Source organism: Hipposideros armiger, unplaced genomic scaffold (assembly GCF_001890085.2).
Source record: "Hipposideros armiger isolate ML-2016 unplaced genomic scaffold, ASM189008v1 scaffold_84, whole genome shotgun sequence".
In the NCBI taxonomy this organism is placed as follows: domain Eukaryota; kingdom Metazoa; phylum Chordata; class Mammalia; order Chiroptera; family Hipposideridae; genus Hipposideros; species Hipposideros armiger.
The window spans coordinates 1,171,093-1,243,181 of NW_017731434.1; the positions used below are offsets into that span (position 1 = coordinate 1,171,093).

The 72,089-nt window shown below is 40.8% G+C and overlaps 2 protein-coding genes across 6 annotated transcripts in view; one reads left to right on the forward strand and one right to left on the reverse strand.

The window, feature by feature from the left end:
• The first annotated feature begins 13,152 nt into the window (after window positions 1-13,152).
• Window positions 13,153-37,130, forward strand: LHX8 (LIM homeobox 8). The gene is made up of 9 exons (XM_019643992.1): window positions 13,153-13,225; window positions 14,989-15,075; window positions 15,487-15,648; window positions 19,557-19,678; window positions 21,677-21,897; window positions 22,425-22,528; window positions 27,499-27,594; window positions 32,408-32,591; window positions 36,468-37,130. Exons 2-9 carry the CDS (start codon window positions 15,001-15,003, stop codon window positions 36,542-36,544), a joined length of 1,041 nt encoding a protein of 346 aa, XP_019499537.1. The 5' UTR covers window positions 13,153-13,225; window positions 14,989-15,000; the 3' UTR covers window positions 36,545-37,130.
• Window positions 37,131-69,890: 32,760 nt separating this feature from the next.
• Window positions 69,891-72,089, reverse strand: part of SLC44A5 (solute carrier family 44 member 5) — a 334,991-nt gene continuing 332,792 nt past the window's right edge. For 3 of the 5 annotated variants that reach the window (XM_019644057.1, XM_019644056.1, XM_019644058.1), the window contains exon 22: window positions 71,686-72,089. This exon is cut by the window's right edge and continues 2,687 nt beyond it. Coding sequence is in view for 1 of the 5 variants with exons in the window: in XM_019644059.1 (XP_019499604.1) it covers window positions 71,529-71,611 (83 nt within the window). In the remaining 4 variants the exon portion in view is untranslated. Of the gene's footprint in view, window positions 71,612-71,685 lie in introns of those variants that run through there. The other 2 variants (XM_019644059.1, XR_002124199.1) reach the window with 2 other exon arrangements.

The following is a 72,089-nucleotide window of genomic DNA, read 5'->3' on the forward strand; positions in this document are numbered from 1 at the left end:
GAACTCACAAAGATGTATAAAGTTGTCTTTCAGTAATCACTAACACTCATTTTGAGACCATCTCCCTTTTATATTGATGTAACTGCAAAATGTTTTTTGAAGGAAATGCATCTAGTTCATTATTCTTCTAAGCCCAGGTTTTACATGAGGAAAAGTATGAACTAAGCATGTGTAGGAAAAGGCATTATACCTTGAAGAGGCACATGGAAAACTGGTACAGAACTCCAGATTGACTAAGGTTTGTTATTTCATCCATTAAATAGTCTCAGCAGATTAACTGGAACCAGACATGTGAAGATTCATGTTTGCTTTTTTGTATCAGTTATTAAGAAAGAAATTTGTGGGCCGGCCGAGTGGCGTGATGGTTAAGAACTGGCTTGGGATGCCAGAGGCCCCCAGTTCGGATCCCACATATGAGAGCCAGTTAACACTGCCCTCAACAGCTAAGATGATGAACAACAGCTCAACCTGGAGCTGGGCTGCCAGAGTCGCCAGCGAAGGCATAGGCTGCAGCCCCTGCAGTAGTGGGTTGCCATGGGCTACTGTGTGTAGCCAGCAGCCGCAGTGAGTGGCCGTCCAGAAGCCGGCGACTGATCTGCCTCGCCCGGGAAGAGCGCAATGATGGTGCCAAATTGGGCTAGTGAAGCAATGTCCTCCACAACTAGACTGAAGAACAAAACCACAGTAGCTTGTCTGTTCCCCTTCCCCCAGTTCCCCAGCGCTGTTCCCATCCCCCCAATTCCCCAATAAACTTCTTTAAAAAAAAAAAGGAAGAAATTTGCAAGGTTACATTTCAGCACATCTGAATTCGCAGTTTAAGGAAAATATAGACCTTGATAAATAATTTTTTAGAAGTGTATGTTGGCAGAAATATTGAGACTGGTGTCTTTTCTATAACCAGATTTATCTCACAGTAACAAGGTACTGAATTCCAACTGCCTTGCTTAAATGATCAATTACCCATATTACTATGGATACATTTTACTTAGAAGTTAAATACACCAAGACAAAGATTTGTTTTCCTAAAGAAACAAATAGAAAAAGACTATACACCCCTAATCGGTTATCTAATGGACACACCTATAATATAATCAGAGCATCTGCAATAAAAGCAGTCTGTCTATCCAGGTAACAACTCAGAGAATGTGACAACCTGTTTTGGGCAAATCTCAAAGGAAACTTCTTTGTCAATTAAAGAATGCTGATTTCCAGGAATGAATGTCAGAAGAATATTAACTCAAGTGTCAAGGTTTATATTTCTGGGCTTATAACAAAAATATCATGCAAAACTATCATTTTTAAGGCTTGACACTGGGGTACACACATTGCATGCAAACAAAACAGGTCAGCGTATCGACAGAGGTGTTGTGTTTCAGAAAAGATATTTGAAAACGTACAGCCAGTGTTCACTTTTTCAAGCCAATTCTAGTCCTGTCGTTATGCCACTGTTAGATATATATGCTTAGACCTCAAATATAGATACTTGAAACTTTTTTGAATTGTCACAAATAGCTCTACTTTTAACAAGTTCAGAAGTAGTAAGCATTACCTGTTACCTTTTGATAATACAGTGAAAAACCTTTATGAATGGCTACAAGATAAAAACAAAAAAAATACCACGTTAGGTTCAACAATTAAGTTCATCTGTTTATGTTACATTTAATATATATATGATAGTCACATTGCAATGTTATCCTACTTTATTATTTTTAAACCAGTTGTTACACCCCTGGGAATAATGTCAAAAATACAAATTCCTAAGTTCAATATATATAATGAAGAAATACATAAATCATCAGAACTATACTTAACTCCCAATAGTCATGTCCAAATTCTTAAGTGTTAAGTGGGGGAAGGTTTTGTACACGTGTGTGTGTGTGTGTGTGTGTGCGTGTGTGTGTGTGTGTGTGTGTAGCAGTGGTTTACTTGGGTGATTATTTGATTTTAATTTAACAGTTTTGTTTCCAAATATTTTTCTTTTTCAACATCTTTACTATTTTAATATGGTCTCTCCTATCCAACATTTAGCTAATCTGCTGTTGACCTGGGCAAATGTGTTTCTGATGTCTGTCAGCAAGTATAAAAGCATAATTTCATTAAAGTGTATTATATATGCTCAGGACTGAAAGAACATTATAAAATGAAGAAGTTTGGCTAAAGTTCAACTGGGCATCAAATAGCACTGGCAAGAATTTTTTTAAACAGATGGTGTAAAATCTTGCTAACAAAATAGTGTGTGCTTAACACAGGAACAATATCAGAAACAGATGTGCTGCAAATGACCAAAGTACCAAACAGAAACAATAAACATGGGATATACATTAAAAATGATGCCCTTGCCAACCGAAAAAAAGGAAAGAAAAAGAAAAAGACTGAACAAATACATTTCCTTGTCAAATAAGAAATGCTACTGATATTTTTCCAAACTAAAGTTGGCATCTAAGTATTTTCCTTTTGGCTTCCTCTTATGCATTGGTATTAAACCTCTATCAGGGTGGCCAAAATTAAAAATATAATTTTTATGCACATTAAACAACTAATCATATAAAAAGAAAATAAGTCCTTGGTTTTACCTAAGAAACTTAGTGGATCTAAGGGCCCCTATTTATCATTTGGAACTGAAAATATTCCCATCACACACACACACACACACACACACCCTTTTAGAAGAGCTGTAAACAAGTGCCTGGCCAGTTGCATCTATTTGCCCAAGCACCAAGTAACAGTATTAAAAGTACCAAGGGCCAAATGGCTATCTATGGCTGGCACAGAAACTAAGGCCAACTAGAAGAATACCCGGAGAGGCCCTCACTGAGGCTCGAACCCTGGCCCAGACGAGCGCAGGGCAGGCCCGGCGCCCCTAGGCCCTGGCTCCGCGGGGTCGCAGCCTGTCTGCGCAGACTCAGCGCCTGGCGGAAGCTACTCATTCGGCCCCGGAATGGGCCTCAGTCCCTGTGTCCCCCGCCCCAGCCTCCATTCCCAACTCCAGCGTCCCTAGCCGTCCGCTTTCCTCAACAGCCCAGACACAGGTTGTTCCGGCCTAGTCAGGCCGTGCCCATCGCCGTGTTTGTTGCTGGCGTGGGTTTTGGTTTCCCGTCTTCTTTTCGCAGCTTTCTGGGAGGTCCCAGGACTGTGCGCTCTGGGGCTTCTGGAGGGTTGAGCAAGATTTACCTACCTATCTACGGGAGGTGTGGCTGAGGGGATGAGGGGCATGGGCCTTAGGGCTCCTTCAGGCGCTCCCTCTCTCAGGAAAGAAAAGTCTTCCCAGCCTCTGGAAGCCAGATCTGATTCCAGGAGACGAACGTTTCGCGTGGGAAACCCCAGCCTCCCCTCTAGGGTCGCCCACGCACAAGGGCGCGAGGAGCGCTGCGGTCGGCCCCACCTGGGCGACGGGCCTGACTCGGGGCCTGGCCTGGGGGAGGCGTTCGGGCGCTCAGAGCTGCGGCCACCCGCCTTCCACCGTCTCCCCGAGTTTGGATGAGGGATGTGGGGGTTCAGGCAGGGTCTCTCGCCTGCTTTACAACCAGAGCACGCTCCCGGGGTGTTAGACCTCGTCGCCCGCCCCGCGCTGCGCGCACACGTCTCGGCGCCTCCCCGGGGTGCACCGCGCGCGTTGCAGACGCTCCCGGCCTGCCCTGGGGCTGCGGCGGCCGGGACCGAGACCCGGGCCGAGGGGGCTGCAGAACCAGGACCTGAACTCCGCGAGGGCTGCGGGGCTGCGGGGCGGCCCTCGGGAGGTCGCCTCCAAAAGCAGGCGCCGTCGGAGCCGGCCCGGGCCTCCGCAGGCGGGGAAGGGTCTCGGCCCCCACAGGAGGCCGCCTGCTGGCCTCCGCCCAGGGCTGGGGGTTACCAAGGAAATGCAACAATATTTATGACCGGCGGGAGATGAGAAAATGTTCGCCCAGCACGCGATCTACGTCCCACCCCTAGCAGCTTCCCATCCCTCTAGCCCGTCCTTCCCGCGGGTTCCACATGTGCGCCTGAGCCCTACATGACTGACAGTGCAGTCAGGTCCCTCCAGCCTCGCCTGCACCCACCCCCCTTCTGCCGCCTGCAGCAGCTAAAAGAATTCCCGCTTATGGGACTTTCAGGAGAAAAGGAGGAGCCATACGTCCAAACAGCCAGGAGCGGGGGACCTCCCTTCATACCCTGCAAGGCTCACAAAATATCCATTGTACATATAGCACAATGGTTAAGACCTTGGAATGGGTTTGCATCCAGACCTTGTCGCTAATTTGCGTGAGAACTTGGGCCTCCTCTCCGAGTTTTAGGTTCCCCATCTGTGACTTGGACAGAATAACATTTTAGCTCATAGGTGATTGTAAGGAATATATATGGCGACATGTGAAATCTGGGCGATGCTAAACAAATAGTATTTTTTTATTAAAGTGTAGCTACATACATGTCACATATTCATCTCAAAATGCAAAGTGTTTTTTAGAAAAGAAAAAGACATCAGCGTGCGGGAGCAGTGTAAAGAATCCGGAATTATGGCTTTCTTTACTATTTTTTTCCACCCGATGTTTAAAAGACAGCTCTACATGAACTGATCCAGATATATATATATATATATATATGATATATATATTATATATATATGTATATATATATATATAATATATATATGAGGTTTTCCCCACAATATCCCTAAAATTAATTATTGAAGCAGGGCAGCCGTATTCTGAAAGGAAGGGGGCAGACGAAGCAACCTTCAAAAGGCATTGTTTGTATTAAAAGCTTCACAAGAGACTGCTGGCAATTGTTTCTGGTGACTGAAACTCAAAAGTAATAATAAATGCAAAACTATGAAGCACTGAGCTGAGTCAAGTCGTCATTCATAAAAGGTGGTGCAGTGAGAAGATGCCCCTTTAAAAAATGCCCTTGACTCCCTCCAGAGGAAGGGGTGGCTATTCTAAGGGAATGAGTGGTATTAAACACGTTTAAAATGATTTTTGCCACATTTATATGTCTGCAGCAGCTGTGTCTGGATTTGCAGCCCTTCTTGGTGCGTCTGCCAACAGATCCGAGTCTTCAAGATAAAGCCTAGCGTTTTCCCCTTTAGTGTTAGGGTAAATGCAACTCCACAGGGGCTGGTGTAAACATGCCAAGTGGAGAGACCTCTTGTAGCCCTTTTGCAGAACTCAGGGACCCAAGCCGCAGAGTCCCAAGGGTACTGGCCCCTGCTCAAGACCTGTTCCTGCTCCGGACCCACTGGGTCTGGGGAGACACCAAGGACACACGAGTATGACCTGGCACAGAAAGGGGACCTGTCTGGCTCAAGATTCGATCTACCGCCTGCGCATCTCCTCGGTATTCCTCTACCAGTGATGCATCTCCTTTTCTGGCCAGGGAAGCCTGACAGCAACAGCATCTAGCTCTGAAAGACCTCAACTCCCATCCTGACTGTCCCCACCACCACCACCATCACCACCACCTTCTTGCCTTGGGACAGGCCAAAACTTACGACAACTTATGTTTGGGCAGCACACACAGCATTTCCACACATACAGTCAAGGGTGGGTCCATGGAAGCTTACCCAGATTTCTGGGGTCCAGAACACATTCCTATTCAAATTCCCAGTAGCATCCTCCTTTGTAATTGACGTCTCTTAGGCACCCAGAGTGGATTTCCAACTTAATTGCAAACATTGAGGTCTAAAGGATTTTCCAGAGGGGCCAAAATGTACCACTGCACCTGAGGATTCATTGGCGGCTACAAGTCCCTCACCCCAAAAGAAAGTGAAGCCCGAGAATTCCCACAATTTAAACTATCGGAATCTCTGTGAACTTCCCTGCCTTCTAGGAATTAAAAGATTCGGGTCTTGGCAAGTAGGTGCCAGTGTAAAGAAGTAAGAAGCTAGAACTAAGAATACAGAGAAAGGCGTGAAACCCCCTCTGTATCTGCCAGCACACACTTTCATTCAAAAAGCCACCCTTCATTACCAGGTGCCAGGCACTTAACTAGGTTCCAGAGTCGGAACAGCACATGGTTCCTGCCTCCAGGGTGCTCGCAGCCTGGAGCTGCGGGAACATCTGTTGGGGGCGACTTTATTTGCCTGTTTGTTGCAGGTAAACTATTTCTAAAGATTTCTCCGGAGTAGTAAGAGAGGGTGCAGCGAGATAACCTGTGTACAGCCCAAGCTGGGCACCACAGCTTGTGCGGACCCCACACAGTGACCTGAACTTCTGCTGAAGCAGAAAGGAAAGTTCCAGAAGAGAGCACCAGCCTTTGCACCGCAAAGAGCTATGGAGAACGGTGGTCACTTGTTCAGTTCAGGCTTTGATCCACTCGCTGATGATTAGTTACCAGATTCTGTAGTTTGCAAAGAAAAGGAAAGATTTTATTGCGGGTTTAAAAACTTGACTCCTTTTCCCTCTTTGTGACTGGTTTATTTGAGACTCCAAACCATTCTATGTTCCTTAACGTCTGCACAGCAAGAGTTGAGGTGGGAAGGGGGCGCTCTTTCCCACCAGACATCAGATACCTGCAGCTCATCCTGAAGCCAGCGGGGGCAAGAAGCTGGCTGTTGGACCACCTGCGTTGGAGCTACAACCCAGGTCAACTGGACTATGTAAAGAACCATCTTGAGTTGGGGTAAATAAACCCATTAATTAAAAGTATCCGTTTCTGAACTCCCTGAAAAGAGGACAACGTAACAGAAAGGTCAAAAGGTGGGCCTTTAGAAAAGAAAGTCAGGCATCTGCATATTCGAACCCAGCCTGGTAAGATGGCCTTAGGAGAGTTACTGAAGCAGGGTTAAGCACTTCAGCGCCAGTGGGGCATTTGATAAATAATAAGCGGCAGCTATTATTACTGCCACTTTTACAATATTCAGAAGTTTGTGCAAACCGACAGAAGTCAGGGTGCCAAGCATTTAAATGCACCAGATTAACCCCCAAAAGAAACCGGTGACAAAAGGGGAGAAAATGTTGTTCATCGTGCGTCCTGGGGCCGAGAAGCCAAGGCAGAGGTGGCTCTGTAGCAATCTTCTCCACAACCTCTGCAACCGTGAGAGGCTCGTCTGGCGTTGGCGACAGGATCTAGTCAACTGGAAATGGCCGGCTAGAATCTCGAGGTCGGTGCTGAGGTGCTCCGGCCTTGAGGTGCTCCGGCCTGTCCTCTTCGTCTGGGGAATGAGGCCTTTGGTGACGCCCCTGCATCCAGACTTCTCTAGGACAGCGAAGGAGGACACAGGAGGAGCGGAAGAAGATCGCATTCATTGAGAACCTACTCTGTGCGTGTATGGACACATTTCAACTTCATCAGTGCTGTCGTTTCCATTTTACGGATGAGAAAACCAAGAAGTTAAATAAATTGCTCGAAAATCCATTACAGTTTGACTAACTTCAAATCCCGTACGCTTACTATAATAACATCTTAACTAGCTTTATTTAAACCCTGAGCTCCCATGAAGGAAGGCAGGCATGGAGGGAAGGAGGGAAAGGCAGAAAGGAAAGGGGGAGGAGAGAAAGGAAAGGAGATAACACTGCCACAGTTACAAGAACCAGTCTCCTGCAGCAAAAAAAATCCATATAAAAAGTTATGTAACTTTTAAAAAGTTATGGCTCAAGATTATTCCGCAGGCTTTTTTATTTTTTAAGCATCATTTTACAAGATCCATAGAATAAGCAACAACGGGAGGTGGAAGTGATGCGGGGGAGAAACATCGATAGCGAGGTTGTGGTGGGGACAGCGCGGGCTTGTGTGGGGCGCACTCACACAGGCTAACAACCAGAGCTGCGCGCGCGTTCCGTTATCAAAACAGGACCAAAGGCTGTGAATAGGGGCTCACACAGCTCCCTGCACCACCACCCCACCCCACTCTACCCAAGAAACAAAGTCTGGAGCCCACGTATTCGCACTCAGATTTTTGGCTTTCCTGCCTCCCTGGCCGAGTTTTTGCTGGCTCTCAGCGATCCCCGGGGAACAGGGGTGTGGAGGAGGGGAAGCCTGCGAGGCTTGGGATAACGTCCTCTTTCTAGATTAATGAGCTCCAGGCTAGATCCGCTCTGAGCGCCTGGGACGTGTAGGAAAATGCTGGCGGCGTAAAGAGGGTTAGAAAACTGCTGTTTTTTTGTGTGTGTGTTTTGGGATTTTGTTTTGTTTTGTTTTCTCTCCCCTCGTCGTTTGATTTTTACAGAGTTGTGGCAGAGATCTGTAGAAACAGGTTAGAATCAGGTTTCTGCTGGTCCTGCTGTGTTTCTCATTCCGAACGATAAAATGCCTATAAAATCATCAGCTCTAAACCACAAGCGTGCTTAAGGCGAGATTGTCGGCTCGGAAATGTCACAATGAGTAAATGGTGTAATGGACTTTTGCGCTATGCGCAGTAGCATTTAGCCCGGGAGCGTCCCAGACTGCCCCCTGCCAAATTTCGGCCTCCATAAAGGTCCTAATTCTCTCTTTCCTACCGTCGGTCCTATCAGGCGAAAGAGAAACCCTTGCCCTCTCTCCTTCCTTAGCGACCTGGCGACTTTACTCACATTCGGGGGGGTAGGGGGGTGGGGGTAGGGGATGAACGCACAGGCTGAACAACACCGAGCCCACACGTAAACCTTCCCCGGTACAGAACTTGGTTTTCCGTTGTTAGGTCTCTAGAACCACCGGAGACAACTGCGCATCCGACTGCAGTTAGCGAAACAGACGCCGGGAGGGGCCAGATAGCTGAGGCTGGGTCTGCGCGCCAGTGCGTTCCCGCTGTCCGGTGCCCTGCACACTAGCCTCGCCGGGAAGCCCATCCAGCCTTGGCCTTGATCCGCAGTGGGGGCGAAACAGTGGGTCCAAATCAGAGGCCCTGGACACCTTTGTTTGGGCAACCTCCACTGGCGTGAATAAACACGCCCCTCCTTTTCCCTCGGAAACTGGGTGACAAGGTCTGAGAAGGAGCCTGGGACCGGTAAGTCCCAAGGTGAGCGGGTTTCCTGCTCCCCGATCTCTGAGGGGTGTCGCGGGTTCTGAGCTTCGCAAGTTTGTGCAAAAAAAACCTCTGGACACTATCTCTTTCAGTCTTGTTCCATATCAATATTTATAATGGTTAGACAGTGTGGGCAAAAATTCAAAGATACCCTCTCCTAACCCTGAACCAACTGTGACATTCTCAGTTTTCAGAGCGCTGTTGGCTAAGTTTTTACTTTCATGGGTAAAGAAGTCGCCACAAGAATCACCCAGGAGCTGCGACTTCTTACCAGCGCGGAGGTCTCCCCCCCACCTCCACCCTCCAATAGTCCTCTGGCAACCCGCTGGAGCGCGTATGGGGGGCGCGGGGGGGGCAGTCAGCAAGCGTCGCCCGCCCAGGAAAGCGCGGAACCCCAAGGGCTGGCCCTGACCCTGCACCTGCGGGCCCGGGAGTCCTGGACGTGTCTCGTGTGACCACGTTTTCGTCCAGGCCCCAGCTGTGCCTCGCTGAGGTCTGCACAGGTCTGAGCCGGGTGCGTCCTGGAAGGCTGGTGAGAACGCTGGGGGCCGGTCAGGAAGCGAGATTCTGGCGATTGCTTGAGTACCGCGGAAACTCCAGGTTAAGTTCCCTTAAACATGTGGTTACTCACCGCGAGTACAGAGGCAAAGGGTTCAATAGTCAAGTTGGTGGGGACTTTCCCTACTTAAAGTAATAATTTGCTAATTCGGATCTATTGCTTTTAAATATCGAGTTGCAGAGACCTCTGTCAATGCAGGTTTAATTTCATCCCACCGATGAAGGATGTTTATAAACGGCTCCTGTGGTGCCAGCCGAGTGTGAAAATATCAGTTTTATGCCTTTTGATAAGAATTACTGAGGTGGAAGGCTTATTAGGCGATTACAAATTTCGCAGCTGCTCGCAGCCCAATTAGGCAGCTCCTCGCGGTGAGTGGAAACTGTGGGGATCAGGGCGGGTTGGTGTTCCGGCTCTCCAGCCCCGGACCTCCAATCAAGGCCTTGGCTCCACGGGACCCAGGCTCCTTGCCTGACCCCCTCGGGCTTTAGGGAGACACACCCAGCGCCTCCCAACTAGCCTAAGCGCCCTGCAGCCAGGGACAGGACGCTCTCCCGAATATCTCTGGCTTTCTTTCTCCCAGCCTTTCAAATAGCCCTACGGTTCAAGTGCCCCTTGGGTGGGCTTGTGGTCTCCGTTTTTCACTTAAGAAGAGGTGGCGTGGCTATCTAGAAATTTCAAGTTAGTAAGTAAGAATCGCCCCAGAGCGGGCGATGTCTCTCCCACCTGCAGACACCTAAGATATTTTTTTGTTTGTCCTCGTTCTACCAAAATTGGTCTCGATTGAAGTTTGGGCTAAACACCCTCATTAGGAAGACAAAAAGAGTCCTGATTTTTAGCACGTAGCAGCAGGCGACCTTTTTTTTTTATTATTATCGGAGCCCAGAAGGAACATGGATAAAGGAGGAGGATGCGCGCTCCCAGAAGCCGTTTCACTGAGCAGGAGCAACCCCTCGCTACGCTCGCCTCTGACAAGTGGTCAGAAGGTCGCCGGGCCCAGCATCCGCAAGACGCTCAGCCCCGACATTCATAGCAAATACCTGCACACCCCTCTCCTCCCACCTCCACACACAACCCCCGGCCAAAGGCTTACACAACGACCGGGACGCTGAAATAGACTCACCACCGGGAGGCCTACAGAGCAAGGTTGGGTGCGCGTAATTACACCGCGAAAAAGGTCCGAGTGCGGGCAGGCGCCGGGAATACAGCGGCTGCCAGACCAGTCTTTTAGGTCTTCTTCTTGTGTCTGACGACTATTCTTTCCCAAACCCAGAAGCCTCTAAAAAAATGAATCATTTCCTCCACTTATGCACTGATAGGAGCTCTTAGATCAAGATTAGTATTTTGAAAACCTGATTGAGGGCCGCCTGATTAGGCGAGGGTGGGTGGAAAGACCGCACAAACGCCCGCGCCCCCGCCCTACTTCCCAAAACAGCTCCAGCGATCTCCCGGTCTCCAAATGACCCGCGCGATTAATTCTCCCCATAGTAGCCAAACAGCACCCCAGATTCATTTTGCAGGCCCTAACCAATAGAAACTGTAACTAAGTCTCCGAACTGGATCTTTATTAATTCTACTTTCAATCCTGCTCCATACACACCGCCTGACAGAGAGAGACTGCATGACTGCATTCGCAAGAGCCATCTTGAGGCCGATGCTATTTTATGGAAAATGCATTATGTGGATTTTTCCAAAAATACTGATTTTTGAACTTGATGAAAAACACAAGTCTCTCTGTTCTCCACGTACAGGTTAGCTTTTCGAGAAGTCGGTCCACCCTAAGCCTTCACTTCTATAAGAGGGCACAGATGAACTATAATGTTCTCCTCCACCTACCCGGTAAATTTGAGTGAGCTCTCCCGGAGAGGATCCGCGTGGGTATGGCTAATATTAAAGTTTGCGCAGCTGAGCGAAAAAGAAAACAATGGCGATAGGAACAGGCTCTAGGGACACTCGTGTTTATGGGAGAAAAATGTAATTGAGGAAAAACTCGATTTGCAGTCTTTGCTCGGTCCCAGACTGAGACGCGCTCACTTCATCACGGGAAAGTCTGTGGGCTCACTGCCTGCTGCCCCCCCTCTAGCCTGCAGCTGACTGGTCTGGAAGAGAGCACTTAGATCTTCCTCTCATAGATAAATAAGGCAAGGAGATAAGAATATACATATATATATGTATATATATATATACACACATATATATATGTATGTATGTATATATATACACACACACACACACTTCTCTCTAATTGAATCAACATCACATGATTTCGTTAAAGGCCTTTAAGAAACAGACTCTAGATATTCTTATATTACTTATGGTTCAGAAGTTTGCTTAGTTTCTTAAAAAGGGAAAATTGGAAATAAGAATTGCTGTTAAATAGTCTCTTACCAAATTCCCTTCATCACTAAATAATGAAGTACAATTTATACCATAAAGAAGCTATGTAAACAAACACACCCTTCAATTTTAATGAAAAAATACGGTATTCTGAAGACAACCCTCCACCCCCAGCCCCAAATCCTCAGCCAAACTTTGAGGCAGGAGATGGCAGCTTTTTAGGGCTTAAATTTCGTCCAGGACCAGATGAAATAGCAATACTACAAGCAACGTACTTTTGTCTTTCTTTGTCGCCTTGATTTCAAATCTAGTCGCAAATCATAAACTTTTGTGCTGCTCAGATGTTCCTTCTTTATCTTAATGAGAAAACTTTTCGCCAAGGGAGCGAGTGCCGCTAGATAAGTCAGCCCTCGGGCTGCCAGGGAGCGGTCGCGTTCCTCGGCTAGACAAGAAAGTTGCGCGTTTCGGAAGAATGACTAAAACATTCAAGCCACCCAGACCTCCTCTTCCCCCTTCGGCTTGCTGCAGAAAGAGATGTAACCTGAATCTTTGTTTAGGTTTTGGTTGGGGAGCGAGAATTAAAAAGCCACGGCAAATGCAGAGAGCGATTTTTTTTTAAGTCAAAAGTTAACAGGGCCATTCCCAATGGGTTTTTTTTTTTAATACTAAATCTGGAGTAAGTTGGCTTGTCCTGATAAAGATCTTAACATGTAGAGAAGGCGGGTTTTCCTGAAGGAGGTGAGGCTATTCCTCTAGGAAAAGATCCCCCCTCCCCACACACACACCCCTTTCCCTCCCTTTATGTAAGGTTCCACCCTCTGGAAAACAAAACTTTTTTTTTTCTTTTCCTGGAGGGATAGACCCTAGTGAAGTTGGGGAAAGAATCTTCTTAAGAAGAGTCTATCAGAGAATGGTTACGGCCACAGCGGCCTCTTTGGTCGAAGACTTACTTGTAGCATTCTTATTCTTCTCGGTGTCAGCTTTTATTAGTGCATTGGGGCGGGGGAGGGGGGAAAATCGGCAGACAAGGACAGCCTCTGACCCTCTGGAGTTGGTATGAGATAAGCAGCCCTAGCAGTGCCATGTATTGGAAAAACGATCAGATGTTTGTGTGTAAACTAGAAGAAAAGGACGTGCCGGAGCTGGCAATACCCCTCGAGAAGGTGAGCGAGCCAACGCCTGGCCATACCAGCTGAATCGCAGTTTCCTTGAAACGCGAGCTGTTTGGTCTCCTAAAGGAGGTTCAGAAATTACCTGTAACGGCCTCATCTTCAGACCTGGCATTTTTTTTTTTTTGGTTACGTAGTAGCGTTAGTCAGTAATCATTGCCTCCCCTTCCCACAAGCTCACTTAACCTGAGGCATGGAGACTGTAATTTGGGAGACGAAGCCTCGAGCCTAAGGCGCTCTCGGGTACATGTGAGTCGCGTTTTTGTTTTATTTGCCGAGGTGATCGTGGCGGTCGGGGAGAGCGAGTCGGGAGGTCCGGGAGGCTGTCGGGTGGGACCAAACAGAGGCACGATTCTTTGCTCCCAGCCGCCGGGGGACGCTTGCCTGCCCTAAGGCGAGCCTCGGGTTGCAGGGATATCCGCGGTGCGGTGGCCCCACAGCGAAACAGAAAGACGTGGCTCCGGGAAGGCCCCGAGGGATCCCGGGACGGGCCAGTAGGGCTATTTTACTTAAAATTCCCCAAGAAGCAAATCCCAGGGTACTCGAGTCACAACGTTCGGGGAGTAGATGGGGGAAACTGACAAGCTCTCACCTCACCCTGGAGGCAGGACCCGTTGGTGTCTCGCGTTTTAAGTTTGAAAATCAACTGGAGCCTGTTTGAGCGCCTCAGCGGGACCGGCACCAGGAACCGCAGACTTAATCTTTGCTCTGATGCCGGGCGGGGAACACCCAGAGAACGCGGCGCTTTTCTGCTTAAACTCCCTTTGTGTCTGAGAAGACGCGGCCTCCGTGCGACTGCACTGCGTCCCGCGTAGGGAGCGCACCCGAGGGTCCCGGCAGAGGGCCTGGGTACTCTGGGTTTGGACCAGATCTCGCCAGGTGCTGCCAAAAGGAGGGAAGAAGGGAGAAGAGTCAGAAAGGCAGAGGTGTGGGCCGCTCAAGTTCGCACCCCCATCTTCCCGCTAGAATTTTCGTAATAGAAAGCAAAAAAACTCCCAGAGAGGCTGAGTTTTCGTTTAAGAACAAAACTCCAGCAAAGGCTTGGGAACACTTGAGTAACGCGGCGTTGTTGCTTTAAAACATTTTGACCGAGGTTGGGTGAGTTCTTTAAATGGCATAAATTAAATTCAGCTGGATATTTTCCATTATTCAATACGCTTTTTTGCGCTAGTTAAAAATAATCCTTTAGTAGCTCAAATGTTGACTTACTGAGCAATAAGTGGCAATTTACACCTTAAAGAAACGAGTGTAAATCACTCGCAGCTCTAATAGCTGCAAGTTTACGAAAGAGCTGCTGGCTCGGTTTAATCTGAAGCATTTTCATTCAAATTGTCATCGGAAAAACACCAGGCTTCTTAAATCCCGCTGTAATTAGCTTTCAAGTATCCTATTAAACCTCTTCACCTTTCGGGCTATCCAATTCAAAAAGCCCCCTTTAAAAAATATATGTGTGTCTTGCTCTTTTAATTGAGGTTATTAAAGAAATCAAGTTTCTTTCCCCATCCCCTCCTCAATCCTCTTTTCTTCTCTCCCACTCCGCCTCTGCCCCCTTGCGCACCCCCTTTAGCCCGGTGATCCCCGCTCCGCCGTGATTGACGTCTAGAAAGAAAATGCTTTGTGCCGGGATGATTGTTATTAACTTGTTACCCCCGGCAGGGGGGCGGGGAACCGACGTGCTCCGGTGAGAGCTGGGGAGCCGGAGCCGGGAGAGCGCCGTAGCGCGCGGGGCGAGCCCTCGGCGCTGGGTGGCCACCTCGCCACGCGCTGGGGCTGCGCCGCCGGCGCCGCGGCGGGTCGGGGAGGCTACGCCTGATAGGAAGACTGCGCGCCCGCCCGCTGGCCCGCGGCGCCGGGACCCAGGAGCCCTGACGGCTGCGCGCGCGACTCGCGCGCTGAGGCCTTCATTAGTCCACTCCGCGAGTGGAGAAGCTGAGCTGAGGGCCGCGTGTGCGGGCTCTGAACTTCGCGTCTGTTTCTCCCCCACTTTCTGCACTCTCCTCCCACCCCCGCAGTGCCAGGGGCTCATGTCGGAGGAGTGCGGGAGGACTGCAGCCCTGGCGGCCGGGAGGACTCGGAAAGGCGCCGGGGAAGAGGCACTGGTGAGTGGGGAGGAACACGGTGCTGGCAAGGCTGGCCGTGGGGACGCGGCCCAGGACCGTTGGCCCGCGCTCCTTCCCGGGCCCAGCTGGCCCTCGGGAGCGGGTGGAAGGAGGGCCTGGGGCGGGGCGGGGTGGAAAAACCGAGCCGGCTGGGCGGGCTGGGTAGGGCAGTAAGGCGCCCCGGGTCCTGGAGGTCAGGGGTTGGCAGCCCCAGCTGTTCGTGGCTGGAGCTTGGACTTGGGGTGAGGGCGAGAAGAGAGACCTCAAGAACTGGGGGCGGGGGATGGTGGTACGGGAGGGCTGGGAGAAGGGAGGGGGAGGCGGTGGGGGAGCTCCCGGGAATCCGTGGGATGAAGAGAGGAGGAGGGGTCTAGAACCGATGATGAGACCGCGCCCCGCGGCTTCTTGCAGGTGAGCCCCGAGGGAGCGGGGGACGAGGACTCGTGCTCCTCCTCGGCCCCGCTGTCCCCGTCGTCCTCACCCCGGTCCATGGCCTCGGGCTCCGTCTGCCCCCCTGGCAAGTGTGTGTGCAACAGCTGCGGCCTGGAGATCGTGGACAAGTACCTTCTCAAGGTAGGGCGGAATCTTCTCAAGGTAGAGAGGCCCAAGGGGAGCGGGGTTACCCGGGGAGCTCTGGGAAAAGAGAAATTTTTATTTTTTTTCCCTCTTTTCCATTCAAGATCTCGCTTGAGGTTTTAGGCTTTCTCAGCAAAACAGTCCGGTCTGTCAAGGGCAAGTCATGAGGTGGGGAAGAAATCTTAAAATCTTCCGAGTTGCAAAAGAGCTTGTGCGTGACAGGTTGTGGTTTAGACATGCCCATACCCCGGCTGGATGTACTGGAGTCAGCCACCGACTTGTAGAGGAACGGAAGTAGGGAGAGAAACCTTTTCACCCATTCTGAAACAGGGTTCCGTCTGATTATTTTCCCTGAGCCCCAGGTTACTTACGGTCCCTGCACCTCCAGTAACATCCACATACCTGCCTGCTTCTGAGAGTTCCAGGACGGTATATGCTGACTGATTCCCTTTTGCAGTGTCTCCTTTGGTGAGAACCACTATAAAGTGCCTTACAGGGTCTTTTCTGGACGGATTTTTAAAAAAACATAATCTTATGTTTGTTTATAGTTACTTGAGGCTTTTCCAAAGTACAAGTTCCTAGGATAATTTAAATAAAAACCAGTTTAGTACCTTCCTCTTATTAAGATTCAGTAGTCAAAGACACCCAGTGCTTTTTTTATGTGTTATCTCCAGTGCTTGGGGGGGAAAAAACCGAAATTGATGTAAACATAGAAAGGAAAGAAGCCTGGGATGAAGTGCCTCAAGTAGTGGTTTGAGAGTAGGCTGTCTTTATTAATTAGTTTTACTTTTAAAATATTGTGAGGGAATTTTGGAGTATAAATTCTGGCAGGCCACAGTTATCCATGTCATTGCCTGCAGGATCATGGTCCCATGTGTCTTAATCCTAATGCTATGGCTTTTCAACTTCAATAGCTCTTTAAAATGACTATTTAAACTAATGATCTCTCCTACACTGAATTAGTAGCAAACCAGTTCACTTTCTATTCCCTCCCCGCCAACCCCCACCCCCAGTTTTTCAAAAGGATTAATTATGGAAAGTATGAGCTCAAAAAGCAAGTTACTGGGCTTCTTTAAATTTCTACCCCAGTGTACAAAGCTGCTTCATATGTAAAGTGGGAATAATACCCTATAGATACAACCCAGATAAAGCAACAAAAGAAGTTTTAGTGAAAACATTAAAAAGTGACTGAGTTAATCTTTATTGGTGGTTAATTCTCAAAGCTGGCAGGCATATTGACATAGCTTCCTCTTTAAATCTGCCCTCTTAAGATCCCCTTTTGAAAGTTTCTAGACCTGAACTTTTTAGATATTTCAAAATCATCTTTTGGATAAAAACTAGCTCCTTATTTTCAATGAGCCCTCTCAATAATTAGCATAATCTTTAAGAATGGTCTGAAGGGCTCTATAAAGGTTTTAACACTTCACAGCCGAGAGGATATAGAAAAAAGGTTATTACAATGTAACTCTTAACACACCCTCTGAAATAAAATAGTTTCTGGTGTTCATCTTTTAGAAGTTAAAATGTATTTATATATTATTGTATATTTGTGTTATATAAAGTATCTAAGTTATCTCAGCTTTCCTTTGTATGGGACGGGAGTCCTCCTCATGTAGCCCTCTATGTTTAACCTTTTCCCACCCTTATTGTACATATTAGTATCCTAGCTCTAACGAAAGTTTAACACTATATGATTATATAAAAACTCTGAATTCTTTTTGTTTCCCATATTGAGTCTTTATCCAGATAAGTTTGAATTCAATACAAGTCACTGGTAAAAAATAATTATTAGAACCTACTAGAGTATTTGAGGGTGTAAACTGTTTAATACAGAAAAACACCTTATCGTGAGGCCAGTAAAATGGAGTTAGGACAAAAAAGTATGAGAGGAGATAGATGTATCTGTTGCTCCATCTAATACTCAGTGCCCTGTTGTGGGTGGCTTTTCTGGCTTGGTCCTATATACATATCCATCTCTCTCTCTCTCTCTCTCTCTATATATACACACACACACACACACACACACATATGTATCCATATATATATATACACATACACATATACATATACATATACATATACATATACATATTGGATCAATACCAGCAATCAGGGAAGGTTTATATTCTCCAGAATTTTTTCTCTTCACCTTACTTTCCTTCCTGGAAAAGAAATGGAAGATGAAAGAGCATTTTTTAAAATAGTAAACTTTGAGGAAAGGTGGAAACTCAGGCATTAGGTCTGGCTTTAGGGTGTTACAGGGTGGTCATGACTGCCCTGAAGCTTGAATCTATCTTTACTTAAAAAAAAAAAAAGAGAAAAGAAAAGAAAAGAAAAAGGGCAGCTTGGATAAGATGGAACTGCAGAAGGCCCTAAACTGTGGAATATTAAAGGAAGCCCATACTTCTAAGCTTTAACTTAATTGGGCCCATTTTAGGAAAAAAATTGAAGGAAAATAAATCTTTATTTCCAGGACATTATTCACCAGTGTTAATATTTTTAAAATTTTCATTTCCTCAAAATTTTTCCTATTATTTCTTTGCTATTTTCCGTGTTTTCAAACATGGAATTCTTTTAAGCAAGATCAAAACAAAACTTTTAAAATTTCACCAAAATGATACTCTCATGAATGCTTTGGAAAGAGGCACATAACTATAATAAGAAGCCAGTGAAACTTTTTCTTCAGCTTCGAGGTACCTTTTCTATTTTGTATCATAGACAAACATGTTGAACAATAGTGCTAATCTGATAGAATCACTGCACAGGTAGGCTTTGTTGTGAACTAATGTAGCAAATGGCATAGTTCACAATTTTCCGTTTTTCCAATTTTCTCATTTTTATTTTGGGCATTAGATCCGTTTGTAGGGTGTAACTGTTGTTTTCCCATCATTGCTGTTCTTTTGCATGAAATTGAACTAAGGATAAACCTAGTTCTTGTGTCCATTTAACAAGCACAAACTTTAGTAGGAGCCTGCATTACAGGCAAGTTCAGTCCAATAAACATGTTTATTCTTAAAGGCTGACGTCGTGGTGCTTGTAATATAATGGCAGCAGTTTAAGGTGAGGGTAATTATGATGTGTTCCCTGAATTGATAATATTTTATGTCCCTGTTTAGAAAATATAAAGTTCTATGATTTATTAAATCAACGTTTTATGCCTTCCTTCTTGAAGTATAAATGGCAAACAATGCTGCGGCGCCTTTTTAGAACCCCTTACAATCAGATTTATTTTTTTTTCCTCCAGTAGCCAAATCATTAAGTAGGATTACCAATACTTGAGTCCTTGATTCTATTATCCAGGACTTCTGCCATATCAACATTTAAATCTACCTTAACAGTTTCTGTATTGTAAGCAAAATGGATTATCTGCTTGGCTTCTTTACAAGGGTGTTTCTCTTACAGGACTTCTTTTTCACTGTCTTTCTCTTTCACTTTAACTTGTGCACAGTTTGTTATTATTTGGCCCAAAAATAGGCTGAGAAGGTATGTGGCTTGACTTCTTTAGCTACCACATTACAAGGTGGGAAGAATTTGGTAAAAGACAAAAATAAATAAATAAATAAAATAAACCAGTATGCAGGACTTTAATGTGTCCAAGAATTTTCCCTGTGTTCATAAAAGTTTTACTTAAAGAAGAAAATAAACCTGAATTCTTCAAAAGTAATAAAAAAAAATTTTAAACACAAAATGTAGCATATATTATTCTGATTTTTCTGGTTGGGGTCTAAAAGAAAATATATCTAGACACATATTTGTGTAAATGACACTTCCTAGATGGAAACATTCAGACTGTGTATTAACATATTAAGGGACCAGCTTTTTAAATTGCCTAATACACAAAAACCAATGACTGATACTCTTAAGCCTTAGAATGCTTTCTCATCCAGCCCCTTTTTCCTTCGCAGGTGAATGACCTGTGCTGGCACGTTCGGTGCCTTTCCTGCAGTGTCTGCAGAACCTCCTTAGGAAGGCATACCAGCTGTTACATTAAAGACAAAGACATTTTCTGCAAACTTGATTATTTCAGGTACACTGACTTTTTCTTAATAAGGAGATATTTCAAGACATTATTACACAAAGAGCATTTTGTAAATAGGCTTTCTTGTCTGGTTTTACTTATTGAAGCCCAGTTTTTCTTATATATTAGAGTTCAAAATGAGAATGCTTTATATTTGTTAAGGTATAATTTGTATTAAAACAAATAAAATAAACGTGTTTATATGTTTTAGGAATTCAGTGTACAAAAACTAATTTTAAATAATGATTCCTACTTTGGCAAATGAAAGTTTTAGGTATTAAAAACTGAATCTTCTTTGCTGTGAATAGGTATAAAGTATGAAATATAAGATGACTTATTGTGACAAAACCCCTTGTTGGGGGGAGTGGTAAGACAAAATATTGGGGGGAGGGGCAAATCACGGTTTTTTTCCCAAGCTTTTATCAGTTTACTATGGAATGATCCCTAGTTATACATCTATAAAATGCTAGCACTTTGGAAGCTGGGATAAACCAAGTTATTCAGGAGAATTGACTAACTAGGATCAAGTACATCAAGTCTAGTTATTCTGCCTAAAAACCCTGTTTCTTTTGTCTGTTCTTTGACCGTTATTTTGCGAGATTATATTTGCCTAAGATAGTAAATGCAACATTTTCTCTGTGTGATCTCTTTATAATTATTTAAATGTCAAGTTTCTTCAACTGTATAATTCAGTCCTTAAGGGATAGCTGTATGGAAATTGAAATCATCCTTAAGCATGATGTTTAAAAGTAGTTATATTTTTCTTTATTTGCATTTCCAAATGAAGAAAAATGTTCATTGTGAAATTGGGGAGTTAATACTATATAATGAAGTTTGTAATACTAATTATGTTGTTTATACTCAATTTCAAAAACTGATTTCAGAGAGTTTAATGATTGATTTGAATAAATTGCTAGGTAATTTAAAGCACTTCATGAAACCCCAAGTCCTTTATTTTATAAAGTCACAGAATTTTATAATTACCAAAAACATATATTTCTCATCAGGCATACTGTCCATTTCCTCAAAAATAGTAGCAATTTGCCTCCTTTTTCACTTAGGATATGCTAATCTTATTTTTTTATGTTAATTTGAAAAGCTTTGAAAGATTTGGTCTCAGAGGCTTATTGATGGACCAGTTCTTCAGGACTTTATTTTGTTATATACTGAAATTTATTTTTAGGATTCAGTTTTTAAGTTCAATTTTTAAAAACTGTCAATACCTCTAAAAATATATTAATGAATAGACACAGACATATATACTTATCTAACTTGATGTAGGTATGCCTGGTCATGACTTTGATTGTGAAAGGAGACATGGCAAAGAGTGTCCAGTCACTTGGATTGAGAGAAAAAAGAGATATTTTCATCTGCCATTTTGTTAAGATTAACTTGCATTTAATGTCCAGGGGTCTCTGAAAGTTTTAGGTAATATTTCCCCTCCTGTTGATAGCAATGCAACTGATTGTTCACCAAAGAAATGTTTCTGAGTTTTCCTTCCATTCATTCTTCATAAAAAATGGGATTTAGAGTATTTCTAATTATCTCAACCTGGTTTTAAGAAGTCATTATATTTTCAATGGTTTACTTTTGCACTTTTAGATTACAGTTTGTGTGTGTGTGTGTGTGTGTGTGTGTATGTGTGTGCGCGCGCGCGCGCGTACGCGCACGCGTGCGTATCTTGGGTCTCTAGGTAATTTATAAATGCTCTGATATTTGTTACAAGGGGGATATTGAAACTCATGCTTCATCTAATTTAAAAGAATAATCTTCCTTTAAAGTAACAATGAGAAGTTTTTGTTTTAGAAACAGGTTTGAATTATGACCATATCTCATCTTGATTGCTTACCATACTGACTTATAAAAAAATAATTGATTCCTGTATTATTTTCAAAAGATTTAAATACCTAGCTTAATCCAATGACTAAATATATTAGTTTAATCGCAGGCTGATGAATATCTCACCGAACATTAAAATCTGCACCTCCCACCCTTGTATTTATGTAGAAGGTATGGAACTCGCTGCTCTCGCTGTGGGAGGCACATCCATTCTACTGACTGGGTCCGGAGGGCCAAGGGCAATGTCTATCACTTGGCGTGTTTTGCCTGCTTTTCTTGCAAAAGGCAACTTTCCACGGGAGAAGAGTTTGCTTTGGTGGAAGAGAAAGTCCTCTGCAGAGTGCATTATGACTGCATGCTGGATAATTTAAAAAGAGAAGTGGAAAATGGTAAATATATACTTAAAATACTTTTGAGTCTTTGGGAACAGTGAATACAGGAATAGGAACGATTTTTCCTAAGGTCATCTTAATGCACTATTTTGTGCAGTGTAATTGTGGTAAAACTCATTAAGCACTCCACTGTTAGTGATGGTCTCCATCTGTTTATTTACAGGCAAAGCTATGCTCTTTGTTAGGCTATGTGTGTTAGGCTTATGCCATATTCTCAGGCAACAGCCTTGAGTTTAGGATTCTGTTTTGCTGTTTGTTACTAGTTGTTTCCCTGTCTTTGCCTTCCTAAGGATGATCCTTAGATGTGTATATTTAACTTTTTGCACCTGTGACTAAATATGCAAGCCTACAAATGGAATGTTGGTTCCACAGTATATTTCCAGTGTGTTTAAAAACTTAAGAGATTTGGCAATCAAGAAGATGAATACAGTTTCACTCCAAGCCAAGGGATACAAGACACCTATTATTGCATGACTGGTGGACCCATCTGAGTTACCAATGTACACTGTGTTTTTTAAATGTAGGTAATGGGATTAGTGTTGAAGGCGCCCTCCTCACAGAGCAAGATGTTAATCATCCAAAGCCAGCAAAAAGAGCGCGGACCAGCTTCACAGCAGATCAGCTCCAGGTAGACATGACAATGAATTTATAATTTTTGAAACCCTTCTCTATCAAAAAACAAAAAACAAAAAAACCAATCTTTATGTCATCTGAAATCGTTTTTATGTTTTCAAAAATGTTAGCCTATGCTTTTTGTGAAAACTAACTTGGTGAATGTATAAAAACATACTTTTTGCTCTAAAATGTTTATCAGTATTGCCAGAGTCATGATCTGGTATGAACTAGTAATTCAAACTTTGTCTTTCTGGGATCTATTGATATTAACATCAAAGTCGAAGTAAAATGTTGCTCTGTCCTGACTTCCTGATAAAATCAGTTTAACACAGGCACTATTGCTACATATAATTGTAAAAGAAGACAAAATATTTGAGACTCAACAGAGTCACACAGTATGTGTGTGGTTTTATGGGACACTAATGTGTTCATCTTTTTCACAAACCGCAATGAGTCTTTTAATGGACAAGATTATATATTCTCTGAGTAGGAAAGAATGAATATGCCTGACCATAAACAGGAATTTACTGATTGACTCCAATCAAGTAGGCCCTTTCTTGTTTTTCAAGGGGATAGAGAGAGACATTCTATAATTCGATGCTAAAAGTTGATTATATCCCCTGAAAAGGGAAGGATTATTTTTAGCCTAGTGGCCCTAGATATAATAGTGATAAGTTTGATTTGTGTAAATTGTCAAGACAATTATTAAATAATTATTCTTTGCTTTATATTTAAGTGTACACATGTAATGATTCTTGCATTTTTTCAGATAAATCATATTTTCTAAAAAGATTAATGTGGCTGAGGTATTTATTTTATGTTAAGGTAAGGTAACATTTATTGAGTACCTGCCATGTACTGCTGGGTGCTTTAGTATGCTGGATACACATAGTATCAATCTTAGCTCAGACTTTAAAGGATATATATATACAGCATTAACAAATGAGTGAAAGTAATTTTTGAAAAATTACATATTCTAAGACTTGCTAGTATTTAAGATGAATAGAAGCGTTTCAAAAGAGAATTTTTATTTTGAGAATAATTAAGAAACCTTGATGTGACACAAATATTCCAAGGCAACTTAATGGTATTGGAAAGCAATCTAGCATGAAAATCTAGAGCCATTCTGAAAAATTTCCAAATGATTGTTTTGGATTTCTTAACTTAGGCATAGAATACATGGTCAATGGGTAATAAATGAAAGATAAGGCAATTGAAGGAACTCTCTCTGTTTGAACCTTGCCTTTTTGGATGCCTCATTGGGTTGTAATGAAGGTCACTTAAAGCCCTAAATTAGGAGATATGAGTACCCGTGGGAGACCTGGCAGCAAAATACCCAGTTGCTAAAAGGCATCTGTATTAAAATAGAATTTCTAATAGAAATCGATTCTGTTTTTAAAATTAGCTCTTCTCATAAGGGCTGGCTATAATTTTAATTATAAGGCTGATAATTCTAATTTGATACAAAAATTTATTTTTAAAATTATAATTGTGAAAATTTGAGACCACTTTAAACATATAAACAATCTCATATAGGAAGATAATAAATACTAATTAAATAAAAAAGGAATCGTATTTGTGGAGGACTTGGTGTACCACCAAGTCTTATGACAGGCATTTTCTCTCCATTATCTCCTTTAACTTGTACAACTGATTTTGATGTTGCTAGCCCTCATCCAAGCTGTTCAGAACCTCCCCTCAAGGCAGACTTCCAAGGGAATGGTGGAGAGGAGATTTGGACCTTGCTCCCCAAACCTCTGGTCTTTTCATTTTGCTTAGCCTCCGAGGAGGCCATGAGTGGAATGGTGCCTTGACAAAACACCACTTAATGGCAGCAGCAGCGGCAGCTAGAACAAAAGAGTAAAATTTTGAATCTTGTAGATGGCCTTATGGTTTTAATTGCAAATGGGCAGAAACTATTTAAGCCATTCATTATTATCCAAAAATGTGATGTGAATCATACATTTTTAAAAGTTTATATCGGAATCATAAATTTAAAAAAAATGAAAGCAGAAATAATATGCTTTCAAAGCATGTTTTCATTTATTCAATATTTATTAGCATTTATCTATGCCAGGGATGACTGAAACAAATAAGACAGAATCCTTGTCCTCAAGTGGTTCTTCATAACTTAGGAATCTGGGATAGCTGTAGATTTTTTACGAACTTGAGTCATTATATTTTGCCAGAACCTCTAATAAATCAAGTAATGTGCCCTCATTATCAAACTGCCCTACCTTTCAGAAAGCTGAATATATGCAAGTAGTGCTTGAATTCAGCAAAATAATAAAATATTGCAGGTGAACTGTAAGTCAACACTATTCATGAAGTACCTACTTTGGACAGAGAAGAGTTAAAATGGTAGGGAAAAAAAACAATATAATTTTCCCAAATTCTTGTTTAGAAACTTATAGGAAGAAAAAATAGTTTAAGAATCACAAAATAAAATACTACTTTGTGTTGGCAGAAATATTTCAAATTCTGTTTCATTTGTGGAAATAATATTTAAGAAGTTTCAGCCAATATCATGGCTTGCTTATTGTAGTTGGAGGCACTTGCTCAATGATTATTAATGTTCATCGTGCTAAGGTTAGCACCTACTTCAGTATACTTTTAGATCGAGTTGGTCAGCTGCTACTATGCAGACTCCTGACATTTCTGGTAGATTTTCTGGCCTTAAAATGATGTGTCTCCGGAGTCTCACTCCTTGACTATGTTAAAAGAGCTCAGAAAAGGAATAGGGTGAGTTTTGGCATCATGAGGAATTGCTTTATTAAATGTAATTTGGTTCCATTATTAAACTTGTGAATTCTAAATGCATTTTGTGGAAAACATGCTGTTTTTATTTTATAAATCATCAATAGTGGCTTTGAAAGCAAAAGTGTATATATCTGTTCAGCTTTTCTCCTTGGAAAATTAAAAAACAAAGACATATATCTGCTCATTTTTTTTTCTCTTTGGGATTTACATGCTCAACCTCCTATAAACACAACTCTATTTGCACGTGAAATAACACATTTGGAGTAGAAAAAGGAGAATGAAGTGAACTGAGTGAAGCCAGGAATTCCTTATTCTAGAAGAGTCACTAATCAGAGAGAAATGGAAAAAACAACAACAACAACAACAAAAAACATATACATATATATATAATTTGTAAGCCTCATAAGGTTTCCCGGAACAACATTTGTCTTTTTCACCACTATCTTCAGGTTTTCCTCACATTGTCAAGATTCATTCTGTCACAAGCTCTTAATTAAGCACATACTATGTGACAGGAAAAGAATATGAAGAGTGAGACATTTCCTCAGGAAACTCACTTTCCACTATGGAGAGCTAGACTTGCTAGTAAATTATGTAGCTATCCTGTGAGAAGGTCAGTGGCAGAAGATAGTATTCTGTAAGGAACATAGTGGAGACCGCAGTTAATTTTACTTGTTGGAAATGGTGGTGTTGAGGCCAGTGGTGCTCAGGGTCTTTAGGTAGATTGGTTACCCCATCCATGTGGACAGCACCATCATTCTGGGTGCCCGACTCCCTCTCTCATTCTTTATAATACTTTATAATTTATAATACTTCTTTCTAGTGATTGACTTTTTTTTTTAAATTGGGGAATTGGGGGAGGGGAACAGTGTTGGGGAATTGGGAAGGGGGATTAGCCAAGTCATTGCTTTCTAATCTTAGTTGTGGAGGGCGCCAGTCACCATCTGGCTGCCCGTCGGCAGCTCGTGACCTCCACGATCAAGGTGCTGTGTTCAATTAGTTGCGGGTGGGTGTAGTCACCATCCCATGTGGGAGTTGAACCAGCAGCCTTGTTGTTAACAGCGCCTGCTCCATCCACTGAGCCATCCGGGCAGCAGCTCAGCTCAAGATGCAGAGTTCAGTCTCAGTTGCCAGTGGGCATAGCCCACCATCAAACAGGCAGTCCCACTGTTAGGAGCATGTGCTATCACCAGCTGAGCCATCCTGCCACCCGTTGGCAGCTCAGCGGCAGCTCAGCTCGGGCGCAGCATCACTGGCCCATGTGAGAATCAAACCAGCAGCCCTGTTGCTCAGAGCTCGTGCACCTAAGTCAACTCTTAACCAACTGAGCCACTTGGCCAGCTCTGCGATTGACCACTAAGTAATAAAATTTAAATATCCTGACTGGTTCCCATGATTATTCTTTTCTGAAAGAAGCCTAAAGCCTTTAGCTTGTGTTTTTATTCTGGTATTCCACCCCATCCCCACAACACACCCCTCCCTTAACCTTGTATTGTTGGTACTTATTGGCATGTCTGTATCTTTCTCCCAGGAATTTGAGATCAGGGACAGTTTTTTCACGTGTCACTATCTCATAGCACTTAGCAGAGTGGTTCTAATCCAAAGCTTCACATCAGAATCGCCTGGGAACTTTTTCAATAGATGTTTATATCCTGGGAAGTTCTAAATGGGCTGATGGGTGTCTCTTTTTAAGACTCCAGATATTCCTTTGCATAGAGCAGGTGCTTAAAACAATGATGGAATGGTTACAATTAAGTGCAACCATTTGTTGTGCTCTGTACTGTTTGTAGACTGATAAAAATTATAGTAGAGGTTTTGAAGCTGTTTAACTCAGTAGAGGCTGGAGATAAATGTGATATGATTTTTGTATTTATAAAATTTTTCTAATTCTAGCAGTTTTTAAAAGAATGGAAAAACCCATAAATAGGCATACCATTTATGTATTTCATTTGTGGGCTATACGAATTGAAAAGGTGAGCTTATTTTTTAATAAGCATTGTTGAGAGAAGTTTTTATGTTGAAATGGATTATATTTTGAAGATCTCAACATGGCAACTTATATGCAAATTACAAAATGTGCATTCGTTTCATTTATACATACTTCCCCATTGATTTTCAAGTAGTAAACGTACCCCATTTTCTTGTGCATGTCTTCTCTCCCATTACTCCCATCAGCTTCTTATTTTTAGCTGTTTACTACTTATATATTTTTTTAAACTACAGGTTATGCAAGCACAGTTTGCTCAGGACAACAACCCAGATGCACAGACCCTCCAGAAACTAGCAGAAAGGACAGGCTTGAGCAGACGTGTGATACAGGTGACTATTTGAAGGTTAATCAAGAGATACCGAAAGTTCTATTCTAGGTCGTGATGAATGTGCATTGTTTTGTGAAGAAACATCAAAGCATTAGCTTCTCATTTTGGGTATTTTCACACTCTAAATAATTTTTTTTTAAAACCTGATAAGTAGCCTGCTTGGGCTGGGCTACCATTTGTTAAATGACTCCTAGTCTAAGTTACTTCATTCAGTGCTTACAACAACTTTAAGATCCTAAAGCTAAAAAAGACAGCTGCGGCTCCAAGCTAGACCTGATTCTGAGGTCAGTATCGTTTTCTGTTTTTCTGTGATCGTGTATGTGAATGAATGTATTTGTGTTAGGGGGTGTTGATGGCCTTTGTTAAAGATCTAGGTAGAGGGAGTGATGTGAACAAAGCTAAGGAAAAATGGGTTAGAACAAATGTATTAGAATGTAAGATTTATGTTTGCAAATTGTAGGGGATTAAATTGCTGAAACAGAACTTGGAGAGGCCTGTGCATGTCGAGTTCTCTTCTCAGCAGGAGAAAGCCATGATATGTGCTATTAGGAAGAAAGGGCTGGTGACAGACAGTAAGTGGCAAGAATTGGAGTTGGGAGAGGCTAGATAGAGGCAGACAGATTAGTTGGGGTGCCCAGCAAAGTAGTAATTGTTTGAAAGGAGACTTAACTGGGACAGTGGACTAGAATTCAGTGAGAAACATTTTATTATTCACTGCACATTGATGGCAGACACTGGATGCTAGAGAGACGAGAAAAGAACCTGGACATTGTAATGGGGAAGCAGAGAGAAGCCAAAGATGATTCTTAAACTTGGAGTTAAAGTATTCTTGGGAATGGTGCTATTGACAGGACTATTAGGGTCAAAAGAAAGCTAGTTTGATAGTTCAGAGGGAGCTGACTTCCCGTTTCTCTCTGCTAATTATGCAATGATGGTGCAATTGGGCATGTATTTTAAAGGAGGAACAGGACTCAGACAAAAAGATCTTATGCCATAAAATTGGGTAAAACCCTTTAGAAAGAGACCACAGACAGTAAAAAGTAAAGAATGGACTTCAGTGAGAGAGGTGCTGTTGGAATGGGACATAGTAACAGCCAGAATGAAGGATGAGTCTGATAGAAGCTTCACAGAGGCCAAAGGAGTGAGGTGGGTTCAAGATGGAGGTGATCAACTGCCAAGATTTCTAAGAGAAATCAGGGAAATGGAAAATAATTTTACATAACATTCGAGGTTCAAAAACGTTTAAGGAGTTAATGCAAGTCACCGTAACCCACAAGATAAAATTCAGTGAGGAAAAAACATCAAGCCTGACATTGTACATAGAATGTTTTATTTCTTAAATTGGTTTATAAACAGGTGTTTATTCTTCAGTTTATTCTTATTAAGCCTGAAGTATTTCATAATTAACACGTCATCTATATAAAGAAGCCTGTTGGAAAGCCCTGATAGCACTGCAGGTTCTCTAATGACCTAGATTGTCAGTGGATTTGGTCGATTGCCATGTAATGAGGCTCTCTGAGGGGGCGAGTTCCATGACCTTAGTACTTTCCAAATGTCCAGGGTATTACTGTGTTTATTTTAGAGTGACACATTTTAAAAAGTGACTAACAGCCAGTCTGAAAAGCGTGGTTCCTTTAGAGGAAGACTAACAAAGTCATGAAAGATCCAGAAATCATGTGCTAATATTAACAGCATCGGGAATATTTATCTAGAGATCAGATCAGGGAAGGAACAGTATAAACAGAGTCTGTATCTTTAAATATATGTGAAAGGCTGTCCTGCAGCCAGCAGAATCAGTGTCAGCAAGGGAATGCAGGAAAAGGGAGATCTCACTCATGCTATTTTCCTACCGAGAACTTTCTTGGTAGGAAAGGCTACAAAAATGGCATGGGCTGCGTATGACTGGAGGTAGTGAGTGTCCTGTGCATCAAAGGCATTGAGGTCATTCAGACTCAGTGGGCTGAAGTGTGACTGCTCCAGCTAAGTCACATTCATGACTACTATGTTTTATATTATTTTGAAGTTGGAAAGTAAAGTAAAATGGAGGGTTTTCTGACAAAGCAAGGACGCTAGACAGACATCTCGCATGTAATTTCCAGGTGTTTCCACCACCAGAGTTATGAGCAAGTTGACTTGATTCCACACACTAGAACTTAGAGAACATATTGTTAGATGGTGGCTTTAATATGTGAGGATTGAATTTAAATGTTTTTGATAAGATGGCAAACAAAGGAGCACTGGCATGAGTATACATATACATATATATATATGTGTGTGTGTGTGTGTGTGTGTGTGTGTGTGTGTAAATCATTTGTATATATATATGTGTATAATTTAAATACATAGTCCTTTCATGGTATTTTTGAAGAATTAATTATGGTGATCTCAAACAGATCTCATGATCTGTTTGCCCAGCCTACTTACTAGCTTCGGGCACCTTTTAGAGAAGTTAAAGAGTTTTGATTACTAGGCCTTGATTCTAACATACAAACTAGGTTATATACAAAGATTAGGTAGAAGCAATGGTCTGATTCACAGAGACAATCTCACCTTGACTAGCTAAAATCTGCTTACAGAGACATTAGTAACAAAGCAGATTGTCATTGTACTGAAATCACAGAACGAAGGTGGATGATTTTACTTTTAACACCCTGCATCTAGATATAATCACATATGTTCACATAGCCTTTCAGATGGACGAATGATGAGTTGTGTATCCTACAGAAATAGGATAAAACATTGCTATTTCTTCCAATCAGTGTACTGGGAATACCTTTTTAATATTAAGAGCTACATCATTTTTGTTGCTGCACATATTGAGCATAGCATAATTTAGTGTATTTCCAATTTTTTATTGTCATAAAAAGGCTGCAGTGAACAATGCTGTATACATTCCTTGCATGCCTGTTTAATAGTTTTAGTAGGATACATTTCTAGAAGTGGGATTGTTGAGTCCAAAGAGAAGACATTTTAGGGCCTTTAAGTAATAGCACAAAAATCGCCTTCCAGAAATTTCATACCAAATTATTCTGCCAGGAGCCACATATGAATGTTCCTTGTCCCCAAACCACGTGTGTCCTGAATACTGTCATTCTTTTGCACTGTCTCCAATTTGATAGAATCAGCATTAAGGTAGTTATTCTGCTGTTTATGTCATGCCTTCTTCATATTTATTTCCAAAGTCTGGGATTTTTTTTTTTTAACAACTGAGTAGGTTCTATCCAATATTAATCTGTTGGAGACATAGGATACTTTAAAGGAACTTTGGGAACTGTAGTGCCATGTCTATAATGTTATATGTAGTGCTCTGGGCTATATGTCTGCTGGGCACTGTATGGGGAAAAGGGAGGTGGCAGCAGTTCTCTTTCATAATTGGAGAATGAGTGAGTATGTTTGGTTGGCTGGGTGGGTGACAGTAGTGGCACCTATTGTTAAGGAGCTTTTGGAGAGAACTGTGACTGGAGACTTTGGGTATGGTCTCTATATAGGTATACATGAGTCTAACAAACCCTCCAGAAAATGAGAGAAGGCTGTGACTTCTCTCTCCTTTTCTGTGCTATATGCCTCAGCCTTGTTCCTGAAACACCCGTCAAGCTTCTCCCTTTCAGCCACCTGATTAGGACTACATACCCCATTACATTATTCATTTTTATTTCTTTAATTTTAGCCTTCTGAGTTTATACTTTCCCAGCCCTCTATTTTTGAGTCCCAAGGCCAGGGTGTGTCTTAGAAATCAGGCCAACTTTTTCATATAAATCTTTTTGCAGCTGCCTTCTGTTCCGTATTATTCAGCCAAAATTCCCTGTGCCATCCAGGAACTACCTACCTACAAGCCCTGGGTAGAGACTTATGACCCCAACGTTTCCCTGGCCTTCTCCCCAACCCCCAAATATTCTTATCCTAATGTCCTTAAAGTTTTTATCCCTCCACTTCTTTCTCCTCATGACAGAATTGTCTGGAATGGCAAATAAATGCTATAATATTTTAATAGAGCAACTCTCTGTAGTCGAGTTTTACCTAATGGCAGGGGGTTCAAACACAGGTTCGTTACTGGAAGCGTTCTGGGCAGTGTAACTGTACTCACCCTGACCTAGATGTCAAACTCTGCTTTTGCTGAATTTGCCCCCTTTATCTCTGTGGTAGAGTGGACAACAGGGTGATTAGCTCTTTACCTTTTGTGAACCGTTTAACCAGTGATGTGTTTGTATTTTATTCTACTTAAATCTTACTGATTTTTTTCTTATGATAAGCCGACCTTAACATGCTTCTTAGGGAATAGCCTGTGTATTCACTAAGAGAAATTGAAGTCAGTGGGCTAAAATGTGACGAATAACTGAATCAAGAGGTTTGTAGAAAGCTTTAAGTTCTCAGCAGGGATTTTAGTCATTTGAAAAAAGATTTGAAATAAGTCCAGCGGGTGTCTAAGAATACATTTGGTAGTGCATTTTCTTTAATAACTTCTGATTAAAAAGGCTTTTTCTGTTTTTCTCCTTGTCTCAAATGCCAGTAGTAAAACCAAGAAACTTTTCTGGAATTCTTAAGACTCCACCCCCTTTTTATTTTGAAAGATGCTGGTTTAGTATAGAATTGGCTTTTAAGTAGTAAATCACCAGATAGTTATTGTTTGAGTGAAGAATATGACCATTGATGTTTGTGCAAAAATGTTTCTCTTCTGCCTACGAACTTTTAAAAAACTTATTTAGATTTATACTGTGCTTACATGGTAGAGTAACAGGTTGCATCCCTTTTAAACTTAGCTGGTAATGTACTCAGAAGCTGATATGTGACATAGCTACATTGCCTTTCTCCCTCAGGTGTGGTTTCAGAATTGTAGAGCACGCCACAAGAAACACGTCAGTCCTAACCACTCCTCCTCTGCCCCAGTCACAGCTGTCCCGCCCTCCAGGTTGTCTCCACCCATGTTAGAAGAAATGGCTTATTCTGCTTACGTGCCCCAAGATGGGACGATGTTAACTGCGCTGCATAGTTATATGGATGGTAGGTATCCCAACATTTAACAGCTGTCTCCTCAGCAATCAATAACTGACAACTTCTAATATTAGATTATTGATAAGATCCACATTTTGAAATATTACCTCAGTAGTAGCTGAAAAATATTGTGTGTGTGTGTGCGGGGGGGGGGGGAGGAGTGCAGTAAGGAACACAACTATCCAGCCATTCTTATTTCTGTGAGTATATTTTAAGGGACAAGTCCAACACTCACTTTGCAGCTAAAATGCAAATACTGATAATGACTCCTAGTGCTTGATTTTTACTTAGGAAAAAACCTTTTTTTTGGGTTTTCACCTGAGAAATATTTAAATAATTTATTTTCCTATAGTCAGAGAAAGCATTCACACTTAGAGTTTTAGATTGGGGTTTACTTAGTTTTGTTAAAGAAACTTTTCTTATCAAAACAAAACATACATATGGAAAAGTGCACAACTTGATAAATTAAAAAAAATAGAAAAAGAACAGGTCCATGTAAGTACTAGCCAGATGAAATACTAGAACATAATTAACACCCAGCAGCCTCTCTTATGCCCCTTCCCAATCATTATCCTCTTCCTCGAGAGTAACATTGCCTTGTCTTCTAAAATCATGTTTTAGCTTTGCCTGTTGGTGAGCTCTGTATCAATTGAACTGGACAGAATGTATTCTTGTGTGTCGTACCTCTTTCAACTACATTGTTTGTGAGATTCATCTGTATTGTTGCAAGAATCAGTAATTTGTTTTCATTGTTATGTAGATTTCTACTGTAGGAATATACCATCATTTATCCATGGTTGATAGACATTTCTAGTATTTCTAATTTGGGCTTTTATGAGTATGCTGCTATGGACTTTATTGTACATGCCTTTTGGTGCACATTAATTCACACGTCTATTTGGTATGTACCTGGGAGTGGAACACAGACTACACATGCATTCAACTTGAGTTGATACTGCCAGTTTCCCATAGTGGTTGTTTACACTTGGACCAGCAGCATTTGAGAGCTCAAGGTGCTCTCTACATCCTCAGTATAGTGTGACTTCTTAATTTTAGTCAATTTGATGGTTGTGTAGTGCTCTCTCATTATTTTAATTTGCCTTTCTTTCAGCGACTGAAGAGATTGAGTATTATTATTTCATTGGGCATCTGTATATCTTTTGTGCGTGTGTGTGAAGAGCCAATTTATGTCATTTGCCTATTGATCTATTGGTTTGTTTGTTTTGTTTTTGTCTTGATTAGTTTTAGCCCTTGCTATATTCTGCATATAAATAAGTTTTTTGGTGATTATATATGTTGCAAATATCTCATTCAGTGACTTCCCTTTTCTACTCTATTAAGGGTATGTTTTGTTGGGCACCAGTTCCTAATTGTAATGTAGTTCATTTCATTAGTTTTTGTTTTGTTTTTTCCTTCATGGGTAGTGCTTTTTTTGTGACTTGTTCAAGGAATTGTTCCTACTCAAAGATAATGAAGATATTCCTTCTATGTTATCTTCTAGAAGCTTTGTTTTACCTTTGACATTTAGATTTATAGCCCATCTGGAATTGAATTTTGTATGTCGTGTGAGATAGAATAGGCAGCAAAGCTTTTTTGTTATAGTGATGAAAATGCAACTTTCCTAGCTGCCATGTAGCACCACATTTGATATAAATCAAGTGTCCATATAATGTATGTGTCAGTTTCTATACCCCCTCATTTGTTTTATTGGTTTATTTTTATATTAATACCTAATTGTTTTAATTATGCTAGACCTATAATTTTTGATATCCAATAGGACATGTCTTCCTACTTCATTGTTATTCAAGTTTGTGTTGGCTATTCTTGACCCTTTGCATTTTCATAAATTTTACCAGCTTATCAATTTCCACCAAAAAAGGAAAACAATTGAGGTTTTAATGTATTCTATTAGATCAATTTGTAGGAAACTACCATCTTAGTCTTTTATACCATGAATTTATCCTTTCTATTTATTTAGATCATCTTCAAATGCTCTCTTATATTCTAGAGTTTTCTGTTTAGTAATCAGGCACATCTTTTGTTAGGTTTAGTCATAAGTATTTGTTCTGATACAGTTATAAATGGCATGTCCTCTGTATGTGGAAATCTAGATTGGCAGCTATTTTCTTTCAGTACTTTGAAGAAATGACATTGTCTTCTGGCTTCCATTGTTTCTGTTGTTTTGAATATGGATAGTTAACCTGATACCACTTATTGTTGAAGTCAGCTGTTTGTCTTATTGTTGCTCTTTTGAAAGAGAATGTCTCCCCCCATCCCTGGCATTTCCCTTTGTGTTTGGTTTTTGGTTTTATTACATTGTGCTTAGATATGCTTCTTGAACATGTAGTTTGATGTATTTCATTATGAAAATGTCTCAGCTTTTGTCTGAATAGTTTCTGACCTTATGAAAAAGTTTCATATTTTCCAGCCTTTGACCTTCCATGCTTCAGTCTAGATATTTTCTTCTAACCTATCTTCCAGTTCACTAATTCACTATCTAATGTGCTATAAAACTCATCCATTGAGCTCTTAATTTTAGTTTTTGTATCTTCAGTTTTAGAATTTCCATTTCATTTTTATACAGTTTCAAATTCTATACTGGAGTCATTGATTTTGTTATTTTATTCCTTAATAAAATTACTGTTATATTAATTATAGTTATGCTAAACTCTATGTCTGATAACCCCAATATCTGGATTTTTGTTGGATCTGTTGTATTGTTTTTGTTTTTTCCTCTTTGTTTTCAGTCATGTCACGTCTTCTTATTTGCCTTGTTATTTTTTATTGCACCTCAGAAAAACCAGAAATAATTTGGGGCTCTAAATGATGCCTTCCACCAGAAAGAATTTTGTTTTGCCTTTGGCAGTGAGTTAGGCTAGGGGGAGATCAACTTAATCCAGTCAGGCTCCAGTCCTCAGGAGGGCTGTATTTCTGAGTCACTACAACTTGTATTTAACCTTTTGAGATCCCAAACAAAACCTGTGTTTTGTTTTATTTTGTTTCTGTTGTTTTTAACTAGGGCTTCTCTTCAGTGGTCCTTGATCTTTCATGTTTGTTTTCTACTATCCAGCCAAAGTCTAACTCCAGAAATCTCTGTGAAACTTCTCAGCCTTTCAGACATTTTTCTTTTAAAATTGTCACTAAACTTGTGAGGGAAAAGTAGCCTCATTTTATTTCCCTCCTCTTCTGGGGCTTGACTTCTGGGACTTGACTGCCTTGGTCTCTTTCATATGCCTTCAGAAAGATTTTTGAAAATTATCTCCAGCTTTCCTGGTTCCTCTCAGAGGGAGGTTTGGTTTGAAGCAACATATCCCTTGCTTAGAGTGGAATTTTCATTTTAAATGTTGGTTAAATAAAAAATCAGAGCCTGTAACACTGTTATCATTTACTTACGTAAGCATTAAAATTGAGTGTGTTCACATGAATGACTGTAGTGTTGCCTGAGTCAAATGTGTTTCAATGTTTGTTTAGGGAAGAGGCAATTAAACATTCATAAATGATAATTGGGAGGGGGCATCATCCTATACAGACACCTTCATATGAAAGCTACCAACATCTCTGCAGACAAAGCTCATGTGTCTTTCTATTGTAGCTGCAGGGTAAAGTGCAGTGAATGGGGTATGGATGGAGGACATTAAAATGTCAGAAGCTTGTGGCCCCAAACAAAGATTTGGGGGTAAACCATTTCTGAATTCTTGTTTAATATTATACTCACTATGCTGAATAAGTTAATGCTCCTGCTGAGGTCAGTGGAATGAGTGTAGCTTGGTGCCCTCAGCTATAATGAGTAATGAAAGCACATTGCCTTGGATTGTTTGTGTTTGTTTTTAAATCAGTTTCATTTACCCTACAAAACTGATCCACAAATTTCTTTCTATTTTGTAGCTCATTCACCAACAACTCTTGGACTCCAGCCCTTGTTACCCCATTCAATGACACAACTGCCAATAAGTCATACCTAATTTCTTTTTTCAGGGATAGAAATGATTAAGGATATAAACTTGTCATTTATTATGTATAAAATACCATTGAAAAGATTAATGTTAATTTTTTATTTAACACCCAAAGCATTTCCAACATCACTTTGCTGCCCAGGTATGTATCTATAGTTGGCCTGCAAGACACTTTTATTGATTCTTCATTTTTTTTTTTGTAAAACTTATGTTTACAAGAAGAAAACAAATCAAAACTTTTTTTTGTATTGTCTGAAAATAGTTCACTCTAGTGTGTATCTGTTAATTTATTTGTCATCAAAAGAGCACTTTGCCTAAAAGAAAGGACTGACAAGTGTGCAAAATGTTTACAATCCTTTGTGAAATCGTAGTTTATCATTAGTTTGTATCTGTAAGTTATTGTTATAAATATTACCTGTATTTTTTGTTACATACAACTTTATACTTTGAGGCTTGTATCTGTGAATTTGCAACTGAAATTTATTTTGCCAGTGTTTTCTGAATGAACTGAATAAAGCTTCTGTTGTAGCATGCCATGCAAACACATTATTGTGTCTGTGGTTGATGAATTATGGCTGTGTAAATAACACTATAGTTTAATAAGCCCACCATTCTAAGTTTATTAAACATTTTCCATTATTGTGAAAGTTTCAACCAATTTGTCCATTTTGTGTGTTTTCTGCAATAAGTTGACTTTAATCTCTTTCAAATAGAATTTTAAAAATTCATTTTGTTTTGAGCTGTGTTGTGAGTACATTTTAATGGGGAGCGTACTTGTAGGTGACTGTACTTACTCAACAAAAGAACACATGAAAACATCTAATTTAGTAAATGACATCTTTTGGACTAGCTAATAAAATTAATGTAAAAGAAAAGGCAAAGCATTTTTTAAAATGACCTTTTGGGGTATCCCAAGTCAGAAGTGAAAAAATGGGCCATAAAAATGTATTTCTGGAGGGGTGAAAAAGGAGAACTAGAAGTATTTGGAGTTTGTGAGCAACTTTTCTAGAGCAGAGACTTTACTTTTTCTTCCTAGTGAACACTCTCTAGGGATTGTGATTCTGAGAGCTGAAATCTAAACCTCAGGACTTTATCCTATGTAGCAGTGGACACTTGTCTTGGAATTACAAAAGTAAGTAGTCCACCCTCACTAATTTTTGAACTTAAAAAACTTAATCAGTACTCACATCTTGTCTTTCATTTACTAGTCAGGAAAAAGGAAAAGGTAATGAGAAAAAAATTTTAAGAATCTTAAGTTTAAGCCTTTGTTTAACTTAGCAGATTCACATCTGGCTGAGGACTGGAAGTAATAGTGGAGTATTTGTAATTCTATTCTAGTAATCATAAATGCAACCAGAAAGCAATCATGTGGATATAAGTAACTTACTATCTGCCTCAAACCAGACGTAACAAACCTACGTTTCACTGTGGGAGAAAGGAAGGAAAAAAATTATTTTTTAAACCTGCTACTCCAGTTAGAATCCATTTGGCCAAAAACAAAGAACTAGTCAATAGTCACTCTATCTGATCTTGTGAAATTGATGCTAATCTCTTTGGGTTTTAGTCTACCTGTCCCAGGCACGAAGTGGTGAGGTCAGCTTTACCTTTACCAGATGTTGAGGAAAGCTCTTGTAGTCTAGCCAAGTTCTGCACTGTTAGCAGCTTATAGCATTTCCCAGCTGGATGTAATTGGCATCATTTAGCTCGGGAGGTGCTTGATTGTGACTGTTCCTTCTCCTCTCTCTTTTGTCCTTTTCCTGTTTTTACCACCCCAGACTGTTCAGAGTTTTTACAAACCACATCACTACCCTTTTTAGTTCCAAAGATAAATGCCCAAAGTTGAAGTAAAACGTCCATAACAGAGAGGTTCAAAGCTGTCAAAATGAATGAGATCTATTTATCCTGCACTTAAAATTGTTGATATTAATGAAATGAGATAGACATGAAAGTACCAAAAAATTTATATGTGATACAAGCATATGACTCTGTCTCCCTTTCTATTGGGGGAAGTCAAAGGTCTTAATTTTATAACATTAAATTAGGAAAGAATTGATGTATTTCCATATTAGTAATACTCGGTGTAAGCATGTAGGCATAGTTGCTTAAAATTGGAGGTGATAAGCAACTTTGTGAAGATTGGAGGTATTAATAGATTTGTTGGACCAGCAATGACCTGGGTAACAAGCAGTTATTTCTTAGGCATTCAGAGATTCATGAGCTGAAAGAGGGTAAAGAAAACTTTTTTTGCTATGCAAATCAATTGAATCACCAATTCAAACACTGGAACTGAAGTCACGCTAACTCAATAACCTTAATTGATTCTTGTTAGTAGTATTAACATTTAGCAGTAATTTTACATTATGCAAATATGATTTCTAACAGTCCACATTACTATTTTAAATTATAAGTACATCTGTTTTGAGTATCTAATAATAAATGTTACATAGTTCATGCTTTTAAAAATTGTTACAGGCATTTGAAAGTTGATAGCTGTAGTATTTTCTTACTTGGTAAATTATGGATCTTGGGACTTTGTTATGGCGTGGAGGGTTTTACCTGTTAGTTCAAGAAATGCTTCTATTTTATCATTTAGAATAGAAGTCATTTGGATTGCAATGCACTAAGTACCAAAAGCATATTAACCCAGGAAAAATTCTCAATAATCCCCACCCTAGGAGGTAAAGGAACTGAAATTAACACTATTTGATTTTTGCTCTTTTGAAATACAACTATAATTTTTGGAGAGAGAGATGAATTTGGATTCAAAATAAGTTCATGCACACTAGATACTATCTAAGAAACATTTGAATTCAGTCACATAGTAAATACTAGTTTATAGCTTGCTTTTCCCCTTTAAGAAACATCTTTCCAAGTCAAATATTCATCTGTAACATCATTTTAATTGATATATAGCATTACATTGCTAGATGGAACGATTTTTAGACATGGAGCTTCTTTCTAACTTTTTATTGTAATGAACATAATTTAACATGGTGAGCACTTTCAGTATGGCCTATCTGAGTGCACTAGGTGTATTTTGTTAAATATTCATAGCCACCTCTTGAAACAGTTTCTATTATTATCACCATTATTTTACAAGTGTGGAAATTAATAGTAATATGTCCAGTATCTCAGTGAAAAGTGACAAAGCTAGGATTTAAATCTAGCAGCTGTGACTCCAGATACCATATTCTTTAAAAAAATATATATTTTCCAATTACAGCTGACACACTAAATTATATTAGTTTCAGGTGTACAGCATAGTGATTAGACATTTATATACCTTACGAAGTGATCACCCCAATAAGTCCAGTACTCATCTGACACCATACATAGTTATTACAATATTACTGACTATTCCCTATGCTGCAGATACCATATTCTTAACTTCTGTATTTTAAGCATTCTCTATTTTAAGAATACCATAGTGAGCATCTTTACAGCTACTTTTTTATTCACATCTTTATCCCCCAAGTATGAATTCTTAGAAGTGGAATGGCTGTGCATGCATAGTTTTAAGACTCATGACAGTAATTAATTGCCCACAGAATGCTGCACTGATTTACATCTCCATTAGAAGTGTTTGAGGTATTTTCCAGAGCATTTGTCTATCCTGCCTACCAGTGGAATTAATAGTATCTGACTTGTTTTTCCAATTGATAATCAAAAGGATAATTTTTAAAGTCTTATATTTTATTTATTACTTGATATGAAATTTTAATTTACATTTCAGAGAAATAACTTCTTGTGAAATGAGTCAAATTAAACACAAATTACACTTTGTGATCTTCTGTCAGTTATTCTGTATACATGGCTAAGTAAGCATTCTTTAGGATTTGTTCAGCTGAAGTACCATTCACTTGACATCAGATATTTTACTTCACTACCTGGCACTCTTTTATACCATCATATTTTATTAGCTTTGTCAATGATTATGTTGGTACCTTTATTTCATGGCCCGTCACACTTTTCAAACACTTTTCTGTGTATTATTCAACAGATGGGGTAACTGAAGTTTAAGGAACTTTTATTAACATAATTAGGCCTTTGGTTTTAATATGCAAGAGTTCTCCAGAACACCAGGTTATTTTTATAAATCGGTAGAGTTCTCAGGAGAATAAACTCATAAGTGTTTCCCAATTGCTTGGGTTTCATAAACAACTCCAAAGAAGATAGACTTCCATGGGCTCTGAAGATGTGCAGACTCCTGCAAGAAATACCCTTCTGTTTTTCTAAATTGTGTCAACATGTACAGCACCTATCAAGGATCTACAAGGATATGTGCTTGTGAGGGGCTGAGAGCAGAGTTTAGGGGTAGACTGTATATGTTTGTGTATAGGGGTTTATCACAGGAAGAAAGAAGGATGTTAAAAAATAAGAGAAGAGATAGTGAGTACCTGGGAAGGGCTTGCTTTCTGTTGCATCCCACAGTGTCATCTGGCAAACACTAGGTAAACACTCAGTTACTTGAATAACGTTGATAGAAAAATAAGCAGAATAATGCTCATGCTTGAGCATCCTAGGATAAGTTCAAATTCCAAAAGAGCTCCCCTAAATTCTCAAAATATTCTTCCTCCCTTCCTTTAGCAAAGGTCTTTTATATACTTGTGGCGTTTTATTTAGCATGAGATTCGGGACACCTGGATTTTAGCACGTTCTCTGACACCAGTGAACTGTATAACAAGGACATTTAGCTTCTCTGGATACTAGTTTCCTTAACATTAAAAGGAAGATTTTTATGAGGCTAAAGGGCGATGAAGAATGGAAAAGACATGGTGAAAACATGGTTTATTAATTTAGGAGGGTCGTGACAGGAGATCAGGCAAACCGAAGCTGAGCTGTTGGAGCACCAGTAGTCTGGCAAGCTCTGCCCTACCCCAGGCAACCCCAAGATGACAGAACTTTATCCATTTAAATAAAATCAGAGCTAGAAGATCTATGCTGGTAATGAGTTCCATGTCCTCAAGTGAAGTTCTTATTCCCACCTCAGCACAAATGGAAAACATGTATTTGCATGTCTACATAAACTCCCTTCTTGATCTTAAAGAGGTTTTCAGGCAAGTGGAAGTGTCGCCTGTGATTTGGGTATAGAAAATCTCTATTTAATTTAGTTTGGAGAGGTGATTTGAATGTTTGCAAAAATATATATTTTTTAAATCCAAAGGAGCTATGATACTGTATTTGAAAATGGAAACCATTCTTACAAATTTAATTTCAAAATATTTACTTCCCAGAAGCAGGGTGAAGTCTCTGGAGAACCACCACTCGTACTTAGCTCATTTCTTTCAGATGCACTGGAATGAGTCTGCTACTCTGCCAGCATGATTCTGATCTGCAAAATTTCATCTCTGGTTGACACTTTCCCAAGCAAGACCATGTGCAGTTCCCCTCACTGACCCTTCATTTTTTGGAGCATGTGCTGGTGCAGTTCACCAAAATGGCTAAAACATGTCTCAGGAGTCTTGGTGAAGAAAGCAAGCTAGCTCCTCAGCAGAGCCTGGCGTTTGCAGGAGATCAGTAATGGGAGGAGGGTCGGGGAGGGGTCAGGAGAATTGTAGCGAGGACTTGGATCCCACCCTCTGACAGGCTGGCACTCCTGTTCGGACTGACGGAGAGAGACCATGGCGAAATTAGGTGCAGGCAGCCAGAGTCTGCAGGAAATGTGTGGGTTCTGAGGTGTGCACTGAGCTCACATAGGGCTAGGGACAACGTGCCAGGCACCAAAGAGGACAGAGGCGAGGTGGTGCTGAGCTGACTCAGGAGCAGGTACGTCAAAGGAAGGCGGAGTTGCCGCCTCTGCATGTCATCCACCTGCTAGAGTTCTGCTCTGAGAACAGACTTCTGGCCTCTGTGAAGGATCAGTTGATTCTGATCTGTCATGGACGTGTGTGGAAATTGTATAAGGACATCCCGGGCTACAGAAGCCACGTTACAGACAAAACCAAGACAGAGGCGTTGCAAAGACTGAAGTCATACGAGTATAGTCTGAAGTCCTGGTTTTGCCATGCCTCACTGGGGTGACTGGGGGCAAATTATTTAACTGTTCTGGTGCCTCAGTTTTCTCATACACAAAACGGAGTAATAGCACCATTCCCAAATGGTCATTGTGAAGATGCAATAAGATGCCTAAAAAGTGCTTACATAGTAAGGTGCCTGGTGCATAGTAAAGCCTGAATATTATTGTTATTCTTTGGGCAATGAACTCCTACCACCAGAAGGAAAAAAATGCTTCCAGCCTTCAAACTAGCCTCCCCTCTCCCTTCCTTATTTATCTTTTCCTGGCTAATAACTACCCATCTCCCAGGACCCAGCTCAGGTAGCATCTCCTCCAGAAAGCCTTCCCTGTCTGTTCGCCTTCCAGCCCATTCTCGTGTGGCCTAGTTGCCACCTTTGTGTGCCCATCATTTCCTCCAAGGATAGTGCTGTACGTCACATGCTTTATTATAATCACCCTTTCTGAAGTCTCTCCGGACTACACTTTGAGAAACATCAGAATAAGGACCATTCAGCTGAGGGTCTCTAGAATCTAGCAGAGGGCATTGACAGAGCAGGCTCCTTATCAAAGGGAGCTACCTCATGCCAGCTTGAAGGCGGGCTCCTCAGCTTGGGCGATACCATGGCCCAAGGAAGGTCTCCGACTCAGATGAACCTGCTTCTTGTTCTCTTCAACTAAGCAAAACAGACAGTTGGGCCATTATCGAGTAATTCAGGCAAGAGAAGCAGCCAAGGCACATGTTTTTATCTGAGTTACCCAAATTGGCTGACTCCCCAGCCTGTAGTTACTGGGTAATTGCTCAATCTTCCACTTGGCTTTGGCTGTGTAAATGTGGCCACAGAGTCTTTTGATTTCTCTTGAGCGGCTCCTCCCATCCTCGACCTAATACAGTTTAAAACATAACATTTACCTTTCACCATGCCCATGGTAGCTGTTCTAGGCTGTCAGCTGACCTCGCTCCATTAGCGTTCCAAGTGGGCTGAAATGCTTGGGTAGGGGGTAATTGGTAATTGTTTTCTATGTTTTTTATCTGTTGTGGATTTTCTGCTGTGAACTCTTTTCTTTTTTGGTATGAGAGGAGAAGGGGCCACAGACATATAGAATACACACATGCACATACACACACAGACAACTCAGTCCTAAGTTTTTTACATGCTGCAAACTTTCTACATTTTGGCCTCAGGCTCAGGAAGTCCCTTTCTCAGGAACCTGTGGCCATGGCTCACTGTAGTTAGGGAAAGGTAGCAGGATTTGGTCTCAGACAGTCAGAGCTTTGTTCCAACCCCAGTGTAGCCCAGCCTGACTACCTGAGGGACCTTGGACATATCACTTACCAAATCATCACACAGTGTTTTGCCCTTCAAATGTCTCTAGAACCCATTCACTTCCCCCCATCTTTGCCACTAACGCCTTGGGCAAACCACCATCTCTCATTTGGACTATAAAAATAGCTACAACAATTGTTTTCCTGACTTCCACTCCTTCTCTCCTAAAATACATTCACACAGCTCTATTCAAAACCTAGGATAGCGCTTCTCTGCTCAAAACCCTCCAGTGACTTCCTTTCATGTTCAGAAGAAAATTCAACATCTTCCATGGCCTTGAATGGCACTCATCATCAGGTGGCTACCCAAGCCCCACCCATCTTCTCTCATGCCTTCGCCCCCACTCACTCTCTCACTTGCTAGCTCGCTTCCAGCCACACTGGCCTCCTGGTCTACAGGAGAGTGAGCAGGATAAAATGGCGCTTAGAGATGTGAAACAGGACTCATCGGGTCCGCCACTTTCTGACTCTGTGGCCCTGGGAAAGTTGTTTAATCCCATGAAGCCTGTTTTCTCTTCTGTAAAGAAGCATGCCACTACCTACGGTGCAGGGTTACCGTGAGGGTTACATGAGATAGGAAACATAAAGCAGTGAGCCCAGGATCTGAAATATCGTTGGCTCTAAATCAAGAAGTGGAGGCTACTGGAGTGAGGGGTGCGGTGAGGAGGAGCTGGAAGGAAGCAGGCACTCTGAAGGGGGAAAGAAAGGAGCGCTGGCGCATTCCCCGAAACACGAAAACTCTCCCTCATAACCAGGCCTCCCATTTCAGGCCCAGTTTCTGCTGAAGGTCGGCCCAAGCTTTGTCTTTTGATGTTCTTAGTAGAAACGTGCATATATTTCTACTCTCACTTAGCCATCTGAACGCACTGTTAATCTCCCCTGTGCAGCCACCCTCCCAGCCCACAACGCTTTTGCTCTGATCTGAAGGAGGCCAATCCCTGGAAGAATTTATTCCTCTAAAGCCTGATTGATCTTGATTGCTTTTTGTGGCCCCTCTCCAAGTTCTCCATATGACTGCTCAGCTGTGGGTTCCATTTAATAAAGGCTCCGCTAATGCTGAGGGAAGCTCCCAGCCTTTGCCAGTGAAATTGGCTCACTTAGTTTTCAGGCTTCATGGGGCTTCCCTGGTTTCACTGATAAATGAACACTGGTAACCTGATGGCTCTGCCAACTCTGTTGTTGCTTTCTCTGCAGATAGCCCAGGGCCACACTTTGGGATTGCCAACGAGGCAGACAGCGTTTGCTGTTCAGACTCTCCCGTTTGTGCTAACCTGAATCCACCCTAGCCCAGGTTTTACACCTGCTGAATAATTTTTCCTTGTTTCACTGTAAGTTCAAGACTTCAGGGCCCCTGGGTCAAGAGTTTCCTTTGGACTACTGAGCCTAAGAATAAGTAGATTTTAGACCAGGTATCTTCTATAGTAGTTGGAGTTTTATTAAGCAAAATGAGCAAATAATATAAAATTGTGTTTAATAGCCCAGGGAATTGGGTTAAATACTGCCCACTGGGCCTTAATAATAGCACAAAATTACTCAGTTGGCCAGCAGAGAAAAATAAAAAGACAGCTTCCCTATGAACTAGCTTTTTAAACATTCCCAAACTGATTAGGTTGTCCAATCTTTTGGAGGATCTGTGGACCTCAGGACTCAGAAACTGCAGATAGTACTTTCACACCACTGAAACATATGACCCATGTATTTCTTTACAAACCAATGACTTAAAACAGTTAATGTGTTTTCATTAACACTCTAATTCAGTGGTTCTATAATTTTCAGATACTCCAGTGTCATCTGGAGAGTTGGGAGATATTAGGAATGCTGATTACCAGACATCCTGATTTGCCATATTTGGACTGGGGACCAGAAACCTGTTTCTTATAAGCATGCTGAGGGATTCTGGAGCAAAGAGTCAGAAGTTACACTTTTGAGAAACCCTGGGACAGTGGGAGGAAAGTTAATCGGCTCTTTCATGATAAGTGATTCTGCCTCTGCAGGCGCTAATTCACACTGTATTTGCCTTCCTTAAGCTACTGTGCATTTATTGAGGGTCTTCTGTGAGCTAGGGGCTTAAAGTATGTTATGTTTACTCACAAAAATACCACAGGGTAAATTATTCTCACTCCCACTTTACAGATGATACAATTGATGTTCCGGGTTGCCAAAAAATCTCTTAGTAGGGTGGCATTTGAACCCAAGTCTTAGATTTTTTTTTTCTTTTACTTCATATGTTACAGTGAAGGTTGAGAAAGGGTGAGACAAGTGGCCTGCGAGCAAACCAACCAAGGCACACTCAGAGCTAAGCTAGTCCTGAGGGTTCAAAAAATTAATAACAAACATTTGGGTCTATTTTGTTTACACCAAAAATTCCTTTGGCTGATTTTTTTTTTCAATTCCATGAACATTTTTGACCAAGATGCTATTTGGCATTACACAGTTGCCAAAATGTGAGTCAGTTTTCTGGATGAGAGTACTTGGTACCCCACACCCACATATTTTCAAATATTCAGACATTTTGGCGAGTCACAGAGACACTGGCTTGAGTCTAGTTTTCTAGTTTTCAGGTAGGAAATCTGAGTCACCGAGAGATGAGGCCAATTTTTTTGGGGGGGAATGAGAGGGGGATATTTTCTCCACCTGGTGTCCTAACCTGCATAGATGTAACCACTTCTTCCAAAAAATGATAAGGACCCAATATACTTGGTGTTGTCCAAGGTCATTGTCATATGAAAATCCTTTCCCCAAAGCAGCTGACAGCTGGAGATAAAGGGAATCAGTGTTAACAAGCATGTCCTCTGTGCCTCAAAAAAAAAAAAAAAAAAAGATTGCCCAAGCTGGAGCCATAACATTAATGCTTTGCTTTTTAAAATTGCAATGTGCTTTTAAGATGGTGAAGCTTGGCGTGAGTAGGAAGACAGGCTAGGGGGAGACTGCTGTCTTGTCTCAGATTTCAGTTGATGCCTTCCTTATAAGATTTCTCCTCCCTTCCCTTCTTCTTTCCTCCAAAGAAAGAATGATAAGCAGGGTAACAAAGACCATCTTAGAGACTGAATGGCTAAGAGAGAAGGAACATGGTGAGTCTAAGACTTTGCTGATGGACCAAATAGAGTAGCCTCAGCTCCTACATTGAATGTTGAGCCAACATCTCAGCCAGAATGATTGGTGTTTGTGTAGGACAAGCGATCCTGGACTGGAAACTTTCAGGGATGCTCTTGTAGAATAATAGCGAAGAGATTTGTGCAGCAGCTGCTTGTCTTGTCCCTGGACTTTTCAAAGCTCCCCCCATTTTCATCTCTTGAAGCACAAGAATTCCTCTCTTGTAATAATACTTTAATACCATTTTAATATCCTTATCCATCAAATGGAGTTTTACAGTCTAATTTCATGACCTTATAACACACAAATACTGCATATCATAACTATTTGGACTGCTTCTTAGAGACATGTGGGGCCATTACATTAGCCCTGAGATCTTCAGACAGTCACACTTGAATATAATTCATGAATTATTTTACCCTTGTAAGTCTGGGTCTAATAACCATTACTCAAACGGGAGATTTCAAAAGAGAATAGGGATAATTTGACTGTAGCCACCGTTGAACTTGTCCATTCAAATCCTTTTAAAGCTTCCTTTGACAAAACATAACTTCTAGCCGTGGTGAAATGAGGAGAGACTGGCTGGATAAAGAAGCTTATCTCTCTGCCAGTGTAAGATTTTCCCCAACCTCATGGGCTTCATTTTTTTTCCCATAACTCCGGGTATGAAACACATCATTTCCCTCACCAGCGTATTTGAGGCTCAGCAGGAATTTGGTTGGCACATATTTTCCTGAGCATCTGCCTGAATCCTTCTGCCTGAAATATTTTTAAATCTTTCTTCTTTTAGTCATGCTCACAGACTCAGTGCCTTGCAGAACGTTGGGACAGTCTTGGGAGATTATCTCATTCAGCACCCTCCTTTTACTCTCTGAGTCCGAGTTCCCATCCCTGCAGCTTCTCCTTAGAAATGGAAACAAAATGAATCCGCCCCTCACTTGAGTCCCTGAGGAACAACCTGGGCTCAGCTAACCGATCTGCTCGCCAGCAGCATCCATGGCATCAGCTCCCAAGTCTTCATGACACTACTTGCTTGTACCTTAAAATAACTCTCAGCTGGAGACCCTGACCTCAAACTCTGAATTCTGGCATCCCACGTTTTTTTCACAAAGCTTGTAAGTGGCAGAGCCAGGATTTAAACCCAGGCACTTTAGCTCTAGAATATATATTCTTAATCATGATGCTATTCTGTCTCCAAAAAACTAAGGTGTGAACAAGAAATCACCTTTAGTTACCAGTTCAGGTAATAATAACTAATAAAGAAAAGGACCTGATTTAAAAAATATCCCAATGAAATAACTTTGAGAATGCATTCTAACCACAAGTGCACCCTCCTTGCTTCCTATCATGGTAGCTTCTAAAATCCTAATTATACTTCCTTAGTCTAAGGCGTTCTCTGCTAGTGTGGCCCTGAAGAGAGAACACTTTTTGTCTGTTGAAGACTCCGGCTCTTTTGGCTGCTATGCCATGTGGTGTCACTGAAACATTGACAGACTAGTGGCTTGATCATGAACCCCCACCCTCTACCCTTCAGCCTGGCAATCCTGGAGCCTGGTACAACCTCTGTCTACTCAAGAAGGGCTCCTACTCTTGTCTCTGGTGCAGCTGGGGGTTCTCCAGGTATAGAAGAGAAAAGGATGCCTCCCTTGTGATCGCCTACCCTGGGTGTACTCAGCTATAGAATCTCCCTACCCCCATAGACCCAAGTTCTCAATCATTTTATATGCATGGCTTTATAGGTTCTCTGTTTTATACACATGCACTTACACACACACACACACACACACACACACACACACATACACACACCTCACAGCATTTTCCCTAAACATTTAATTATGCAAGGGCCTGGAGCCTAGAACCAGCTCCCTCCACTAACTCTGCACTCTAGCCCTGAAATCTCACTCTCAAAATCTATCCTCCTTCCTGTTTCAGGATAAACAACATTTTCTCTAGAGAAATCCCCCCACCTCCTCCCCAACAACTCCTTATTCAAAGTAGGGCATGCACTGTGGTACAGTGCATGGTAGTGGCTAAAATTTGTTTGCACCACTCCTGGTTTTCACGAGAAGGAACTTTCTGTAAACACTTCTGGCTGATTGCCCCACCATTTTCTCCTCCCTACAGAAAGAGATACTAAATGAATGAGGTTAGAGGAGTGCTGGATATGGTTGGCTCCTTGCTCCTCTTTCAGTTGGGAGCTAGCTGCCCTTAGAGAACAGGCATTCTGCACTGTTGTTATTAGAGAACTTGGCTTATGTGTGCAGCAGCAACAGGCTTCCTATTAATAGGCCCCAGAATTGGACAAATGAGCCTCTCAGTCACAGGCAACACTGGAAAGCCATAGACCCTCCTCCATGTGGGGCTGCCTCTATACACTTACTATAACCGGGGCAGCAACAGCTAAGAGTCTCCATTCATCAAAAGTGTCTCCAAGATCTGTGCATTATCTTACCCAATCCTCAAACCATGCCTGTGAAGAAAATAATCTTACTCTTTCCACATTAAAGATGAGGAAGCTGGAGTTTAGATTGGTCAAGTGATTTACCAGGGTCATCCATCTGGTGTCTTAGCCCAGCTCTTAAGAAAACAAAACTTATCTGCTTGCTCCTTCTTGTCCTTTTTATCAACACCTGTCCCCATGTGGTGTTAATTTTCCTTCACTTCCAGCTTGTGTCTCCTGTCCCCTTTCAGCAACCATTTTGGAAAGACACAGTCTCTGTGGGTCCTGTCAGCTGAGCCTAGGTGCTGAAGTCATTGTGACTTCTGCCACAAAGTGCTCAATGCGGAGAGAGACCGCAGGCTGTGTTGGAGGAAACAACCTAGACGTCCTTTGGCTGAAGTGCTGAGAAGCCTGCAGGGCTGAGCACAAAAGATGAGCCTGGTACAACCAGTAAGTGGCAGGGCAGAGTCAACCCCAGGGCAATGCTTTTCTAGATGGAGCCTAAGCTTGTGGCCATGCATGCTATACTCGCAGTCCATGTTCAAGGAATGGCCAGCCCCACCCAAGGAAAGTCAGTTTATCACTGTGCTGGGTACCAGGAGGAGTACCAAGATGAGCCCTTTATCAATCAGAGTTTTCCAGAGAAAGAAACAATAGGATATATATATATATATATATATATATATATATATATAATTTTATTTTAAGAAGTCAGTACATGTAATTATGGGGGCTGGAAAGTCTGAAATCTGCAAGGCAGGTCAGGCAGGCTGGCAACTCAGGCAGTTTTTCTACATTGCAGTCTTGAGATGGAATCCCATTTTCTCCAGGTAACTTCAGCTTTTGCTCTTAAGGCCTTCAAATGACTGGATGAGGCCCACCCACATTATGGTAGGATATCTGCTGTATTCAAAGTCATCTGATTAAATGTTAATCACATGTAAGAGTACTTTCACAGCAACATCGAAACCAAACGACTGGGCATCATAGCTTAGCCAAGTAGACACATGAAATTAACCATCACAGAATCCATCCTTCATCTGAAAATAATATTTGGAATTACTCCTTGGGAGCCCTAAAAGATGACAGACATTAGACTGAGGTGACTGCAATTTCCAACCAGAATGTATAGCAGTTGTTAATTCTTTTGTCTTCATAAAGCTTCTTTCCAATCCCTTGTGGCTGGTCTGCATTCATGTTGGGAACGACATCTCTGGGCTCTCCAGTAATGAGTTTTCCTCAGGTTTCTGTTTAGGAACTGCTGCTCACATGGGCTTTTTGTGCCTGTACCCACAATCAAAGGCACTAAGGACACTCTCTGAGAGGTTTAACTCTCTCAAAGGGAAGGAGAAGGAAATGGTTTCCTCCATGATATTCCCTTGGTACAGGTATCATCAGAGCAAAGTCTTTCAAGCTGATGACAAAGTTGAGGATGGTTCCTGAGAACCTTGCTCATTAACTTCCAAGGCATCTTTGAAAGGCCATAAAGCAATGATTTCCTGAGTACCAACAATGGTTACAACTTTGTGATTGCACTTGACATACAGGATTCAAAACAATACTAAGATAGGTATTTAAGAGATGAGAAAATTGCCATAGTCAGAATTTCAGTAACTCGCCCAAGTTCCCCCAGTGAGTGGATGGCTGACCTAAAAAGAGCTTTTTTTTGCCACTGTAATTGGAATAGAAAACTACTGATAGCAGTTCTGAATGTTTAGGATCAGCAGGAACCTGCCTAGAATGGTGTCTTGCTTTGAGTAGGCAAATGAGTGAATGTTCCATCAGTCAAGATGTTTTGACTGGGTCAACAGCCCTTTCTTTGGCAACATTACCCTAGTGCAATAAAATCTTGCATAACTGCAGTTGATTCCAAGGTTGGGGAGCCAGAGAACCCCTTGAGACACCCCTCTTGGGTCTGCCACCAGCCCTCAAGGCACTACCATAAAATTGCAAAACAAGGTCAAAGTACAGTTTGGAAACTGCTAAGTGACTCCAGCCCCCAACTCAGCATGATAAATAGTGTCTATCAGAAAAAGTCCTCCCTTGGGTAATAAGGTGTTAACATGGGATTCTTCTTACTTCAGTTTCTGTGGAGAATAAATGTCAAATTCCAAAATAAATTGTGAGACAGACCACTGTGGTTGAGAAATTTACAAAAGATCAATCTGCAACATATAGGGCATCAAAGGGCTAAGTTGTTAGAGATTGGGAAGGATCTTGTGGGGAAAAGAGTGGAAAATCCCTTCAGTACAATCATCTCAGTTCAAGGACAAGGGGTTTCGATAGGCCCAGTTAGGGAGCTGGACATGTGCTGCCTCTTAACTGACAGGCACAGGGAACCAAAGGAGGATGAGGAAAGAAAGGCCTGACCAGCTGCTTTGGCTGTGGAGCAGAGGAAAAACGCTGCATTGGGAAGGACGTGCGCTTCCAGATTGCGTATGTGTAAAAGCAAGCCATGGTGGAGTTTTTTGTGTGTTTGTGTTTTAGATCTTGTTTAAAGGCCACCCAAAGGGCACCAAAACCTCAGCAGAAGAGAAGCTGGAGGAAGGTTCCAGGGGCAGAGGGGAAAGGGGCAAACATCAGACTAGACTGCATTCACCCAGGTCGAGGGAAATGCAGACATAAGACCATATAGCAGCGCAGCCCTGTAGGGCCTTTTCTGCCCCTTCATCTCTCCTCCATTCCTTTGTTTCTACCCGGAAGGGTCAGAAATCTCACCGAGGACGCTGAGGAAGGAGAAGCAGCAAGAGGATGGGGAACCCAGGGGGGCCACACCCCTTTGACATCTGTCATTTTTAGTTACTGATCTGAGGCTGTGTTTTTTACTTTAAGTAGCTGTAGAACTTCCTTGTATGTAAAAGGGAATGAAAAAGTCATGGGCTTGTCCAAATTTTCATCCAAGGTAGAGAAAGACTACTTTCAAAGGGCAGATTTAAAGAGACAGTCAACTTTCATTTTTGTCTAGACCTACCTACTTTGTTTATCTAACATACTGGTTTTACTTATGTTCAGATGAATTATATAGTTTGTGACTTCTTCCTATGGATTCTAGCCCAGACTTCAGGAACCCACAGATCAAAACTTTCAACATGACAGTTCCTAAAACATTTGAAAGAAGCTTGTCCTATCTCCCTTAAACTCCTTCTGGCCCATGCTTATTTCTCATGGACCGTAGTTTCACAATTCTGTCTCCCCAGGGCTCCCTCCTCTGGCTCTACTGCCATTGGTCTTGCCTGTCATCCATATGGAGTCCAAGCTTATGCCCAGCACTCCATCTGTGGAGGTGCTTTTCTCTTTGGTGACTGCAAGGAGGATTCTTAATGTTCTTCAATGGAAGATCACTGAGGTAAAGTGACCTAGCTCCGAGCATGTGGGGACTTCTGATCTTTATTTCCTCTTTCCTCCATTATCAAGCTTGGGTCCCTAACCTCTGTTACAAAAACAGCTGCTAAGATCTGGGCACCAGTGACTGTGGCCACAGCTTTCAACTTTCAGCCCCACTATCAGTTTTACCAGTCCCCCTCTCAACACACTCTGTGGACATTGCTTGCTTTTAACTGTCTTCTGAACCTTTCCTTCCTCCTTCAAAGAGGATTTTATGTTTCTCTCTACTTACTTCGCGTTGACTTTGGCATGTATCAGCGCTAACCATTCTTGACATTTTGGCTTGTTCTTTAGAAAAACCCTTCTACAACATTTCAACAGGAACTACCCCCTAGAAATGGTATCAGATAGCATCTGCCATTGTAGACAGCATCATTGCTATTTCCCAAAATCTCTTTATGGGAAACAGCTGGCTCTTGCCTGCACCATCTGACAGATAAACGGCATTATCAAAACATAAGCAGCCTTCTTCTTTCTTGGGATGAGGGAAAACAAAACACCAGTGAGTAAACAGAAAATTATGATGCTTTCTCTCTGCTCCTTTTCTTGTATTTAATTAAACCATTTTCTAACAAGAAAGTTTACTATCAAAATTTGGATCAGTTGAATACAAGTTATTAGATCATCCAAGCAAACCATTAATTTATAAAAATATCATCACAAATATAATTCAAGTCTTAAAATGAAGATAAAGGAACTAGCAGCCCATTCTAGTTGTTTCAGTACAAGTGGCGTATGCAGCTGGTGTGCACAAAATAATTTATGGATTGGGTGCCAAAAGGCAAGTTTTCAGAGTCAAGGCCATCATCCCCCAACCTTCCAGAGATATTCAAATTTCACTGGAATTTGTAGAGTAGATGGGATTAGGTTGATATAGTAATTTTATTTTTTCAAATACATTCATTCATCTAAGTTTAATTTAGTGCCAAATTCCAGAATATAACAAAAATACAAGTTAAAGTCTCTCTGGTGATTAAAGCTTGTTTTTTCCTCCCTCCATTACTCAGCACTACCCTGAGAGGCCTACCTTCTCCACTGAATGACCTTCAATGTTAACAAATGAACATTGTTCAAAGGACCCATTTATCCACTGTTGCTGACAACGACAGTGCTGAGACTATTTCTGTATGATGAACACTCAAGATGAAAGTTTCTTAAAACCTTGAAGAATAAATGATAATTTCTCCTAAGTGTACCTGCAGTAGGGATTACTAACTCTAATTGGGCGATCCCTTCAGCTGTGGAAACTGTGGATAATGTCAAGAGGCATCTCAAAATTCTCCTACAAAAACTCGAACAAAAATTTAAAAACTAAATGCCATTTGGACCTTCCCTTGCCCCTCCTCTTTCTCTCAAATAAATTACAGTGAAATGAGTAATAAGACACAGAAAAATCTAGAATCAAACTCATCATCTTCTCTCTACAAAGAGCTCTTCTTCCTTGATTTTTATTATGTTAATTGTATCAGTGTGTCTAACACAGGAGGTACTCAATAAATGCCTCTTTATTTGAATTGGATAGCCTGTCTAATATTTGCAACTTGACTGTATTCTAAAATTTATTAGATTTTGTGTTTATTATCTAGGCCTTACAACATCCCTCTTAGAGCTCTGTATGCTGAGAAGCGAGAAATTTGTTAACATTTAAGGACAAGGAGTTGCTTACTGGCAGATCTGGAGTTAGGATCATTATCTCCTAACTTGAATTCATTTGTCCTCTTTCCCAGATTCACTAATACTATATCTATGTAATATATATAATATTATATGTATATATGTATGCATTCACATATATAATTATGTATAACTGTATTAGAACATAAACTCAAAGAAGAAAACTCAAGAAATAAAAACATTTGTATATTTTCCAATTATGTTGATGCTATATGTAGTAACCCTTTGCTGAAACTAAAATCATATCAGAGTAATGTTGAATGTTAGTAGTGTCATAAAAGTAATGGAAAATATATTAACTGACTTGATTTAAAATGTGTTCTATCAATCCTTCTCTAAAACTGATAATATATAGTACTGCTCTTCTCCCTCACCAGATTATAAGCTCTATGAGGGCAAAGACCAGGGCAATTGTATTTATCATTATACTCCCAGCATCTTGCTATACCTAACACTATTAATTGAATGAGTATGAATATTAACTATTTAATCAACTGCTCAGTGATATTTATTATTCATTTTTCACTCATTAGCAAGTGAGTTCTTTGCTAGTCCTCTGTCAAAACAAGGTTGAATATAACATTGTCCCCTTCCTCAAGGAGTTCATAGTCCAACAAGGAAGACAGACTTATAAACAGATATTTTTGACACAAAATAGTCAATGCTGTAAGAGATGTTTGAGCTGAACACAGATGAGAAAATGGCTAACTCCATCCTGGGGAATCAGGAAAGCTTTTCAGGGAAGGATTCCTTTCAGCTGGGTCTTGCTGCATGAGGCCAGAGAGAGAAACAATAGAGTATGCAAAGACACTTTAATAAAGAAATCTGAGAAAAGAATATTTGCTCTCAAGAGCTTAAAAGTCATTACTATCTAAATTGACTTTTTGGGCTTTTGTTTTGACATTTAGTATTTCACAAAGTATTCTCCATTAATCAAAATTTTTTTCTCCCTATATTTTTGGCTTCAAATACAGGCTGCAGACAGATTGGTCCCCTTAGCCACATTCTCATGTTATGATTACTTTTTCCTGAATTTGAAAATTGTGATTGGAAATGATAGTTAGCCTTGACTACATTTGTGTCCCTCTGCTTATTTTGCTTTCACAATGTTGTTTTCCACATTATGAGATGAAAATATCATTAATCACCAGATACCATTTATTTATCTTGTCCTAAATAAATAACTGCTCAAATGAAGTAATAAAGTCAAGAATTCTTTAAAATAAGCCAAACATTTATACAAAGACCCAAGATGGCAGAGTAGATCAACACCATGCCTACATCCTTATATGAATACATTAACTTTACAACTAAATTATATAACAATCAACATGGAGAACCACCTGAAATCTAGCTGAACAGAAGTCCTATAACTAAAAATATAAAGAAGCAATCATGTCAAGACTGGTAGGAGAGACGGAGATGCGGAATGGGCCCCAAACCTCCCTGTGGCGGTTGAGAATCATGAGGGATATCTCGGCCTCAAATGTTCCCCCAGAGGAGTGAGGGACCCCAGGCCCCCACATCAGGCTCCCCAGAAAGAGGAGCCCCCATGACTGGCTGTGAAAAACAGTGGGGATTCCAACCATTCTGGTGAGAAAGAAGGCTGCAGGAAATCCAGCCGTCCTCTTAAATGGTGCATGCACAGACTCATTCACTCGCAGACACTCACCTTGGGCTCTAGTGGTGGGCTGGTGACTTGGGGGACTTCAGAGACATACGGGGGGGGGCGTGGCAGACTCAGGTGTGTGGCTACAGGGGGAGGACTGGAAGACAGTCAGCATTTTCACAGTGAAGAGTCCTCTTCCCATGTAGCAGGCTGGCAGGCGCCATCTTTCCTATGTTGAACCCACCCCCACAGGCCAAACCTGAATCTAATTGGCCTGGTGAGCTCTGCTGTTCAGCCCTGCTGACTCAGCTGGGACCCACTTCACTTAATTATTAGCACACTGCCAGTGGCACTTTCTTTTCCAGGTGCCAGACCATCCCGCATTACAACTTTCTCAGAAAACTATCAGAGTCCGGCAGGCCCCAGGCCAGTGGCAACTGGCCTTGGTGTACTCTGAGACTTCTGCTGAGTCGCAACAGGCTCAGCACTGGCACCAAATGTGTGTCTACATTAACCTGGTAACCACAACTATTGCCACTCTAGTGACTCCCTGACACCCTTCCTCATCCAACTCGCATACCGCTGAGGCTTTATCAGTGGCTGAACCTTAAAGGAGCAGGCAGGTAACAGTAGACCCCCCGGGTGTTCTGGCTTTTTGCGGAGCTACCCCAGGCTGATACTGGTCCTCAGTTCACAGTTTGGCCTCTCCCACGTGCCTCCAGGTTTAGCACAGGCAGTGAATAACTGCAGATAGCTTTGTAGCTCCTACCAGGTAGTCCCCAGCCAGTTACAGGCAGTGGCTGACCTGGGCTTGCACTGGAGCTCCTTCCAAGAGGCCCCAGAACCAACATACTTGGAGGTTGGCTTAGACCACAGCAAGGCACCACCTAATTAGCCCCACAAGTGGCACACACAAAGGGTGATCCAATCAGGCACCAGAGCCAATTGGGGTGAATCCCACTTAGTGGGGTAAGCCCCCAGCACAGCAGCCTATAAGCTGTAGACATGGTCAAACCCCACAGCCAATCAGTCTGAGGGTCAATACCACCCACTGATGTACTAATAGCAATCAAGGCTCAACTATAACAGGATGGACTCACAATCCACACAAGGGACACTCCTGGAGCACCTGGCTCAGTTGATTAGAGAGACTGTGCCACTGGGCCCCACAGGAAACCTACTACATTAGGCCAACCTAATACCTAGAAACAAACACAGAGAGACAGCAAAAATGAGGAAACAAAGAAATGCTTCCCAAAAGGAAAAAAAAAAAGGAAAATCCAGAAAAAGAACTAAACGAAATGGAAGCAAACATCCTACAGAGACAGAGTTCAAAACAATGGTTATAAGGATACTCAGGGAACTTACTGAGAACTTCAACAAAGAGACAACAAGCATAAAAAAGGACATAAAAACCATACAAAAGAACCAGTTAGAGGTGAGGAATACAATAACTCAAATGAAGAATGCACTGGGAGGAATCACCAGCAAATTAGATGAAGCAGAGTATCGAATAAGCAATTTGGAAGACAAGGTAGCAGAAAACACCCAATTGGAACAGCAAAAAGAAAAAAGAATTAAAAAAAAATAAGGACAGTTTAAGAGACCTCTGGGACAACATCAAGCATAACAACATTCACATCATAGGGGTACCGGAAGGAGAAGTGAGATAGGGATTGAGAACCTATATGAAGAAATAATGACTGAAACCTCTCTACCTGGACATACAATAGACATACAAGTCCAAGAAGCTCAGAGAGTCCCAAACAAGATGAACTCAAACAGGCCCGCACCAAGACACATTATAATCAGAATGCAAAGGTTGAAGACACAGAGAATCCTAAAAGCAGCAAGAGAAAGGCAGCTAGTAACTTATAAAAGTGCCCCCACAAGATTGTCAGCTGATTTCTCAACAGAAACTTTGCGGGCCAGAAGGGATTGGCACAAAATATTCAAAGTGATGAAAAGCAAGGAAATGCAACCACAGGTACTCCACCCAGCAAGGCTATCATTTAAAATCGAAGGACAGATACAGAGCTTCCCAGACAGAAAAAAAGCTAAAGGAATTTATCACCGCCAAACCAGTATTACAAAGAATGTTAGAGGGACTTCTTTAAGACAGAAAATAAATAAATAAATAAATAAATAAATAAATAAATAAATAAATAAATAAATAAATATTATGAATAATAAAATGGCAATAGCTACATATTTATCAACAATTCCTTTCAATGTAAATGGATTAAATGTTCCAATCAAAAGACATAGGAGGGCTGAATGGATAAGAAAACAAAATCCTTTACATATGCTGCCTATACGAGACTCACTTGAGATTGGAAGACACACACAGACAGAAAGTAAAGGGATGGAAAAAGATTATTTCATGAAAAAACTAAAAAAGAGCTAGGGTAACAATACTTACACCAGACAAAATGGACTTTAAAACAAAGGCTATGAGACGAGACAAAGAAGGACCCAGTAATTCCACTTCAGGGTATTTATCTGAAGAAAACCAACACTCTACTTTGAGGTGACATGTGCATCCATATGTTCACTGCAGCACTGTGGCCAAGATGTGGAGTCAGTCTGGGTGTCCATCAATGAAAGAATGGATAAAGAGGAGGNTATATATATGGTGGGATATTGCTCAGCTATGGAAGGGAATGGGTTCTTGCCATCTGCGGTGGCATGGATGGACCTGGAGGGTATTGTGCTGAGTGGAGAAAGACAGATGCAGTGAGATTTCACTTATATGTGGAATCTAAAGAACAAAACAAACAAACAAAACAGAAACACTCATAGATACAGAAAACATTTTGATGGTTGCCAGATGAGAGGGGGTTTGGGGGTGGTGAAAGAAGGGAAAGGATTAAGAAGTACAAATTGGTTGTTACAAAGTAGTTATGGGGATGTAGGGTACAGCATAAGGAATATAGTCAATAATATTGTAATAACTATGTATGGTGTCAGATGGGTACTAGATTTGTTAGGGTGATAGATGGGAGGGATTGGGGGACAAGATGAAAAAGGTGAAAGGATTAAAAAGAGCAAATTAGTAGTTACAAAATAGTCATAAGGATGTAAAGCAAAGCATAGGGAATATAGTCAATCATATGGTAATAACTATGTGTAGTGCCAGGTGGGTACTAGAGTATTCAGGGAGACCAGATCTTAAATTATATAAATGTGTAACCATTATGCTGTACACCTGAAATTAATATAAAATAATATTGAATGTCAACTGTAATTGATAAAATTAAAATTTGGGGAAAGGGGAAGGGGAATAAGAGGTTCAAATTTCCAGGTATAAAACAAATAAGTCATGGGTATATAATGTACAGCATTGGGAATATAGTCAATAATATTGTGGTAGTGTGGCACAGTGTCAGATGATTGCTGGACTTATTATGATGATCACTTCTTAGGTATATAAATGTTGAATAACTATGATGTACACCTGAAACATAATATTGTATGTTAGCTATATTTTTAATAAAAGCCTTTAAAAAGAAAAATAAAAGAAGAAAACAAACCAAAAAAAGAATCATTTATGGTAGTCCGAAGGGGGAAAAAAAAACTTTGAAGGTACACTTGGTAAATCAAGTGTATTAGACCGTGAAAATGTTGATCTTGTTCATTTATGTCTGTATGTTCAAGAACTGAAAATTCCTTTTAGAGATAAACAAAAATGTTACTATGTTTAAAATGTCTTAATGAATAACATAATCCTCTTTGGGGGGGGGGGAGAAAAAGCCACAAAGTCTTGTGCTAATAATAGTTCTATTATGTTGTATGAGTATTAGCATGTTTACTTAATATTTTGTTCAAAGAGTTGGAGTTAATGAAAAGAGCTAATTATGGTGGTGGTTACATGACTGTATACACTTGTTAAAATTCATAGAATCATACATTTAAAGGATTGATTTATCGTATGTCAATTTAAAAAAAATAAAACAAATTTTTAAAAAGAAAATAGATGAGAGGGAGGAAGGGGAAAAAAAATGGACTTGCAGCTTTATCATTTGGAGAAAGTTAAACCCCAAGCCCTTTCCCTGACACTGCTCTGGACTCCTTTCCAGAAGGAGAACACTGGGTACGTTTCAAGCAGAAAAATTAAAACCAATTACCCACGCAGTCAGGCCAAGAATGAAGAGCAGAAAACTTGGGATGTGACAAGAAGGAAAGCGATCCAAGACAGGAAATTGACTTGGTCAGACGTGTGGAAAATCAAGGCAACCCACAAGGCCATTAATGGAGGTCCCCATAAGACAGCCTCTGCCTCTGCACCCCGCCCTCAGCCTAGCTCTCTCCAGCTGGGAGGATTTATTTCAGAGGAGCGGTGCCAGAGCTTTCCGAGGGAAACACAGTCGGATCACGTTTTACCAGGCGATCCTGCAAAGGAGGCGCAGGTGGCACGCTGGAAGCATGTTCCTTAGGAAGGAGAGGGAGGCAACCACAGCCAGAGCCCCTGATCCTGATCTAAGGAAACTCGGCTTCACTGAGCAGACAGTTGCAGCCCTAAAGCTGAACAAGAGAAAACCCAGTTAAGTAGTCTTCATTCTTTGAAAACAATAGAAACAGTGTCTTTTCTTGTCTCCTGTTACTGATGCACATTGAGAAACAAGCACATTAAGATGGTCATTAGAAATGACCCAAGATAATGGGACTGAAAAGCATTAAAAAGGATATTGAGGTGGATTAACATCTTTGGATAGAAGCCAGGGTTAGATAAAAACTGCACAAGGATTAGCCAAAGAGGATATTGACTGATGCATAACCCCAAGCCAAGCACTTCTGTTAGCCCGATAGTCTGTGCAGGGTTAGAACTGATTCTCGCAGAAAGTGCTGTAGTTTTACATAAAAAGGAGAAAAAATATGTAGAACCAATCTTCCAAGACAAAAATAAAAAATCGCCGCATGTTTGAATTCTATGCACCACTTACTAGTTGTGTGACCTTGGGTGGATTATTTTTTTTCTGTGTTTGTGCCTCAGTTTCTCCATCTGTAAAATGGGGGAGAATATTATTCTTGCTGAGCCAATTACGAAGACTTAAATTGATTCTTTTGGGCTTTTAAGCCATATCTTCCTTGAACCCAATTCCAGTATTGCTAGTTCACAAGGCCCACATTATTAGAGTAACAATGAAGTGGTTGGCAGTCAGGTGACTCGCTATCCAGTTGAGTTATTTCTCTTGAGTCACTTACTTGCCTGAGTGTAGGAGGGGGTTGGACTACATTAACATCTGTGCTTCTTTTGAGGTATGACATATTCTATTCCAACAGTTTAGAGATTATTTTTTTTTACATTTTTCATTTGAGTATCTTTGTTGCTGAGATAAAGTACAAGAGGACTTTACTTGTGATCCAATATGCTTCTCCAAATGCCTTCTGGACATTTATACCTGGGCACTCCCTGCAAGCTCCTCCACCTCTACCTGTGAAGGCAGATTTTCACCTTTCTTATCATCCCATGCACCCTACGTCCTTTCCCTCCTGAGATTCCTGAAGGTGATCCCACCATTCTCTTGGTCCCCAACGAAAGCTTCACATGCCCCTAACCTTCATTGCCTCTCCACATCTCTCTTCTCCACCTTCTTCCTGCCACCTTTGAGCAGCTACCTGTGTTCAGGCTCTCCTAGGCTTTCCTTTGGCTAGTGCTTCTTATATCTTAATGTGCGCGTGAATCACCTAGGGATGCTGTTGATTCAAATGCTGGTTCTGATTCTGTAGGTCTGGGACAGCCAGACGTTCCATGCTTCTCACAAGCATCCAGGTGGTGACCACACTGCTGGTCCCCTACCACACCCTCGGGAGCAAGCCACAGAGTCTTCCAGCGAGCGCTCCAGAATCCAGATGTTTTCCTTTTTAATCCAATTTTCAGGGCAGTGTTCCTACACTTTGATCCTGTTCTTCCCTGCTAAAATATTATGGCTTACATAATCCAATAGTAAATAAAATCTCTTCACAATAAAACCTCAACCTGTGTTTCTGCCTTAACTCTTACATTCCCCAGCCTGCATTTAATCTAACACGTGGCTTTCAGGATGTGTTTTTCACTCTCTGTCTTCATGCCTTGCTCAGGCTTGAAATGCCATCTTCCTCCTTTTATTTCTGTTATTCAAAATCTTATAACTCCTTAAAGACCTGACACAGATACTGCTCAATCCACAAAGCATTTCTATTTCCCTGAAATTCTTCCTCTCCTTTAAATGCCCATGGTGCTCTGTTTACTTTCTTTATGCTGATTAACATTCTGCTTTGTAATTTATATATTTACATATCTGCCACCTCTCCCATCAGGCCCAGGGTTCCTTGAGGGAGTGCTTAAAAGCAGGAAAGAACTGTTCAGAGCAAATGAACGGAAGCACTCCATCACTAATTATCCAAAGTCACACAGACTAAAAATATGAAATGAATTAAAAAAAGGCTTAGATAGCTTCATGCAGCATTGCACTACTAGCCATTATTGAGGGTGACTAGAATTTGGGGGACACACCTCTTTTCAATTATTTACCTGCATTTCTGAGTGCTGCCTCTCTGTAAGACCCCATGCTGAGGGCTGTGGCAAGACCCAAAGAATAAGGCCAGTGTCCTGAAAGTCCTTGTCATCTGGTGGGAGAGACAGTGAGGGGGTGCCTCTGAGGGCATCCACAGAGACTTGCTTGGGCCCCTGCCTGAGGCAGGGTTCTAGATAGGAGGAGTGGTGAGTCTGGCCTGTGACATAGTCATTATGTTTGGAAAGCCTATGGCTCTGGAGATAGCATATTTATTAAGCACACACCATGAGGATTTGTCCAGAAACATGCTTTCAATGGAATTCCATCTCTGCATTTGATAGCCTCCCTTTCCAACATTTATAGCCACCACCTGTGCATTCATTATTCACTCCAGTGTCTCTGTCTGAGGCTGGCACACTTAATTGTATGGTGCCTCAGAGGAAATTAGGGAGTTTCTCTCATGAACTTAAGCCTCTCTGTTCATCCATGACTGACTCTCTTGAGTATTAAGTCTCATGGACACACTGGTTGCTTGAGTGAGGAGGAAGATCTGCGTTGTCCTCAAGCTTACGGAGGAGGCTAAATGAAAACTACTTACTTGGTGACTTCTGCCTCTCCTGAGAAATTACATTGCTAAAACGCCTAAATATGTGATTCCTAAACATTCTTCTTTATCATCTGAGAGTTAGAAAATTTTAGAGTTTAAAGGTAGTTTAGCCATAGGCCAGTCCATTCTCTCATGTTTTTCTCAGGGAGGAAATTGAGGCCCATGGTCACACATTAGCTTAGTGGCTGGGTGAGGCATTTAAACTCAAGTCTTCTGAAACTAGGGCTATGGGGCTAAGTAAAAGGGGAAAAAAATGATACATATATTTAGATAGATAAATAAATGAAAGAGACAGTGATAGTGGCTAAGTGGAAGGAAGAAAACTATATAACTATATAGCGATGGGATCTATCACCTATCTATCAAATTGATCTATCTCTATGTAACTCCTTAGTATGTCAGGTACTGTGCATTTGGTGTGTCAGATGCTCTATCACATTACATTTTGGCAATGTTACCCCAATTCTGAGAGATGGGTATCACTCCAATTTTACAGATGAGCAATATGAGTTTCAGAGAGGTGAAATACTTGTTCAAGAGCAAGAATATGGGTAAATGCACTGTGCCCTGAGCCCTTTCTCAGAGGAAGACTGTACCTGGTGACCAATAATAGCAAGAGGCCCTGCCAGTGGCAGAATGAGAAGGAGAAAAAGGAAACAGCTTTTATCTATACAGGATAAGGGTATACTATTTTAACATTTGGGTTTCTCTCTCTTCTTCTTTCTAAATCTTAATGCTCAGTCCTTGTGGACTGATGCCAAGTGGCTTCCACATAGGCCTCCTGGCTTACAACCTCTGAGATGGTATTCATTCTGGTGCTTCCATTGTCCCCCTGCCTCAAACCCTTGTTATGCTATCGAGCAGGTCCTCCAATAACCTCATTTTGTTCAATATCGTTTTGTTATAACATTGATGAGATGCTGTAGGAACTTTACGCTGGTTTATATCAATTAGCCTATGGTAAAATTGGTTTCATTATATGTCATTTCGCTTAAAGTTGCAGAACCTATTGATGACTTTAAGTGAGGATTTACTGTACTGCAAGCTGCAACCTGTCTGCCCAGCTATAATCACTCATCAACAATTGCCTGCTATGCCTGCCCCAACAGCACACAAACCAATGTTCAAAACGTGGGACTGATTCCTCTTCCTCTTCCCCTTCCTTTTAGAATTCCCATTTCTTTAATATCTTTCTTTCTTAACTATCTCATACATACCTTCCATATCCTTCCAAAGACAATGCAAGTTTTACCTTCTCCATAATTCTTCCCATCTTATTTACTTATTGTGTAAGCATTTAATGAGCACCTACTATAAGAGAGGCCCAAATAGAGTAGAGAAAAAGACAGACACAGTCTGTACCTTTATGGAGCTTACAGCCTCGTATGGGCTATAAATAAGTTACTGAGCACTTGTAATGACTGCTCTGAAGGGAAAGCATATGTCAGGGACAATTTAATATACTTTAAAATCTTCCACATTGCCTCCCATCAGGAAAGAGCTTAGTAACTATCACGTTGAATTGTATTCAAGCCTGAGAAATCGGGTGGCAAGATCTATGAGTATGCATTTGCATCTGGGTCCCGTAAGTGCCACTGCCAGTACTCCAGGGGCCTGTGGACTGGGACATCTCATAGGTGGCTGATAACCAAGCAATCAGTCCCAGGTGGGAGACATTCCTGGAGCAGTTCTGCATGGATGTATGTCAGCCGGGTCAAGCAGCTGCTCCTTTGGGGGCTGACTGGGTGGCACCGGCAAGAATTCCGGTTCTCTGGAGCTTGAATGAAATACACATGGCACACTTTCATGTGAATGCAGCTAAAAGCTGGCTGGGGAACAGATGACAGCCAAGCAGCTAGCACTGCTTGAGTTGTGGATCTTCCCTCTGGAGACTGTGTCAGTAGAGTTTTCCCCCGCAATATCACTGTGTTATAAACTCCGTGAGGGTGTTTAGTGGCTGGGGAATATACACGTATAGAACGTAACAGGAACTATTTTAGATGAGCTCTTATTTCTGTTCTTAAGGTATCTGGCTAAGCTTATAAAGTGATAGAAAAATCGCTTTTAGTATTTCTGAGGTAGTAGCAATAGATGAGAGTTACTCATGTACTCTACCGTGTGCTAGGTCCACGCACCATGCCGTCTTCCTCACACACGCGCGTTTGCACATCTTGCACTCGGGCAGGCACACACACTCACACTGCAGGCACAATGCTCTAAGGGAGTCAAGGCCCATCCAGGGTCCCTCTTACTTGTGGTTTATTTTCTGCTTTTAAATTCCATTAAGTACCATTTGAGAGTGACTATTTTATAATGGCCCACAGTTGGGAAAACCAGTTCAAGAGCAGTTTCTATGCCCCAAATTAACATATGCAAAATAATAACAACAAGGATAACAAATTACATCAGGAGCCAGCCAAAGTTATTTTAAAGAGAAGTTCTGAAGAGTAGCAAAAATAAAGCAACCGTTTTTCAAAAAAGGTTAACTTTAAACATTCAAGAAATAATTTAATTTTAAAGTAATGAATTAGGAAAACACAGGAACATTGTTAAAGTTTGATATATTTTGTACTAGATTTTTTTGTTCCTTTATGTTAACATCTACTTCTTGTATAAAATGGGGAACATACGTTGTGCTCAGGTATTCTATACCACTTCTATCATACAAATGCTAAATTAGCAATCTAAAAGTACCCTGATGTTCCTAGAAAGCCATATGAAAAAGAACATAACTGTACAATTCCTAAAATCTTTTACAGATTTGAATTCTCTTGACCACACCTCTCAAAAATATAGTGATACTCCAGATTATATGTTATAGATGGCAAAATGATTTGCCTATTCATCAGTTTACACAATGAGTTGAAATAAACACTATAATTATTTAAATGATATGGTATAAAATGATTTCTAGCCACTCCTTTTTTCTCTCATTTATGGGCATCAAAAGTTAACTAGGAACCTCCTAAAGAAAAGGAATACTTGCATGGTTCCTTCTTTGCTGATTTTACTCAAGATTGGAGGGGCCATCTAGTTCTGCCTCAGGAAAACAGAAGCCTTCATGGATGCCTGAAACAGTCTGTCCTCAAGGAATGCCTGAAACCTGCAGTTCCTCAAGGGCTTCTGCCTAGGAGCCCAGTGTAGGGGAGCAGAAGGAAGTCTTCCCACAGACCTACACAAACTCCTGGAGCAGACTCCGCAGAGAAAAGTCGCCACCCAGATATATGAAGTGCAGATCTATGGCCTCAAGTTTGAAGGCTACATCCATACAGCTATGCAACATTAAAATAAGTTATTCCGTTTTCAGCATTACTTAGAGAAGAAGGACTAAGGGACTGTAGAAACACCATCCAGTTTGCCAACTGCACAAGCCTGGTTTAATGCCAGAATTTAAAACAAAAGAAGAAGACAACATAAGTAAGAAGAGCTGAAATCTCAGTGAAATTACCCTTGGCTACTCAAAAAGGGATTGAAAGTGACCCAAGGATTCAAACTTTGTTAACTCTCATGTGGGATTTGGAATGAAACTCCAGGGAAGGAGAGCCACCCACGCTCTGAAAACATTTAGTCTGGCCTGGGTGCGGAGGTGGAGATGGGAGGAGGCTCCTACTTCTATGATGCCCTTCGCTAGCTTCTCAGAGAGGCCCAAACAAGCTGGCCTCTGGGATTGGAGTGGGTGGTCAAGTCAAACCATCAAGGGCACCAAAAGTCTTCCATCACGTTACCACCACCATTCATGGATACCAGACATGAGTGCCTCTATGTACCAGGCTATCACAATATGGTCACGATGCACATGACCTCATGGCATCTTCCCAGTAGTACTGTGAGGATTAAGTTAGCTTCCATTTTCAGTGAAGAAAGCCTCTTAGCAGTTAAGCACCTTGCCCACAATCACATTGTAACAGGGTGACTCAGAATCGAAGCTTACCTGGTCTGGTTCTAAAGCTCATTCTAACAGCTGTTATGCTCTACTCCTGGGCTCTACTCCTAATAGCCACATCTGTCTATCCCGATGCCCTAGTGTTGCTCAGAACTCATGGCTGAATCTGCCACTCAATTGTACTAACCAAGCTGCTAGTTGAAGTCTTCATTTTCATTCTTCTTTTTCCTCTACCATCTCCATTTCTATCCAAAGACCTTATTGGGGCATCAGTGTCTTATAGGCAAGGGAAAATGAGCTAGAGGAAGAGACTGAGATGTGAGAAAGTCCAAAAAGGAATCCATCTTAGAGTTGAGAAGAAAAAGAGAGAAATACACCATCTCATCATGACAGCAAAACTTTGGCTTTCATGTAAGAGCAATGAGAAAAAAAGGCAGATGTTTTTAAGTCCCTTAATCATAAATCATGTTGGAAGAGCATTCTTTTTTTTTTGTTTGGGCTAAATACATCTATGTGATTACTTTTATTGTAACATAGTCTGCTTCAATGCTGTTTACAGGAAGACTGAAAATATTTTTATTTAATTATTGGCTTCTAATTTGCTATTGGCTTTCTTTTTCAATAGATTTATGAATTGCTTCCAGAAGGCACCCTACTTTCTGTAATGTTAACTTCTTGGATCCTGCTAGAGACTTGTTTTTATATATCCTTAGCTTTTCTTTCTGTTCTGTCCTTGGACACCATTGCTTTTCCCAACATGTTACCTTCATTTTCTCCTTTCTGTTCACTGAAGACTCACATGCAACAGTACACATCCATCTGGCTGGAAGAATGTGGAGATTTCAAGGTTAATCTCACAATGAATCAAGTCCAGGCTCACTTTAATTTATATGCAAAATGGAAACATCTTTTCATTTGATAAGCTTCTCCCACCCTTGTTAACAGTGAAGGGCCAGAATATGATGATGCCCATGGTTTTGAGACAGCAATGGATGGGCATTTTACTTCATTCACAAGATTGTTTTCTCCTCTTGTTTAATTTATTCTGTATCATACCATATATGTAAAGAACTGGAAAAAAGAGCCAAGGTGTTAAAAAAAAAGTTAGCGACTTCAAATACTATGGTAAAATTGAATTGATTGCTTTGAAATGTGTCACATAGCCCCGGCATTCTTCCCGGATCAGAAACCATTAGAGAAGGTATTGCCAGATTCTATATTGTTTTCACTACTTTTCATTCCAAGCAACTGGAAAGTCATAAATGGGGGATAGGGCTGTTCAGTATGGCCTGATTAATTTTAAAAGGGTCCATGAAGGTGACATCATCTTGATTTCCAAGCTTTGCATATGGTGATACTATTTTTATAAATGAATGAATCCACATTTGTTTTAATGGAGGTTGGCTTTGTTTTCTGGGTGATGATAGATTCACTGAGGACCAGAAGTAACTCAGCTGTGTCCTGAGAGAAGTCTTCAATACCCATGTTAACACTAAGACTAAAAACATGATATATAGAAAGAACCTTTGGAGAAGTAATTTATTCCTGCTATATTGGTAAGATATTTATTTTCATCAGTAATGTATTGAATTGTATTCTTATAATCATATAGCTGTATTTCAAAAAACCCAAACATTTGAAAACATCTAAGGATAATTTGCAAGAAACTGGAAAAAAATGTCAGAAAACACCATTTCATATACCATGTTTGCAATAATGATCTTAGTTCAATTTTGTCTCCATATCTTATGCCAACAAAGACTGATTTATAAAGCATGTTCCCCAGTCCAGAACCAGATAATACTGGAGATAATTACTATGCCTGGTTAGAGTTTAAGAGCAATTTCCCGAGGCACCACTTGTAAAAGTGGAAGAACATACATTGGAATGAGTGCTGGTCAGCTATATAGTAAAAGTAAAATAAGGAATTGTTGCACACAGCCTGTTTTCCAATATTAACTTAAACAGTAACTGTATTAAATCTGATGATCCCATAGAACCTTTAATAGTATGATTTTATTGTGTTTATTCACAAACTCTTTTTAAGCTCTGTAGGTACACAGAAAAATCAAATCAATCATAGTCCAATTTCAAAGAATTGATTTACAAATATGATCAGTGGCTTATCATCTGATACTAAGAGATTAAGATCTAAAGCAGAATTTGGATTTCTTCAGGAAACCGAGCTATATTTTTATTTTAAATAAGAAAAGAATCACTGGTTATGTTAACAAATGTCTTATTAGATTTAAAGAAACCCATTAAATTTTAAAGAAAAATTAATTGTGAAGATTTAACATACAATTCAATTTAAAAATAGACTCATACACTTGTTAAGGTATATCTGAACCTAAGAAAATGTTTAGCTTAGAATAAGCCAGGGGTAGTAGATACATTTAATCTTGCCTTGGAAAACCATTATTAATTTAGTGTTCACATCTTTTAGGTTCTCTAAATTTATCCCTGCCTTTAAAATGATGTGATTTGCTTCTTATGAATGTTGGCCAAATCAAATGAAGGACTCAGCAAACCACTGGCAAATTAAAACAAAGACCAACTAACTAATTTAAGCTGTTGTTTGGGTTTTTAAAAAATCCATCTCTTATCCATTTACTTTTGACTTTTTACTTTGTAGAAATTATCAGTTTTAGTTATTTGATTTGGCAATCAAAAAGCCCAGCTAGAGAAAAATAGCACTTTTTTAAAGATAAATCTAGATGTTAAAAAAATACCTTAGATATTTGATACAAAGACGATCCTGTCATAGCATGGTGGATTTTAAAAATTAAAGGTTTTCTCCTTTTCTATAATAGCTTAAAGAAATAAGAAGGCAGACAGTTTTTTTCTTATCGAAATTTTTATTAGAAGAAAAAACAAATAGATTTAAAACAATGGGTAACAACAAATTTCAATAAATATTAAACATTTTAGTTATCAAAGATATTTAGACAATATGTTCCTAATATTTCTGCACAGCAGAAAAACACTGATTATAGAACTCAGACTGTCATATGCGCATGTGAGTTTGTTTTTGGCATAAAAGAACATCTAAAGTCACATTTAAACAAATGTGATAATACTGTAGATAAAGCGATAGTAACTTATTGTTGATTCTCAAAGCTTCCACAAATTATGTGTGATTGACATCCCCTTGGAGTGAATGCTTTGTGGACTCCTAAGATAATATGGAGTAACGAACAGAATTCATTTTCTTTAAAGTTAGTAGTACTAGTCGAGTTATTTAAAACTGAATTAGAAATTATGTTCCTGTTTACATTAGCACATTAACTGAATTAGAAATTATGTTCCTGTTTACATTAGCACATTACAAATGAACATATTGTAAGTAAACTGATGATTTAATATCAAAAGTTAGAAAATAAACTAACAGAGATAAAAACACTCCTTGGTGATAGTAAACAATCATTTAAAATGGAGCTCTTCGGTACGTGACATCTGAGAGCACCCTTTCTCAGGGTAAAGTTTCCCTTTGTAATTTCTCAAAGTTTCCCTTTCAAATCTGTGTAAAACACTGAGAAATGTAGTCTCATACTTCTTATATTTTCAAAGATTTACTATAGAAAAGGTTACATTTTTAAACTTCTTGCTCTTAGTAAAAAAAGAAACCCAACAAGTGTCTGTTCAGGTTATTTTTTTCTTGCGTGTAGTACACATTCATGAATGTCCACTAGGCGCAAGGGAATTTGTTTATGCTGCAAAAGTGTACACTATACAGTGAGGATATCAAACATACTTACATGACAAATGGTTTCCAACCAGTGAGCTAAGAGGAAAACAAATGCAAGGCTTGTTTTAATCACTAAACATTGCAGGTTTTTTTTTTTAAACAATGTTTGTAAACTTGCCCACAAAAGCTGGGTAATATTAAACAGCCAGTAAGGCACTTTGTCAGAGAGGACGAAGTAGTAAAGGCTGGATGATTGGCAATTTGTTTAATAGGAAACATTCTATACTTCGAGGAAAATCTGGAGCTGGGCGGTCAGTCCTTTTACCTATTGAGAGTCAGGAGCGGGAAAAACTTTAAAATTTTCTATTTCGCTTTGTTTACCAATTTTCCCTGCAGAAGTCTTTTAGTTGAAATTTAAAAAATATACTAGGAGCTATCAATTTAAATAACACATCACTTTGTGATCTAATATTTAAAAGAATGTTAACATATTCACTTGTATCTTCAAAACATCCAAGCCACTCTATTTAAAAATGAATTACAAAAAAAAAACCGACCTTAGTATAAAAACGTTCCACATTATTAACAATTCCCTTGCGACTTAGGATGGCTTTATATATTACAGTATAAGCTTTGGTATAAAACATGCAAATAAAAGCCAACAAGGTTGTGATTACAGTGTTCCAAACAAAGCACTTATGAGACCAGGGTTGCATGGACACAGATGAGGAAAAGCTAACACACCACTGCAGGATGACCAGAGTTTGCATGTCTACTGCTTCTTAGTTTATGTACTTTATTTCTTCAAAATCTTCATAAGGGATTGAGTCATGTAATAGGGTCTTTCAGCAGAACCATCGTTTCTTTCTAAATCTTCCACTAGGAGGAAGAATGGCACAGAGTAATTATAAAAGCAAACTGTAAGAGAAGCAACATCGCCATCTGCTGTATTCTTCCTTTACAGCAGTTCAAATTTTTTTTTTTTTTTTTACAGCATAGTTTGGCATCGATATTATTGTAAACATCACTATGAGAAAACAATCAGCCCTTGTTATTGTGTAAGATATTATCGTATGCTGTGTACCAGGTCAGATTCTAACAATAGGACATGCCTCTCAGCTGCATGAATGAGGAAATAACTGATACCTTCTTTTGGACAGCAAACTTAATTACAAAAAAAACCCAAAAGATTTATCAGGAATATTGAAATTCACTTACAAATTCCTTAAAAGTATCATGTTCTCAATTTGCTTTCTAAATTACCATATTTGTTTAAAATTTCTTTTGTTTGGCCATCAACAATTTAAGTAGTATAGTTTTAAAAAACAAGATTTGTAAATTTTAGTGTATCTCAAAT

Bases quoted from the DNA above. Each gene is read 5' to 3' on its own strand.
- LHX8 (XM_019643992.1), top strand. From the start codon at position 15,001: ATGTCGGAGGAGTGCGGGAGGACTGCAGCCCTGGCGGCCGGGAGGACT. The intron at 21,898-22,424 runs GTAAATATATAC...TTTTAAATGTAG, and splicing joins AAAAAGAGAAGTGGAAAATG to GTAATGGGATTAGTGTTGAA. The intron at 22,529-27,498 runs GTAGACATGACA...TTTAAACTACAG, and splicing joins TCACAGCAGATCAGCTCCAG to GTTATGCAAGCACAGTTTGC.